Raw genomic sequence first — 72089 nt, 5'->3', positions numbered from 1 at the left:
ACTGAACTAAAACAATAACATTCGCATTGTACTTTCCTTCAAAATAATTTTTTACACCTTGACAACTCCATGTAAGGGAAACGTGCCAAGGATTTTTTTTATATCTTATTATTCAAAATACTCACAGGCTCCAGATAGGAGTATTGCGTGAGCGGGCCATATACAGAAAATGAAGGACACAAAAAAGCAGATCATGCATCATTATACAATGGTTTCTTTTTTATTCAAAATTGAGAGACATCAAGTTAAGGTAATGAAATTGTTTTATTTCAGTAGATACTTAGTACACATTCCAACGATTGGGCAAAATCTCACATTGAAATGTTCGTTGTTGCGGAGATGATGCTCCCTTTGTAAGCAAAAACAGTGTTCTCCTAAAATCGCGTTTAGGTGCTTGGTCGGAAAGTATCAAGCCTAAAATTCATGAGGTTCTTAATTTCTTAAATCAATTAACTGTCAGCCCTTTGCAGAAACATTCCTGTCATTTGCTGTAGCTTTTCTCTTTGAATTCGTTTCGAGGAAATGAGCGAGACATAAGCGATCTTTAGGGGTCTCGCCCTCGTTAGTGGGGCTCGACTCCGTTGTTATGACACAGGGTAACATACCGATTTCCAGCGAATCTGCGCGTTTCCTGCGGGTTTGATGAGAAATGACATTTATGTCTTCCGAGTGTTTCATATGAACAGGACAACCTTGTTTGTATTACATTTTTAAAGAATTCAAACGGCAATCAACAAAAAAGCTGAACCACAAATACATCCGCAGCCGCCAATGGTCAGTAACGTTATTTTCGGTGAGTACTCGAAACTCTAGAAAGCTACAAATCGCAATTGTAAAAGCAAAAAGAAAAACATTTCTACGTGTTTCTCTAGCTCTTCTGAGAAAGGAATTGTGTGAAATCGTTATGAAGCCAAGCTAAATTGTGAAGATAGGAGTTTGCTTTGGCGCCTTGTTTGAAGAAATTCTGGTGCTGATTTATTTGCTAAATGAACGTTTTTTTTCGGTAATTAAATTGTAAAACACTTTTTCGTTGGTGATTGCCTGGCATAGCCCATTAAGACTGCTGGGAAAATTCAGAATAGCGCCGGTCGCGACGCAGCTTCCTTACTGCAACATGCAACAGAATGAAGTGTGCCACCTTTGACATGTTTTGAAGTTAAATAGCTCCAAGTGCATGCCCTGTGACGATATACATATATATCAGGCACGTACCCAGGATTTGTTTTCGGGGAGGGGGGTCCAATCCAAGGTAACTTTTCTATGCAAATGACAGGTGGGGGGGGGGTACATTTACTAGTACAAATATGGGTAATGTCCGCCATTCGCTATAAAGATGCGTAAACCTGCAATAGAGAAATTAAATAAGGTGTATCTCACAGGTACGCCTGTGGGATACACCTCTCCTTTACGAGGCAAACAAGGAACCACGTTAAATGGTATCGCGCAGGAAAGAAGCGCAGGAAGAACACTGCCAAGAACAATTAAAAAAGCGAAAGTGTAAAATAAGGATTTCTATAGTAGCATACAACTTAAAAAAAAGAACAGCAGTTGACAGCCAAGGCACAGGGACCACGCGGGGTTATGTTACTCCGCCAACCAATCACAGAAGCAAACAAAATCGTCGTCATGCGGCCTCTTCAAACTGGCGTCGTACTTGGTACCTCCGCAGAGTCTGCTGTTCTTGAAGAGTCTTTTCATCGACGAAAGCAATGAGGTGTGCAACAGACATGGACAAAGTGTATAGAGTCTGAGCATTCCACTCTTCAAAAGTCTACCTGCCATGGTTGCTCAATGGCTATGACGTTCGGCTGCGAAGCACGAGGTCGCGGGATCGAATCGCGGCCGCGGCGGCCGCATTTTCGATGGCGGCAAAATGCGGAAACACCCATGTACTTAAATTTAGGTGCACGTTAAAGAACCCGAGGTGGTCCAAATTTCCGGAGTCCCCCACTACGGCATGCCTCATGGTTTTGGCACGTAAAACTTCATAATTAATTAAATCTTCAAAAGTCTGCGGTAGAGTTCATTTCACTGCTGAGCCCGTTCTACTGATGTAACTTCACTGCCAACTGAAGTGGAACTTGACAATATACTGCATAGTTGCAGGGAAGCAAGCATTTTATTTCAGTTCAATAAAGAATTAGGCATTCGCCATTCTACTATAGTAGGCGAGGGGAAACATATAAGTTTACGCGCTAATAATTTTATTTTTGTGGTTACGGCCTGATTTGGATAACAGGAAAAGTTTGAAGTACGAATTATTTGCAGCCTCTTGGAGGTACAGTGGCTGGCGGTTATGAGGGTGTGGGCTGGGCTTCGACTGCAGACTTGAGTTGTATCCGACTATAGCAGCGTTCTTTGAATTACCTCTGGAAAATGATGGATGAATATATATTTGCGGAACAATCACAGTTGTTTTGGATCACTCTGTTCTACCAAGCTAAGTGCCACATCCAACTCGTATTGTTATTTGGAAAGTTGCATAACGATGCGTGGCCGCCAGTCCCGTACAACCGTGTAGAGCGCAGGACGCTGCGGTTCTAGACGTACTTCTACCACCGCGGAAGGTTTGAAAAACACCTATACATAAGCACAGCAGAGATGTGGCTTCGTCAGGCGGCTCGACTGATAAGTGTAGAAGTGTCATTCAAGATACACAGAACTGTTCTCCACTTCCGGCGACGTTCTCTCTACTTCCTTTTTAAATAAAAAGATGTTGATCCATAAATATTTTCATAAACCACGGTTAAATTTGTTAATATTCGCTATTCCTTCCTGTTTGGCTCTTGCCTTGGCTCTCTTCCCTTAGTATATCGCTTAATTTCTCAACTCCTTGCTACTCTTGTTTCGAGTTGCCAACTTTGCACGAATGTACAATTAGGGAAAAACCAGATGAGGTAACGGGTGGCAGTCATTGCTTATGGGTTTAAGAGGAAGCTTTAGCTCAGCCCTTGACAGACCGACGAGCGACTCACGAGTTATTAACGACAAGTCAACAACTACTACAAGACCAACGTCTCGGAAGAACGCAATACGCTCCCCCCCCACAAAGCTCTCAATAAACTCCAGACAAGGGACTGGCGCCGCCTGCAAACTAACACATACCCACACTTGTCTCGTCTACACGCAATCTCCCCAGACAGTTATACGTCCCGGACATGTCCCTCGTGTAGCAACCACACAGCGACACTCGCGCACATAACACACGAATGCACCGACCGTCCGGGCGACGCAATTTCGCCACGAGTCACAACACACACACTCACTACGTGGCCTTGGGAGGCGAGACTCTCCGAACTGGACCTGGGATGCCAACTGGCGACCCTCGACCAGGCCCGGCGAGCCGCGATCGCCAGTGGAGCCCTGTCAGAGGGAACCACCCAGGAATGAACCGCGCAATGGTTTCTGCAGTAATAAAGTTCCTCCTCCTCCTCCTCCTCCTTTAGCTCGGGTGCTTCTATCTAAATACATGTAACAGGAGAATTCGTTTTTCTCGGCAACCACTGCAGAAAATTTGACAAGGTTTGTTGCATTGAAAAGAAAAACTTAAAATCTAGTGGCCGTTCGTTTCCAATTTTTTATTTCGATCGTCGATTCTTTATTTAAAAATTGGCAGCAATCGAAAATTTCCAGGAAACGAAACTATCAAGTTTACAACTCTCTAACTCGGGAAGGTAACATTATATCACAATTCTGTGACTTGCGTCAGATAGTACATCTAAAGTGGACAAAACTGATATGTTACACTTGAATATAAAAAAATTCAGTAATATGGAAATACAGCTTTTGCAGAACCCTTGTACACAACGTAACAAATTGACGTAAGATATTAATTGACATACCGAATTTGTCCGCTTTGAATGATCTAATGGATGGCGTTTACAGAACCGCGGTATCTATTTTTGATGCAGAGCTATTAATTTATAAAGTTCGTGCGTCTATTTTTTTTTTCGAACTTCCGAATTTTTGAAAATCTTTTTCGCAAAATTCAGGCCATAAATCGAAATTCCACTTCCAACAGCCACTAGAATTTAACTTGTCTCAAAGGCAAGACATTTCATTAAAAGCGGTCTAGGGGTTATCACAGAAAAGGATATTTGCGTTTTACATATATTTGAATAGGCCGCGCCGGAGTTGGGCCCGAGCTAAAGCTTCGTCTTAGGGGTTATTGGAGGGTTTGATGATGCACGCTGTTTCGCATTATTTTCCACCTTATCTAACCCATATCGCCAGTATATGGTTCCGACGATCTGCCACCGCCGCGGCGAGACGTCACTCGAGGAAATAATGAATCAAAAGGACAAGTTAAGCACAACTGGAGTTTTGTCCGGCCGAAACTCGTTGCTAGTGCATACAGACCAGCTGACTACGAACCGAATCCCTTTCCTGGTCTCAGCATCAGTCTAAACAAAGAATGTTGAACTAACGAAGCAACAGCAATGCACGTGACCGTTGAATATGTGGTGTCAACTGAACGCACGAGTTAATCAAGTGGGCACCAAATCTATGAGAAAACTGGCCTTCACACCCCAGGAGATGCCGATAATTACCGCCATCCAAAGGAGTGAAAAAGGCAGCAAAATGTTGACCGCCAAATAGCTGTCAAGTCTCAACATTGATTTCGCGGCGCTTTAGGAATGTGTGTGACGAGTGGTGGCGTAGGTGGGGAGGGGGGGGGGGGTTGTGCCGCTTAAATTCGGTAAGGGGGGGGGGCGTGCCTCCCCCGGGCCTCCCCCTGGGTATTTGCCTGATATATATATATATATATATATATATATATATATATATACGCAGGAATGCGACGACAAACTTTTTGGAAGACCTCTTTACTTAACATGTTCGGCTGGTGGACCAGCCTTCGTCAGAGTACAGTCACTGTACTGTACTGTACTCGCTGTACGTACTGTACTCACTGTACTGTACTGAGTCACTGTACTCTGACGAAGGCTGGTCCACCAGCCGAAAACGTTAAGTAAATAAGTTTCCAACAAGTATGTCGTCTCTTTCCTGCGTATGAAGAAACGCCCTATATATATATAGCTTTTGCCAGAAAGTTGGGTCCTCGGAGCTCTCATCCAGACATAGCGGACTGATCAAATCATTTTGTTCTGTGGCTAATGAATCAATTTCAATTATGCTGTTTCCATGTTAAGTGACCGTGAAAATCTGCGAAGTGCCTAAAGCACGTCCGAAGTACGCAATAACAAGCCAGATTGCCGTCTTTGAGATACGGTGGGATGGCCGATCCATAAGGCGACCGTTGACCGTCAAGCGCATTCTGCGTAGCTCCGCAATACCTTCGGAGTACAAAAGTCAAAATGCGCACAAAGCAGTTTATCATGCACACATACCTTCCCGTCATCACATATGCCAGCTAGCAGCAATGAGTGCTATGTTAAGTGCTCGATATTCTAATCAACAAGGCGTTAAGCAGCGACTCTAGGCGTTAAATACGTTATTAGAAAATAAAACAAAGTAGAACGCACGTAAATCGCACGAGAATCGACCTTCGGAGCGCCTAAATAAAAAAAAATAATGCGGCGAGAGAGAAAGAGATGCAAATGAAAGAAAGGGAGCTAGGCAAACCAGGGTTACACACTCCGGTTTGCTACCGTTCATTAGGGGAAGGGAACGGGAAAGTAAAGACGGAAAGAGAGCGAGGGCAAAAAGAAAGGCGTGAAAAAAGACGGACGGGATCATTATAGCCTTTCTAATAGGAATAATGCGGCGAAGACCTTAACAGTTATAGGGCAGTGGTTAATAAAACAACTGGAAAAGCAATTTGGTAAGTTACCGTTGATCTAACGCCGCTAAAATCACACTTGTACATCACCTTTTCCCTGAACTTATCTATGGAAAGCTGTATTTGTCTCTGTTTCGGCAACATATTTATTGCTGTGTCCGTACAGAATATGTATAACGGCAGCAGCGAAAAACGTCTTTCTTTAAGCTGCGCACTTACACCTTGCCAGTTGAAACGTTACTTCATGAAAATGGAATATATGTACCCTGGAACGCAAATTGTAGACTTTCCAACCAACACGAGACAATATAACACTTATTTATTCTTTGTCGTGAGGTATTTTATTGTTGGGACATTTTATCAGGAACTATAAAATAAAAACTTCATCACACATTTTACGGTATCCGGTTCCTCCTTTTCAAAAAGACTCAGTCGTACACCGTATCACTTGTTTATGCTATTAGGACTCTATTCATTATTCAGAAGCCACCTGATCGACAGACATGCCGAGCCACCTCGCTCGACTAGGTCTGCCTTTCCAGAAGACGCTGCTCAAGTGCGTGGTACTTGTGGCTGAGACCTTTGATCTCGTTCCTGATAGGATTTCGCACCTGGACACCCTTGTTACTTGGGTGCTCGATTTTCAAAGGGAAAGCTTTACTAACCGCGCCGAGCCAAGTTTCGCCGTCGCCAGCAATTTGACTTTCATTTGACCGCAGCTGCGCCGTGGCCTTGGCAACGCATCACGTGACTAGCCGCGCCGAGCTCCGCCGCCGGCTTGGCGCGTGCGCTCTCCGCAGCTGAGTCGCTGCCTGACCACGTGATTCGCTGCGCACTTGTCTAAGTGGTGCGCCGCGCTCGCCTAGTCAGTGCGAGCTTGGCCGTGGATGACGGCCCGGTCCCGGCTGGGTCGCCTTTTCTAAGCGCTGGGCGGAAGCGGTAGGCTTAGAGCCCAGCCCACGGGCTCTAAGCCAAGGCTGACCAGCCCGCGGATATCGCCCCGGCGAGCTGCTTCACTGGATGTGGTACGAAATGCGACAGGCGTCGCACCCTCGAGATCAATGTATCGACGGCGCTCGCGCCCTGTCCACTTATGCTTCGACGCTGCGCATCTTCACGGCGTCTTCGTGACGTCTCTTTGCATGTCTAGCACTTGCGCTCTCCCTGTGGCACAGCAGACGTCGCACCGTCGAACGATGTGTGTCTACCCAAGCCTAATCACAGTCATGAGGCACAGTCGTCATACCTGGCTTAGCGATGATTGTATAACTAAGTTTAATAATTACAGCTAAATCAAAGGTTAACCAAGTGAAACCACGACTTAACCAGGCTAAAACGAGGTTTCGCTTTGCATATCCAGCGTTAACCGAGCTAAGCCGCAGCCAGTTTCTTAACTTTCATTGGACTTTATAGCATGTGCGCGCTTGTTTTTCGTGTGTGTAAATGTAAGGTAAATAATTTGGGCATGATTTTAATTTAATTCCACGCAACCAAGAAAAAAAATTCTGTAGGGGCGTTGGGGTAGCGTATCTGCTTGCCACGCTGCGGTCGAAGGTTCAATTCTCCGTCAAAGACTTTTTTTCTTCCATGGCAATTCCTTTCTCCCGTTTTTAAAAATTTGCAGCAGTGTCTCGGACGTGGCGAAAACATTGTTGCCACTTAGATGTGATAATGGCAAGTGACCACAACTAACATGTACTCGCGGCCGCTTGAAAGTGAGATCTAATACACCATCGGGTCATATATACGAATAAGTACATTTAATAATGCGAAAGCATTATATGTCAAATCATGTGAAAATCCCGCATGCTAGTCGGCGACGTGAGCAATGGATGGTACCAAAAATGGCAGGCACGGCAAGCAGTAAAAGGACGTCACAGAATGCTAGGATTGAAATCACACGTCTAAGGGAGGTTCCTGTAAGCAAGTAATTGATGACTTTGAAATGAAAATTTCGCACATTTCGGTTTAGGTGGGAATCCAGCCCACGTCTCCGGTTTGAGAGACGAGCACGCTTACCCGACTCCAAGGCGGCTTTTCTTTTTTTTATTGCAGTAGTATAATAATCAACCACGTAATGCCAAACACACATGTTACAATTGTTTCATATGTAACAAAGATTCCATACGGTGCACGCAATCGGGTACACACTTTCGCGCTTTTTCTATTTCGAGAAATGAAATGAGAGACTCGCGAAAGTAGTCTATGGCAGGACGAGCACCAACATCTGCATGGCGAACAGCTATGCTTGAAGTTCAAATGATATGCAACGCCAATAATGTAGTAATATCATAAGGAAAACTACCCTCGTTGCCAGCCATTAGGTACCTTATTCCCTGTGCATCAAAGGTAAATCCATGTTCAAGGTCCTGCACACACACACACACACACACACACACACACACACACACACACACACACACACACACACACACACACACACACACACACACACACACACACACACACACACACACACACACACACACACACACACACACACATATATATATATATATATATATATATATATATATATATATATATATATATATGTAGCAGGTCACCCCTGAGAAAACTGTCTTGCCAATACATTGAGGTAGCTGAAAAGATAAAACAATGTGCACTTTTTGTTATGAATGCATTGCATAGTATATATACAAAAAGGTGCAACAGCAAGGATAAACTTGCTGCTGGTAGGAGAGACAAATAGTATTCGTGAATTTCCATCCTAAAGAAAGCGGCAAAAAAGGATAATCACCGAACACAGCAAAGCAGTAACTTCTGTATTAGGAAAACATGTACGTAAAACAACGCTGTTGGAACAATGGATGTTGCTGTAGTCGACATTTCAACAAAGGTGCTTGTCATCAGGGTAGCAAATGTTTTCCTTGGCATCGTTTTTTTGTGCATAGCTTACTGGCACCTACCCTCACCGGGGAAGGAGAAGCTGGTGCATAAAGTAGGTCCAGAGAAACCAAAGTGTTAAAATAAGGGCAGGAAGGGTGTGCTTAGCAGTGGTGATCGTGATGGAGCGGGTAGGGCCACTGCTGTCAGTTCTTGCAAATAGTAGGGATGACCAAAACAGAAAACGATGTACACATGTAAGCAATCACTATTCCTGCAGACTTAGTCTTCTGAGAAGTCAAAATAGGAATTAAGATAAACTGTTTGCACATTTGGAAAATAAAGCAAAGAATTAAGGAATATAAATTGTGTATCACGATGCATCTGCTTATGATCAGTGCAAATCGTAAATGAAGGCACATTATTAATACACATTTTGGGGGAAAGTCGATGAAAAAAAATGTAATGATCAAACATTAAAAAATAAGGATATCAAAATTAAACTGGGTAAGACCATAAAACAGCAAAGAGCAGCCTGGGAAAAACATGGGATGGGCAATATCATTACCAGGTGCAAGATTGCGAAACGTTGACCGCTGTTTATATTGATGCCGCTGTTGATGGCTTCAAGTTTCTGTCTTCCTTTGTAACCTTTGTCGTATTTGAACAAGAAAATGGGTCATTTTTTAAACACGTCTAAGTTCCAAAGCTGTTCAAAGGTTCAGCGTTATTATAATGGAAGAAAATGTTATGGGCAGTTCTCCTGGGTGGGCACTCATTCAGCAGTAATAGCCACAGGTGCAAGTTCAAAATTTAATGGTCTAAATGCACCTTACTTAGCTCCAGGCAAACCATTAGCTGGTCTTTTTTTCAACACAGATGCCTACACAATATATATATTGCCAGGAGCGCTAGCAAAGTACATTATACTTGTTGCCACAACCGAAGTGAAGTTTGGTAACAATGAGTGAAATAAACAAACAGCATTCCACAATACTGATACGGAAAAGTTGCTAAAATTCTTGTACCGCCTCCCCCCCCCCCCCCACCATACACACCATTATACACCACACTGACTCTCATGGTGTCGGTCATGCTATTGTAACACTAGGCATCAAATGAGGGGAATTAGGGGATCATAGGGCACAATTCCCTTTGCTAGAACATCAAAGGTGCTTTACATTAATGCCAAATTCCAAATAACAAAGAAGCAGCCGGTTTGTGAGATGGTGATTGATGCATACGAGAGGCTCATGACGTTCTGTGCAGCAGAACATTGCCGACGAGGTGTTATGTGCGCAAGAGCACTGTCATGCAAAATGACATCCTGCGGTCAAACCTTGTGCAGACGTGCCTACCTTAGACTTTGAAAAACACCACAGTGCAAGGCACAGAGTGCTGAATTTGTTGAAAATTACTAAAAATTCTTCGAATATTCATTGTGTTTACTCTTAGTTAAAGGTTCACAGACTGTTCTCTACGGGTGCTGTAAACAGGCACCCGTCTTTTACAGTTGTAGCAACAACGTCCTCTGGCGCAGACCAGGAGAAATACTAAGTTATAAAAGGGTATGCGCTATAAATTACACCCCCCCTTGACATGCGAAAGACGCAAGCATGAAGAAGCACTGCCCCAGGAAGCACTCGCTCGACGGGCATAGACTATCAAACACAAGAATTATTGGGATGGTTTATAATTCTGGCAGTGTAATGAAATCTGTCTTGCAATGTATATCTAAACTTTTTTGATTATTCAGTGTACTACCACTATCTTCCCCAGAAACGTTCATAATCATTATCCTATCTACGCCATATCATCCTGGCCGATATTCAAGCCTTATTAGGCTGCTTCTTTTTTCACTGCGAATTCTCTGCCGGAAAGAGGTGTCCATACGAAGACCATGTCATCTACTTATTTCTAGCCTTTTTTGATAAATGATAAGGGAAGAATTTCCGACTTAAACTGCATTGAGCTTGAGCAAGTGCTATGTTTGAAGCTGTTGATTCTCTTTCCGTTTGCCATCTTTGACCCACCTGGTTGCCTAAGTAGGTAGAAAAGCTGCAGGAGAAAGGTAGTGGCACCGAATTAGACTTGTGCCCCAGGGGACCTTTTCACGGTCACTGGAGGTTATTATAATGGAAGAAAATGTTATGGGCAGTTCTCCTGGGTGGGCACTCATTCAGCAGCAATAGCCACAGGTGTAAGTTCAAAATTTAATGGTCTAAATGCACCTTAGCTCCAGGCAAACCATTAGCTGGTCTTTTTTTCAACACAGATGCCTACACAATATATATATTGCCAGGAGCTGCAGTCAACTGCTGTGGCTTCGGCTTCTTGAGTGCCATGGCCACGTCTAACAAACCTTGTCTCCACAGGCTGTATAGAAAAGGATAATTTTCTGAGCTAAGTCTATCTTAAAAGGACCCACTTAAGTTCTACTCTTAGCTTTGTGACACCAATTTGCCAAGCGATGACAAACAAGATTACCCTGGTTTTGTTTAGTTACACGGCATTTACATATTTCGAAATCTTGGTGCATGATAGTTGGGACACCCCCTGTAGATCAAACAACAATATTCCAATTTTCATAATATTGTCATGCATATTATTGGTGGCTATGGTTGCTTCAAGTGATTCTTTCAGTAAGGTGCAAGTAGTTTAGAAGTTAAATTGTTTTGCAGCACGGGCGGGCAATCTAGAAAATCAAGCAAAAGATTATGTTCACTATTCAGCTGTTTAACTAAGAAGCTGTAGGAAAAGAAAACAGGACACAACACCTAATAAACAATGCAAAATTTGAAAATCTCAACTCAAGAAGAAACCAGTTTTTTTAAAATGCAGCAAGAAACCACCAGCTTATGTGGAGTACACCCATGCTATGTACTCCAAGTGCATAAGATGAAATTGAATTATTCATTATAGATTACAGGTTACAAGTTGCAGGACTGCAAAGTTGTTACTGCGATGCTTGGGCACCATAACCCAGAAAACGAAATGCCGTGATAATCTTCCACATTTGCTGAGGGCAGGAGCAATGGCCAACAGCACGCGGTTGAAGCTACATAAATATTCAGTTTTCACGCAACCTAATTGTTTAGCAAATAATAAAGAGGTACGCTGTGTACCTCGGCATGACCAATGCAATCTGTCTACTTGAGACTGTAATGAGGCTCTTGCGTGGTGCTGTTCGGCAATTCAGCTTTGACTTTCTGCTATGCAGAATTGTTTAGGTACTAGTAACTTACTTTGCGATAAAATGAAACTTGCAGCACTGGTCATGTGCACATAAATGATGCGACTGCAAATATAACACAAGGAGAGGACTATGGGTCTCTTAGAGAAAGAATATATATATATATATTACGATTATAATGTGATGTGATGCCACAATTGCTGGTGCTTGTCCACCAGCACTCCAATGTCAATAGCAGTGATCACCTACACACCTATGTAGATGGTCATGATCCAGGTAGAAAAAAGCTGGGAGGAAAAATGTCTACTCACGTTGAGAGCAACAATACTGCGATAACTTGAGAGAGATGGACCCATTGCAGGCAGAACACCTCTTCCCAGCTCCAGCAGGGCAACAGCAACTAGTCTTTCAGTAAAAGAAAACGAATAATTAGTAATCATAAGTTACCTACTTCCTGCTAAGTATCAATACAATCTGATTTCCATGCATATGTGCTCTCTGTTTTAGTAATACAACTGAATTGCTCTTAAAATACAGTCTATAATGATTGCATTCGCTTCTCTTGTAGGTCCACGTTTTTTGAAACTGATAAAAGATTTACAGCTTGCTTACTGACATGAATGCCTTGATTGCCCAAACATCATTCGAAGCAAACGGTCTTGCGGAACCGCAAGCAGTTGCACCAAGGAAACACACCGGACAGCAACCAGAGCGAAGAACTTTTTTTTTGTCACTAAAGTAAAGGCGTGCACACAATCAAGAAAGTAACGATTACACGTAGTGAGCCACTGCTATTATCTCGAACGTTCAGTTCCGTATTCTAACAGAAGTTCTTGCTGTATCGGATACAGCATGCTCTCAAGCCAATACAAGCGTCAATACAAGTGCGCAACTAAATGCAGTTTTATTCTACGCTTTCAACGCGATTAAGCAAAAGGTTAGAAGTGTCACACGGGAAATTGCGATCGCAATCGAGCCGATCGCGCTACTACTGAAATCGACCTTAAAAAGATAGCTGATTCTTTCCCCATTCGTGCATCATTTTTGCCCTAAGACGCTGCTTACTGGCCTTTTGAAACAATATTTCTGTTTGCGACGCCAGGTTACCACACATCACTCTAACACCTACGTTATGAAAACCAAATAAAATTAAGATTGGCTTACCACATGAGCAAGTTACCAGCGCCCGTAGACTGTTGACCATCCGGTGAGAGCAGGCTATTGCGTGTCCAAGCACATAGGACAACTTCTTCGATGCCGCAGCATGCAGAGTTTTGCAGACGAAGTGAAAGACATTCAGCGCAAATATCCCCGCGCGATGACGGAAAATGACAAGCGCACAAGCGTACACCACACATCGAAAAATTCGGAACTTTGCCAATTTAAACGTGCCGACACCCAAGCAGCGTAAGCATCCATAGCTTCTGTTCTTGGGCTCCCGATGTGTCAATCTCTCTCTTCCTTGGGGCTTTGCTCCACTCTTGAGTACAAAGCAAGGCATATTTACGGTAACCTAACCATTTTTACAACATGAAACGATAAAAGCCGCCTGACTACACATGCGCAGCTTTGTCTACCGCTTCTTAGATCGGTAGCGCAGCACGCGCTGACCGCACTCTCCACACTCTGTGAGCACGCAGAACAAAACAGAATCGGTTTCGTTCTCTCAATTGTGCTCTAGTTGCTGCAACAGTAAAATAATTGCTTGACAAATGCTTCAATTCTTAAAGAGGAGAGCGCTTTCTCTCCCACAAGGTAGTGCATTTTTTACAAAGCGATCAAGAATGCAAGAATGCAAGAATAAGAAAGGCAGGGAGGTCAACCATACGGTTTGCTACTGGGGATAGCAAGCCCCAGTGTTGCATCATCATCATCAGCCTGGTTACGCCCACGGCAGGGCAAAGGCCCCTCCCATACTTCTCCAACAACCCCGGTCCTGTACTAATTGTAGCCATGTCGTCCCTGCAAACTTCTTAATCTCATCCGCCCACCTAACTTTCTGCCGCCCCCTGCTACGCTTCCCTTCCCTTGGAATCCAGTGCGTAATCCTTAATGACCATCGGTTATCGTCCCTCCTCGTTACAAGTCCTGCCCATGCCCATTTCTATTTCTTGATTTCAACTAAGATGTCATTAACTCGCGTTTGTTCCCTCACCCAATCTGCTCTTTTCTTATCCCTTAACGTTACACCCATCATTCTTCTTTCCATGGCTCGTTGCGTCGTCCTCAATTTAAGTAGAACCCTTTTCGTAAACCTCCAGGTTTCTGCCCCGTAGGTGAGTACTGGTAAGACACAGCTATTATACACTTTTCTCTTGAGGGATAATGGCAACCTGCTGTTCATGATCTGAGAATGCCTGCCAAACGCACCCCAGCCCATTCTTAGTCTTCTGATTATTTCCGTCTCATGATCCGGATCCGCCGTCACTACTTGCCCTAAGTAGATGTATTCCCTTACCACTTCCAGGAGGTGCAGAAGTGGCGTAGAGGTAGAACACCCGCCTCGCGTGCAAGAGGTCCGTGGTTCGAATCCCGGTGCCGCGCAAATTTCCACCGCATTAAAAAAAAAGACAAAAAATCCGCGTGTGGATAAAATTGCATAAACAGGCCTGGAGTGTGGCCTGATCCCGGTGACCTGAACCGGTAACGCACTCCCTCACCAGAGCAGGATTGGCCACCCTGATGCAGTACTTGGCCACAACTTCCTATATGAACACGACAATCAAACCCCGGCCCCTCAGTCCCCAGCAGCTGCGAAGCAACTGACCACGGTGGCGGTCAGACCTGCGACACAGCAGAGGGTGCTGAGAACAGGCTCCGGACAGGCCGCCATTGGAATATGAACCTGGCAACGTTTAACGCTGGCACGTTATCTAGTGAGGCGAGTCTAGCAGTGCTACTGGAGGAACTAGAGGGCAGTAAATGGGATATAATAGGGCTCAGTGAAGCTAAGAGGCCAAAAGAAGCATATACAGTGCTGAAAAGCGGGCACGTCCTGTGCTACCGGGGCTTAGCGTAGAGACGAGAACTAGAAGTCGGATTCCTGATTCATAAGAATATAGCTGGTAACATACAGGAATTCCATAGCATTAACGAGGGGGTCGCAGGTCTTCTTGTGAAACTTAATAAGAGGTACAAAATGAAGGCTGTACAGGTCTACGCCCCTACATCCAGTCATGATGACCGGAAAGTCGAAAGCTTCTATGAAGACGTGGAATCGGCGATGGGTAAAGTGAAAACAAAATACACCATACTGATGGGCGACCTCAATGCCAAGGCAGGCAAGAAGCAGGCTGGAGAGAAAGCAGTGGGGGAATATGGCATAGGCACTAGGAATAGCAGGGGAGAGTTATTAGTAGAGTTTGCGGAACAGAATAATATGAGGATAACGAATACCTTTTTCCGCAAGCAGGTTAGCCGAAAGTGGACGTGGAGGAGCCCGAATGGTGAGACTAGAAATGAAATAGACCTCATGCTCTGCGCTAACCCTGGTATCATACAAAATGTGGACGTGCTCGGCAAGGTGCGCTGCAGTGACCATAGGATGGTAAGAACTCGAATTAGCCTAGACTTGAGGAAGGAACGGAAGAAGCTGGTACATAAGAAGCCGATCAATGCGGTAAGAGGGAAAATAGAGGAATTCCAAATCAAGCTACAGAACAGGTATTCGGCTTTAACTCAGGAAGAGGACCTTAGTGTTGAAACAATGAACGACAATCTTGTGGGTATCATTAAGGAGTGTGCAATAGAAGTCGGTGGCAACTCCGTTAGACAAGATACCAGTAAGCTATCGCAGGAGACGAAGGATCTGATCAAGAAACGCCAATGTATGAAAGCCTCTAACCCTACAGCTAGAATAGAACTGGCAGAACTTTCGAAGTTAATCAACAAGCATAAGACAGCGGACATAAGGACATGGATAGAATTGTACATGCTCTCAGAAACGGAGGAAGTCTGAAAGCAGTGAAGAAGAAACTAGGAATTGGCAAGGATCAGATGTATGCGTTAAGAGACAAAGCCGGCAATATCATTACTAAATGGATGAGATAGTCCAAGCGGCTGAGGAGTTCTATAGAGATTTATACATTACCAGTGGCACTAACGATGATAATGGAAGAGAGAGTAGTCTAGAGGAATTCGAAATCCCACAGGTAACGCCGGAAGAAGTAAAGAAAGCTATGCAAAGGGGGAAGGCAGCTGGGGAAGATCAGGTAACAGCAGATTTGTTGAAGGATGGTGGGCAGATTGTTCTACAGAAACTGGCCACCCTGTATACGCAATGCCTCATGACTTCGAGCGTACCGGAATCTTGGAAAAACGCAAACATAATCGTAAGCCATAAGAAAGGGGACTCCAAAGGCTTGAAAAATTATAGACCGATCAGCTTACTGTCCGTTGCCTACAAAGTATTTACTAAGGTAATTGCAAATAGAATCAGGAACACCTTAGACTTCCGTCAACCAAAGGACCAGGCAGGATTCCGTAAAGGCTACTCAACAATAGACCATATTCACACTATCAATCAGGTGATAGAAAAATGTGCGGAATATAACCAACATTTATATATAGCTTTCTTTGATTACGAGAATGCGTTTGATTCAGTCGAAACCTCAGCAGTCATGGAGGCATTGCGGAATCAGGGTTTAGACGTGCCGTATGTAAAAATACTGAAAGATATCTATAGCGGCTCCACAGCCACCGTAGTCCTCCATAAAGAAAGCAACAAAATCCCAATAAAGAAAGGCGTCAGGCAGGGAGATACGATCTCTCCAATGCTATTCACAGCGTGTTTACAGGAGGTATTCAGAGACCTGGATTGGGGAGAATTGGGGATAAGAGTTAATGGAGAATACCTTAGTAACTTGCGATTCGCTGATGATATTGCCTTGCTTAGTAACTCAGGGGAGCACCTGCAATGCATGCTCACTGACCTGGAGAGGCAAAGCCGAAGGGTGGGTCTAAAAATTAATCTGCAGAAAACTAAAGTAATGTTTAACAGTCTCGGAAGAGAACAGCAGTTTACGATAGGTAGTGAGGCACTGGAAGTGGTAAGGGAATACATCTACATAGGGCAAGTAGTGCCTGCGGATCCGGATCATGAGACTGAAAGAATCAGAAGAATAAGAATGGGCTGGGGTGCGTTTGGCAGGCATTCTCAGATCATGAACAGCAGGTTGCCATTATCCCTCAAGAGAAAAGTTTATAACAGCTGTGTCTTACCTGTACTCACGTACGGGCAGAAACCTGGAGGCTTACGAAAAGGGTTCTACTTAAATTGAGGACGACGCAACGAGCTATGGAAAGAAGAATGATAGGTGTAACGTTAAGGGATAAGAAAAGAGCAGATTGGGTGAGGGAACAAACGCGAGTTAATGATATCTTAGTTGAAATCAAGAAAAAGAAATGGTCATGGGCGGGACACGTAATGAGGAGGGAAGATAACCGATGGTCATTAAGAGTTACAGAATGGGTTCGAAGGGAAGGGAAGCGTAGCAGAGGGCGGCAGAATGTTACTTGGGCGGATGAGATTAAGAAGTTTGCAGGGACAACATGGCCACAATTAGTACATGACCGGGGTAGTTGGAGAAGTATGGGAGAGGCCTTTGCCCTGCAGTGGGCGTAACCAGGCTGATGGTGATGATGATGATTATGATGATGATGATGACCACTTGCAGTGCCTCGCTACCTAGTGTAAATTGCTGTTCTGTTCCGAGACTTAAACATTACTTTAGTTTAGTTTCGGAACTTTTCCAGTGTTTCAATGCAGTGCAAAGCAGCTCACGGCGATGCGTCAATAAGCTCTAGTACAGTGCTAATTTGGGCTGGTTGGTGCATTTAAGAAAAGGGTAAATAATGAGTTATGTCATAAAATTTACCCATGGATAAAGCACATGGAACAAATGGTGTTGCACGCTGGCTCAAAAACGCAAAGTCTGCACTGGGCGTTGTTTCTTTCCTTTTTCTTTCTTTTTCTTTTTGGCAGTACACACAGTATTAGCATGGTACTAGGTCCTTCCTATTCAGTCACCTTCCCGTAGTTTGCACACATGTCGGTGCATGTTCGCCATCTTTATTCTGCCGTACAAGAACATGCGCGCTCGCCGGTCTTGTTTCAAGATGAAGCGCCAAATGTTTCGACTAGATCTTACAGCAAGAATTGACAACACATGAACAGTGCACATTATACGAAATCGTTGTGTGTCAATGAGTGGACAGTTATTGACCGAGACAAGATATTCTAGAATTATGGGAATGAGTTAAACCAACTACATTACAGTCAAGCGAAGCCCTTTCACTCTTGGGTACATGCTTCCCGCATTCGAAAATTTCATCCAGCCGTTGTACATGGATCTACTGGCCGCCAGTTCACGTCGAGACCATTTGTTGCTAAATGTAAACGCAGTTACGGTCATTATACCACTCCCTTTGTTTGAGTACTGACTCATAGTGCGCACAATTTTCGGCATAGAGCACCAATACTATTCCCAGTGCACCAGCACCTGAGTGCCGAAAGTTTGTTTGCATTGGTACGTATGCCCATGACTATTCCTTCACTTTTTGCGCTTTTGCGTAGCCCCGCTCTAGAAAAGCAAATCCTGGCCGTCCAGCGTGCCCGCGACCGGGCCGGTGGGCTAGACCTGCCGGTCCCGACGTGGGACTAGCCGGGTGCGCAACGAGTTCGCGTCCTCGCCGGACCTACAATAAAGTTTATTCACTCACTCACTCATTCCTTCACTTGAACATATATGCTGCACTATTAACTGCAAAGCGCGTAATTTGAGAACATTGCAAACACACCAATATAATTGCGCGTACATCAGCGTTATACAAGGCCCGTATGCGCGGCAAACTGCGACCGAAATAGAGGTTCCGTATATATATATATATATATATATATATATATATATATATATATATATATATATATATATATATATATATATACCATCTGTTATTGTAGGTTTTGGTAGAAGGCTAGCTCTCACATTTTGTACGCACCTTCATAATTCGTACAGTTTGCGTGCTCATTAAAATATTGTTGGATGAAACTTTGTGAGTACAAGTGCACATTCAGACATGCAGCGTGTACAGCTTTCCTCGCAGAAATACGGAAGTTCGCATAACAAAAATACGCATTCTGTCTGTTTCGTACAGAACAGTGTAGCCACTGTACTATTACAGTGAAATGTCCGCAACGCTTAAAACAGGGAGTACTTTCCATATATTAACTGAAGCTTTTGCCGTATTCTTGAAATGTAACATACTTTCGGTATTTTTACCTGCAATTCCTCCGTATAGCGATGGAAGTTTTGTACAGTGTATACGACATCACATTACATGTCTGACACACACACACACACACACACATATATACATATATATATATATATGTGTGTGTGTGTGTGTGTGTGTGTGTGTATACGGTACCTCACGGCGACGACGACAGCAAAAATCTGCGAGAAGTTCCTCTATAATAACTATGGCAATAAAACATTGTTTTATTACGTCAACGTTTACAAGTTTGAAGAAAAGAAAAGAGCGCTACAAAGACGCGAACTAAAAGAAGAGCATGCACGACGGACAGGCGTTAACAAGACAAATTGTGAATTTATTCAAAATAAAATAAAATGAGTAATCAATTATACATAGATGTGGTGAGGAAAATAAATAAGAATGGCATGAGGGGAGGGCAAGGGGGCACTCCCCCCGCCCCGTTATCACGTAATAAATACGTACGTCAAAAGCGCTGAATAATGTTACGTTACTAAAGAGAACCTGATAACCCGCAGAACCATTCGCAACGATTAGAACCGTAATTTACGTACGCGCTGACGATGAGCGTAATTACGGGTAGGTCATTGCCACCAATGGCCATCTGGCTCCTATGTTTTTTTTTTTGTAATAGACGATAATATACATAAGGAATCATGTTTGCTTGAAAACTGTCTATAGACAATTCGAAGGCGATACGTCGAGATTTAAGGCGAGTGGGTGTGATGCGCAATTTCCCTCGCTTAACCAGTATTCGCTTATACTTTCAGTGTCGCTCCTCCGAAGAAATGCCAGCGACAAGCAATAGTATTCCCTTTTTTGTTCTTCTTCAGAACTTGCATTTTATCGAATAAAACCTTCGAATAGTGAATCCCTGTAATGTCATGTGCATATAAAAAATAATAATAATAAAATAAAAATGTTTCTTCATTTCGGCGCAGCCGGTGTTTGGTCCACCCCTTGGGGAGCGGCAGTCGTGCTTGGCTGGGTCATTCGGGGGTAGTCGCCGAACTTGGGGAGTGGATGCGTAGGGCCGACTAGCGAGGGGCCTCTCACGGGCAGCGGGGGCTGGGGGAATCCAATTCTGGGGCCCAGGGTTGCCGGAACAGCGGCAGGAACCAGTGCCGGACGTGGCGGTGCGACTGTGCGCAGAAAGACGAGCATTATCAACGCCAAAGTTTGACAAGGACACGAAAGTGCATTTTCTTGAGGCAGAGAGGCCTGAAGCGCCATTTCTTAGGTACACGGATCAGCTCGCCTTACGGTTGAAAACATTGATAGGGACATAAGAATAACGTACGTTGACGGGCTGTTCTGTGACCGCACAAACATGGCGGCAGCGAAGTGCATGATCGTGGCGAGGCTTGCAGGCGAAGCTCTACGACTGAGTAATATGAAAATCTATCAGAGTGAGACGTAACGAAATGAAAGTGTGCCTGAGGGAATTGTTGAGTGAATTCTATGAAATGCAGTTCACATTGAGGTCAGTCAGCGGTGTATGCCGGGTGATCTATATTAATGAAAATATAATTTTTTTTAACGTACGATTTAACCAATGCCAGGATGTTTACAGCAGTACTCGACCCTGCAGCCTAGCTCACACGGTGAATAGCCGTTGCAATCTTTCTGCTAGTTAACTCAAATCTGTTAAGGAACTTTTCAGTTACAAGTTTTAGGGGCACACGTTGCAATAACAGTGTCGCAGAGGGGCGGCGCTGCCCAAAATCACTGCCCAAGCACCCCGTACAGACGGATAAGCAGCGAAGCTGAAACGTGGGGCCCCGTTGTTTATCAGCTGACTAATTGCCGCCGTTCATTAAACGACGGCTTGGTAGACTGCCGGATCCTCGGCACGCAGTTGCTGCTTGCTCTCGGCTGCAGCACCGGCACGGCGTAGACGAGTTCGTTCACGGCTTTGCTCGCGGCGTTGCTCTTCGAAATGCTGCCTGCTCCTCAGAAGTACGTATGATGTATGGCCTATCCTTTTCGCAGCAGGAGAGAAACTGTTGTGAGCGCGCTTGGTTGCGACGGACAGCAACGATGTAACTACTGGCCCAGCCAATCGCTCGCCTCTCCTACTTCATTTTTTTTTTTTTTTGCGCATGCGCATGAGGTTGCATCGGAGGATTTTTCGGCGTGCAGGTGACAGACGGACGGACAGACGAATAGGCTAGCCATATGCAGCTTCTCTGTAAAACGTCCTCCATTGTTTAAATGCGCGTATAAAGAATTCACTTTTTGTTTGCTCCGATTCTGAAGCAGGCGCTTGTACAGCAAGTGAGGTCACATGCACAGCTTCGGGAGATAGGAAGAGCAGAGGCATGCGTGCAAGGGGAGCGAATAAATAAAACGAGACAGGAAGCGTCATTTAGCATTGCTTCCACAGCTCTTCGTGCTCCCTTCGCCGACAAATATCTGAACAGATGGTACTTTTAAAAACGCGTGAATTGCTGTTGCATCCCGTAGCGCCCAGCTTCAATAATGCCATCAACACGATGGTGTTAAAACCAGTAATAAGAAACTTTATTCGACAATATTATTCAGTTATTGAACGGATGGCGACGGCTACTCGAGCATCTATAGTAGCCACCGCGCTGACGGAAATAATAGTGAAAGTCGCATATCGGTGAGATTTCTTGTTGCTTTTTTTTTCTCATTTCGTTTTATATCGGTTTCTATTAATATCACTGTCCCACGGGAACATTTAATGTCATTCGAATCGAATGGCATTCGCATATAATCCCACTAATCACGATTTACACGGGAAAATTTAATTTCATTGGAATGGAATGACATTTTCCATCGAATGAGTTGGGGGAACTCATTCGCATTCGGTTTAGTACCGAATGTATACTCTTGACCCTAGAAAGACAACAGCGACACGCAACGCGAAAAAATAATGCGTGCATCAGCAAAGTCAGAGGATATTTTTTTTAGACTTATAGAAAGGAATAAATATTTTTGCCGCGATGATATTTTCACCACGGGCTGTGCTCAAGCGCGATTACTGTTTGCATCAGGAGTCTGTCGCGGAGGTCGGCCATATTGGATGTGTTGATCGAAGTGCTTTTAGTTGTGAATAATTGGCGTCAAAATGTCTTCGTCGGTTTTAAAAGTACTCGCAAAAGTTCTTAAACGCGTTTAACAGGCACAAAACTTCTTTGAATTTCAGAAATTTTGTTCCAGATCGTCATTGCTATCATTTGTGAATGCCATTATATTTTACTGTGTAGCACAGCAAGAGACCGAATGGCATTGGATGCATCAAATGCCATTCGATTCGAATGACATTAAATCTTCCCGCGTGACAGGGGTATAACATAGATCCCTCAGTAGAGGGAAAAGTCATGGTTTTGCACAGACACTCGGTGCTTAGTATGAGATGACGAAAAAAGAAACGCAATACTCTTTCAAATGCGTCCAAATAACCACATACTCGTCGTTATTCATCGGTACTCTTGAATAACGCACGAGTATGTCTACACTAACACACACGCACACAGACTGGGCAGCACCTGAAAACCGACAGGCCGAGCACGTTGCATAATATTGTTACATAGTTAAATATAAAAACAAACTTGATGTCCGTCATCTTTCTCTCTGACGGCAACATAACATCTTTAAGAGTGGTTACGCTTTTACCGGTTATTTTCGACGCTGAGCTGCCCTGAGATAACTGTTTTATGCGTATACGTATGTTTTAACTCGCAACGCTTTGTCACAACGTTACTGATCTATCTGTACTACTAATTCCCGAATAATATGACACCGGTGCGGATGCTTTACGTAGCGCATCGAATAGCATGAGCACATTACAAGCCAGAGGCCATCTGCGTCGATGTAAAAGTGCTGACGGTAGCGGTATAAGTACGGTGCTGCGTTTAATGGTTCTTTTTTCCAGTATTATTTAAATACTTATATGGCGGAATTTGTGTGGCTTATAACACTGGTTCATTTGACACGTAAACATACATTAGAGGATATCGTCTTCAGCCGAAGGCAAATGGCGCAGTCACTAGACGTTGGCTTGACTAAGGGAATTGCACGCTTAATCGAGAAAAGCCACGCGTAACGCAGCTCACGATCAACATATATGCACCTCACGTAGTGCTCACGTGCACCCTCTGCATCTAGCTGCGTACTATCGTTGGTGTACTTATTTGCTGTATGAAAACAACGCGTGGAAAGCAAGCCTAGCAACGCTTGCCTTGCTTCTTTATTATTGTTGCGCAGACAAAACGACAGAAGCACATAAATGTACATTAGACAACAGCACAGCGCTGTGTGTTATCGAATGGTACTTTCTGTGTATCCATCATTCTGACTGCACTACAACAAAATAGAAGAAGCCTTCCCAACAAGCCCATAAAGCTATACCTCATCGACTGGCTTTACATCGCTTGGTGAACTGCGATGCTTAGTTATTCAAATGCGCAAAAAAAAAAAACGAGTGACTGCGCAAGACAGATGACGTACAAATGGAAACGAATGAAGGGCTGTCGTTCCATTTGTACAACCTGTGTCTTGCGGTGTTACTCGTCTTCTGAAGCAGCATGCACACTAACCCGTCCAATTTAGCACTCCAAATGCGCAAACCTGCACACGAGCTCCCCGGTGTGGCAGCAGGGGCATCTTTCACTGCGCGGACCAGTGGAAGCTGCAGGTTGTTTGGGTCGGGGTGGAGCTTCGTGGGGAAGCGGGTACCGTCACCAAGACTGGTCAACACCGGAATCGCCCAGAGAGGTTTGAACCGACCGAACACCTGTGAGAAGGACGCGAGTGACGTATTCCTGGTTAGACGTTATGTGATACCAGTACTCTAGGGGATATGGACAGTGAAGGAAGAGACATCACGGCGTTACGCTATGTCGCATCCTTCGCCTGTCATTGCCCCCTGTGATACTTTCGGTGTGGTACAGGCTTGAAATTCATTTTTATTATTTTCAAAGGGCCAAGCTTTCCTTTGAAACTAATAGCGATTTCTTTGTGCCCAACTGCTTTCGGAAGCCGGTCCCAAAGACGGTGCAGTCAAAAGATATCATAGTAAGAAAAATCACATGGTGGTACGGCCCCATAACGCGCTCCGGTGATACCGGTGGTACCACCGAAGGCAAGGCGCCACAATTACCAGTACCGCACGGTCGTAACGGTAGCGTTCTAGACACAACCGGAAAGACGACAAAATCGAGCACTATGCCTCAGGGACGACACCGAGGGCTGGATCCTAAATAATCAAGGCTTCTGCACAGGGGTGACAATCGACTCTACACCTTTATAATGGGGCCTACACTGCAACATTACATCGCAAATCAAGCGGAACTTACAGCGCTCGTGGAAGCCGCGACAATGCCAAATCCACACGAACGAAATCTGCTCATTCGAATAGATAGCTAGGCTGCAAGCAGGGCACTTCCAGCCATAAACATTTCCGCGGCACTACATTCAGCATTACCAACACACGTCAACGCACACCCTAACATTAGAGTGCGGATTCAGTGGATCCCGAGTCACACAGGGTTCAGAGGAAACGAAGTCGCACATGCCACATCCCGCGCAGATCTCCCGTGCCCTCCTCTGTGGTGGGCGGATCCACTGAATATGAATGAGCAACACGCCTTCGCTAGGGCTGGGAGGTGCGAGATACTTGACGATTTACGAAGCGACTCAATGATGTACCTACAATCAGTCACAAACATGAAGCAAAGAGAGGTGGTACTAGGGAGGCGTGCGCAGACGCACTCTCTCCTGTCCCCACACTTCCAACACTACATACAAGCTTCGCCTGGTAAACATGTTTGCATGGCATGTGGCGGCTTCCCGGATGATGCTCACATTCTGTGAGCTTGTCCGGGGAGCCGTCTCGCTATTCAGGCTAGCCTTACCAAATCCTCCGCCACCCGTAAACCGACGCATCATAAGCACCTCGAGTGCAACTGAACACTACAGACGTACACCACTGAAAACACAAACAAATAACAGATATATTATATACTACACGTAGATACATGTATCTAATATCCAGCCTGTCTATAATTCACTGAACATAAAATCGTTTCTTCTCATAACATGGAACATTTTAAAACTAATATTTATACCTCGAAAGCGGCACTTCACACACACACACAGACATCTAGTACATGAGCCAATCACACCAACAATGCTTCGCTTTACGTAGATGTCCACTGGGGTTGAGTCTGCCTGCTTTTTTAGAGCACCGCTCTTAGGCACCTGTTCCTGTGTTGAGTGTCGGCGTGCGTCGGCGTTCTCCCTCGTAACCTAGCGAACAAGCAGAGCGAAAGATAAAAGCGAATGCGGAGCGCAGCGGGAAGTGAAAGAAGAGAGCGCGAGGAACAAATTGGAGGGGGAGGATACAGTGAAAGCACGAAGCTTAAAGTGGAGGAAGAGTGGTGGAGAAACGGCCTGTGCATGCGCTGAATTGCCAGCGATCACGGCATCCGCAGCTGTGTCGGCGAAATCATCGGCGCTTCCGGAGGGGGGGGGGGGGGGGGGGGGGGGGAGGGTGGTGTGAGGGTGGGAGGGCTACGCTCGTCCGCGGCGTCAGCTGCTGAGTTCAGTCCGCGTTACCAACGCGTGGGACCGTTGTCACTGCTCCTGCAAGAGGCGATCACGAGCGGCTACGAGTAAGGCTCGATGTGACGCTCTCTGGGGCGCTGTCGCCGCTTACACTGGGGGCACGATTTCCCTGCGACAAAGGGCCGCTCCCGTCGCTGGTGGAACGAAAGCTTGAGAAGAAAAGCTTAGTGACGCGCAAGACGGGCTGTGCGGCGACGATGGCTACGATATGGCACCATAGCAGCGTGCTTCATCTCTATGCAAACAAAAAGCTGCATGAGCGTAGGTCTCTCTATGGCAGCTCCTGTGAATAGCGCCCACGCGTAACCCACGCGCTGCCTCTCACGATCTCCGAATTAGCGAGGCAGTCGCGCCACAGTTCGCTCCGTTTGCAGTGTGCCGTACGAGAATGATTGTCCGCGCCAGCTACGCTACTCACAGTGTTAACTTCCTAATATAAATCGTTTGTCTATATAATCATAATACAAAATGTTGACACGCGAAATTAAAACACGTATAGAGCTGCGCTCAAATTTCGCATTAGGGAGTATTGTAATCGTCGGTGACAATGCCTCTATGACTGCTGGTATCTCTACTCAGTCAAATGCTTTTTCGTAATCTATGAAAGCCACATAGAATAGCTTATTGTACTCTGCAGATTTCTAGATAACCTGATTAATGACATGGATTGGATCTACTGTAGAGTATCCCTTCCTGAAGCCAGTCTGTTCCCTTGGTTGACTAAAGTCCCGTGTTGCCCTTATTCTATTGGAGATTATTTTGGTAAATATTTTATATAGTACTCCTTCACAGACTCTAGAGGCTGACTTGCGATCCTGAACACTTGTTCTCTTGCCCGATTATTCATGATTATCTTTGTCTTCTGCATATTAATATTCAACGCCAGTCTTACACTCTCCCTGTTCAGGTCCTCAATCATTTGTTGTAACTCGTGTGCAGTGCTGCTGAATAGAACAATGTCATCGGCGAACCGAAGGTTGCTCAGGTATTCGCCGTCAATCCTTACTAACGTTTCCCAGTTTAATAGCTTGAATACTTCTTCCATACACGCATTGAATAGCATTGGAGAGATTGTGTCTACTTGTCTAACCCCTTTATTTATCGGTATCTTTAAGCTTTTCTTGTGTAGAATTAAGGTGGCTGTGGAATCACTGTAGATATTTTCCAGGGTATTTAGGCAAGCGCTCTGTACTCCATGCTTACGAAATGCCTCTATGACTGCTGGTATCTCTACTGAATCAAATGCTTTTTCGTATTCTATGAAAGCCATATAGAGAGGCTTATTCTACTCTGCGGATTTCTCGATAACCTGATTAATGACGTGAATGTGACCCATTTAGAGTGTCGCTTCCTGAAGCCAGCCTGCTCCCTTGGTTCACAAAGTCCCGTGTTGCCCTTATTCTATTGGAGATTACTTTGGTAAATATTTTGTACAATACTGGGAGTAAGCTACTGGGTCTATAATATTTGTTATTTAACGTCTCCCTTTTTGTAGATTGGTATAATGTTTGCATTCTTCCAGTTTTCTGGCACCTTTGTAGTCGATAGGCACTTCGTGTAGAGAGCCGCCCGTTTTTCTTTCATTATGTCTCCTCCATCTTTGATTAAATCGACTGTTATTCCATCTTTCCCTGCCGCTTTTACCCGTTTCAATTCTTGCAAGGCCCTTCTGACCTCGTATCTAGTTATAGGAGGACCATTAGGGTGACAGAATGGATACCAAGAGAAGGGAAGCGCAGTAGAGGACGGCCGAAGACTAAGTGGTGTGACAAAATTAGGAAATTTGCGGGTGCTAGTTGGAATCCGTTGGCACAGGAAAGGGGTAATTGGAGATCGCAGGGAGAGGTCTTCGTCCTGCAGTGGACGTAAAATAGGCTGATGATGATGATGATGGTGGTGATGATGATGATCATGATGGCGATGATCGTGATTCGTCGGCGAATCTTATTTTTTCTGCGTTCTTGATACTGGAGCAAGTAATTTGGTGGACAAAATCCAATGTGCATCTCCATATGACATGCATGTTTTATGCGGTTCTTACATCGTATTTCTGTGCATCCCTTACTGTTATGCTCGTGCATTCTTTTCAAAGAAAATTAGCTAATGTGCTTTCTTATAGAGCAAAATAGGAACGTGCGGAACCACATGATTAAAGTTTGCGCAAGGAACGAACGCGATGAAATTATGGAAAAACATCGCTTTCGAAGTCATCTTCACTACTTCTAAAATCAAGCTACCTAATGCGACACTTCGTTGCCTCAAACATGAGATTCCTCCCTTGCAACTTTTGCCACTGGGATATCCTCATTAGATTAAAAGTACCATGTAATTGAAACCACTCTATTCGCCCTTGAAATGCCCTGTTATCGTTGGCGTTAAATAACCAACTGCAGCCAGAGTCGGTGCGACAAAAAGAAACTGTGGCGTTGTATGCGATTCAGAAACGTTTTTAGAAGCATTACCCACTAGACAGTGTTGCTAGCACAGGTTGGTGCATTTGTTTACGTTTGTCAAGTTAACAATGCTAAGCATAACTTTCTTGGTCAAAAGTGCAGCAAACCTTGAATAAAAGTGAAGAACAGCTAACGTTATCACAGACGAGGGGATTGTCAAAGTGTCAATACATATGTGTTGAGCTGTGTGGAATCCCATATGGGGGCTCCAAGACTGCGCGGTGGTGCCGACATACAAAAATGTTTAACTACACACCGTTCCGGTAACTGGCACGTATTAAACCACCATTTTGTTTGTCGGCGTCGCCGTAGAGTCCTGGATCACCTTTGACCACGGGAACCGCGTTACAGCTCAAGTTGAACGCTACCGTACGTTTGTCGACACACGCAGTTCGATGCCAAATATTTTGTGCCATTTCGCAGTGGCAGACGCCGTAATCATCGCAATACAGGCACACTTACCTGGGCGACGTTCTCGGCGCAGCCGATGTCGAAGGAGTCCTCGGGCTCCCTGAACATTGTCGCCCGCATGTTCTCGAGCGTGGTCACGTTGCGGTACATGTTGTTCAAGTGAACATAGAAGAAGCCGCCGAGGCCGACCGATAGGTAGGTGCCACCGATGACGAGCGCGCTGACGTTGATCGCGGCGAACAGGAGGCCCGGGCCGAACCACGCGAGGACGGCGTGTATGACGGAGGTGGCCGCCACGAAACCGGCCAGCAGAGAGGAGTAAACCAGAGTCAGCAGGAACGACTTTTGGGTGGTGAAGGAGACGCAGTTGTTGAACCACGGGCAGTGGTGGTCCATTTTGGGCACGCACCTACAAGGAGAGACAGACGTAAAAGGAAGCGAGGGATGTGAAGACATAGCTCGTGGTAAACCTCATGGAGAGTATAGTATAGATGTTGCTTGCGTTGCGGATAACTGGATTCTAAGAAATCACAAGTGAAGCTCGGACAAGTCAACCGATTGAATCAACAATTTGCTGCGGTCACTTGTGGCTCGGGGAAATGGTAGAAGCTCTGCCTTGAAGCTCGTGGTCCGGGGTTCATTTTTCCACCACGGCGGCCGCAATGTCACGCGAGCGACTGAAGGTAAAACACGCCTACGAGAGGATTTAGTTGACCTGAACGTCACCTTATATCCTGTGCACTTAGCAATGTGCGCGTAATTCTGCCTCTTGCCCATGTTACTCTCGTTTTGCAATCTGCGCTTTATGAGGAACTTGGTGATTTAAAGACATCTCGTCTGGTTGGGTAGTAAAATCATGACCAAAGAAATGGCGCCACGCGTACGAAAATGCTGGTAACGAGTATGGTCGTCCGGGCTTTCCGAACATATGCAAGCCAGAACGTCAAATACTTATTGACACATGTTTCGTTGGCGTCCTTTGGTTCCTTTGCGATGAAGCAGTATGAGTAATATACAACTCGGTAGGAAAGTAGGTCATTCTTCAAAACACGTAATGCGCCACAAACGTGTATTGCAAACGCACTACACGTTTTCCAAGCGCCTTATATAGGCTTTATATATGTCCCTGATTTTGTTCTTTCGTTATTTCACACTGCTGTTTTATTCTGTCGTCACAAGAAACAACCGCTATTGACCATCGAGGAGGAGGAGGAGGAAGTAAGCTTATTTAAAAAAAGAAGATAAAATGTAGATCACCTGCACTGCGGGGATTGGTGTACGCGAAGCTTTCTTGCACCGGCAAGGCAAAATGGCGCGTTAAGAGGATGACACGCTGCACATATCTGCGACGAACGCGTCCCTCAGCCACCATGGTGATCTCGCAAAAGCAAGCGCTACTTATATTGAGCAGCGAAACACGTTGAATAAAAAGACACGAAGTGCTCGACCAGGTAGAAACGCGCCACGAATGCGTCCGTAACTTCTATCTTCATCGACAGCTACACAAGATGCTCGTGCTCACTTTTTAAATGTGATTGTTGCTATGCCACGCGCCTAAAGCGCCAAGCGTCTCGAATCGGTAAATTGCACGAGGTAGACATAGTAAAGGTGTTTTAGGCCGCCTTTTTAGGATAGCGACCAATCGTTCCCTAGTGGTTTGAGCATCGAGCTTGTGTGCTAGGAGAGCCGGGTATGATGTCAAATGTCAGAATTCTGATTTCTTATATACATATACTTCAGTGCTTGTTCCCTTTATATATATATATATATATATATATTGACACGTGTACTTATCTTTATCGGGCGACCACGTTTCGCCGCTTAAACAACTGTAATCGCGCAGCGCGGAGCGCGCCTGCATGTATCCGAAGTTTCTGGAAAGTTATCGAGGCTTCTACCCGGCTTTCTGTTGTCGCCGAACCTTGTGTTATCTGATTTCATCGCGTAACGCGAATGGTGTAGAACTTTGTGGAAGGCACGCGGGTCCGAACGATTAGTCTGGAACATTCGACGACTGCTCTATAAGAGCCGACGCGCTTGACCCGCCGATCAGATTTCCGACGATCGCCGACCGTGTTCGCCGCTATCGTTGTGCTATAAGTGTAGCCTGTTTTTGTGGGCACAGGTTTGCCCAATAAAAGCTAGTTTTGTATTCCACCGTATCCCTGCTTTCTTTACCGTCACTACCACGTGACATCTGGTGGAGGTGCTTGTGCGTTCATGTACCGAACGCCCCCGCAAAGCCGCGATCCAAGCCCGAAGCCCGAGGACAAAACCAACGTCGCCCAAGAGCAGCGTACTAGCCGCCGACTGCAAGGACTGCCCCCAGAGCACGGACTTCTACCTGAGACGAGCAGAGAGATTGCCACCAAGTCCACCCCAATGGCAGCCCCAGCATCCCCCGTCGTGCTGCAGCAGCCCAGGGAGCCCCCCACGTTCCGCGGTTCAACATTCGAGGACCCGGAAACCTGGCTCGAGACGTACGAGAGGGTCGCTGCATTTAACAGTTGGAACAGCGACGACAAACTGCGACATGTCTTCTTCGCATTGGAAGACGCTGCCAGGACGTGGTTCGAGAATCGAGAAGCCACCTTAACGACTTGGGACCTGTTCCGAAGCGGCTTCTTGCAAACGTTTACAAGCGTCGTGCGAAAAGAGCGAGCCCAAGCACTACTATAAACCAGAGTGCAGCTGCCAAACGAGACAATCGCGATCTTCACGGAGGAGATGGCCCGCCTTTTCCGGCACGCCGACCCGGAAATGTCAGAGGAGAAAAAAGTCCGCTTCCTGATGCGGGGCGTCAAGCAAGAACTTTTCGCTGGACTTATTCGTAACCCGCCGAAGACCGTAGCTGAGTTTTCTGCAGAAGCATCGACGATCGAGAAAACTCTGGAGATGCGCACCCGGCAATATAACCGCCAGGGGCTCACGCCGCAGTACGCCATCCAAGGACTGGATTCCAGCGACCTTCAGGAGACCATCAGGGCCATTGTGCGCGAAGAACTGCGCAAGGTCCTGCCTTCGTCGCAGCCCCAAGTGGCTTCGATCGCCGACATCGTGAGAGAAGAGGTGCACCGATCGCTTGGAGTTCCCGAGCAGCAACCACAATTACCGCAGCCCCAGCCAGAAGCGATGACATACGCCGCCGTCGCACGCCGTCAAGGTCCCCCTCCGCGATCACGCCAGGGCCCTGCAACGACGCAATTCCGTCGTCCGCCGCCGCCGCCGCCAGCACGCCCACCCGTCGCCCAGCGCACCTACGCGAGGAAGACGGACATTTGGCGAGCCTCCGACCACCGCCCGCTCTGCTATCACTGCGGAGAAGCCGGCCATGTGTATCGCCGATGCCCATACCGGGAGATGGGACTGCGAGGTTTCGCCGTCAACGCTCCGCGCCCGCAGCAAGGTGAACGCCCTCGCGATATCGCCGACTACCTCGCCGCTACTCAGTGGAGCTCTCGACGACCGTCGCGTTCGCCATCACCAGGCCGCTACCTCTCGCCGCAGCGCCGACCATACACTGGCCCAGCCCGGGGCCAGTGTATGGCTAAAAGCAGCAACCGGTGGAGGTGCGGTTGCTGTTCGTCGAACTGACGAAGATCCTCCGCCGCCGACGAAGACGCCGAAGAAACCATCTCGACGACATAATAACGACACGCCGCCGTCCCGAGGAAGTCAGGAAGCCAAGACTACACCGACGAAAGACGATTTGACGACGCGACGTACCAACTTCAGTTCAACACGACGCAGCCGTGATCCGACGCCAAGACCTAACTGTAACGCAAGACAAAGAACCACCGACCTCGACGTGCTTCTCGACGGCCACGCAGTCACCGCCTTAGTAGACACAGGAGCCGATTACTCCGTCATGAGTGGACCCATCGCCGCCCAGTTGAGGAAAGTTAAGGCTGCATTGGAAGGCCCTCAAATTCGGACCGCTGGAGGGCACCTAATTACGCCGACTGGGATCTGCACGGCAAGAATTACCGTTCATGACCGGACTTACCCTGCCACCTTCGTTGTCCTCCAACAGTGTTCACGAGACGTCATTCTCGGCATGGACTACCTGAATCAACATGGCGCAGTCATCGACCTGAAGTCGAAATCGATAACGCTGTCACAAGATCAAGCGATAGCGCCGGAGAGCTGTCGTAGTCACCACGCCTTGAGTGTGCTCGAAGATGAAGTGACCATCCCGCCGCGCTCCAGCATTATTATTTCCGTCGGCACTGAAACACCCGCTGACGTAGAAGGCGTCATCGAGGGCGACCAACATCTACTGCTCGACCGTGAAATTTGCGTCGCAAGAGGGATCGCTCGACTCCACGGAGGGCAAGTGGAAGTTATGCTAACCAACTTCAGCCAAGAGTTCAAGCACATCAACAAGATTTCTGAAGTGAAGGCGCTAAAAAGACGGAGGACAAAGAAGAAACACACACACACAGGCGCCCTGTGTGTGTGCGTTTCTTCTTTGTCCTCCGTCTTTTTAGCGCTTTCACTTCAGAAATCATGCTTAACCAACACGCCCAACTATCCATCCTAACATCAACAAGGGCACGACAATCGCATACATCGAGGAAATTGTGGAAACCAGCAATGCCTTTGTCCTCTCGGATTCAGCCGCATCTACCCCGATGAGCATTGTCCCCGAACCAGACTTCGACGTGAATCCAAGTCTTCCTATGAGTAAGCAGCAACAGATCAGAAGTCTTCTCCGACGATACAAAGACTGCTTTTCGACGTCATCGAGGATTCGACAAACACCAGTTGCAAAGCATCGCATAATAACCGAAGAGAGCGCTCGACCACTCCGCCAGAGCCCTTACCGAGTTTCGACGCGAGAACGGGAAGCTGTTAGGCAACAAGTCGACGAAATGCTGCGCGACGACATCATCCAGCCGTCGAAAAGCCCGTGGGCCTCTCCTGTAATCCTGGTGAAGAAAAAGGACGGAGCCCTACGCTTCTGCGTCGATTATCGTCGACTGAACAAGATCACGAAGAAGGATGTGTACCCCCTTCAACGGATAGACGACGCATTGGATCGGCTCTGCAACGCTAAATACTTCTCGTCGATGGACCTCAAGTCTGGCTACTGGCAAATAGAAGTCGACGAGAGAGATCGCGAAAAGACTGCCTTCATCACGCCAGACGGCCTGTACGAGTTCAAGGTCATGCCATTCGGACTGTGCTCGGCGCCTGCAACGTTTCAGCGCGTCATGGACACGGTGTTAGCCGGACTGAAGTGGCAGACGTGCCTTGTTTACCTGGATGACGTCGTTGTCTTCGCCGGAAATTTCGACGATCACCTTAGGCGGCTTGCGACAGTGTTAGAAGCCATCAAGTCATCAGGGCTCACTCTGAAGCCGGAAAAGTGCCGCTTCGCTTACGATGAGCTTTTGTTCCTAGGCCACGTGATCAGCAAATCAGGAGTACGCCCCGACCCACAGAAGACAGCTGCCATCTCAAAGTTCCCGCAGCCAACCGACAAGAAGGCAGTGCGCAGATTCCTTGGCATGTGTGCCTACTATAGGCGCTTTGTCAAGGACTTCTCACGCATCGCGGAGCCGCTAACACATCTAACCAAATGTGATGTCGCGTTCAAGTGGGAAACGCCGCAGGCCAAGGCATTTCAAAAACTCAAACGTCGCATGCAGTCGCCGCCGGTACTTGCACATTTCGACGAGGACGCCGATACCGAAATCCACACTGACGCCAGTAGCCTAGGCCTCGGTGCCGTCCTAGTCCAGAGGAAAGAAGGACTTGAAAGGGTGATATCGTATGCTAGCCGTTCGCTGTCAAAAGCGGAAAGCTACTATTCTACGACTGAAAAGGAATGCCTCGCCATCGTTCGGGCTATAGCTAAATTCCGCCCTTACCTCTATGGCAGGCCATTCAAAGTCGTCAGTGACCATCATGCATTGTGTTGGCTAGCTAACTTAAAGGACCCTTCAGGACGACTGGCGCGGTGGAGCCTCAGACTACAAGAATATGACGTCACGGTAATATACAAGTCCGGAAGAAAACACTCCGACGCCGACTGCTTATCGCGTGCCCCCATCGATCCCCCGCCGCAACACGACGAGGACGACGAATCCTTCCTTGGGATAATACGCGGAAGACTTCACTAAACAGCAACGAGCAGACCCGGAGCTAAAAGGCCTCGTCGAGTATTTGGAAGGAAACACCGACGTTGTCCCTAGGGCATTTAAGCGCGGGTTGTCGTCGTTCATGCTACAAAACAACCTGCTCGTGAAGAAGAACTTCTCACCAGTCCGTGCCAGCTACCTTCTCGTTGTACCGTCAGCGCTGCGTCCAGAAATACTGCACGCCCTACACGACGACCCAACCGCTGGGCACCTCGGATTCTCCCGGACGCTGTCGAGAATATAGGAAAGGTATTACTGGCCGCGTCTGACCGCCGACGTCGCCCGTTACGTCAAGACATGCCGAGACTGTCAACGACGCAAGACACCACCGACAAGGCCTGCAGGATTACTACAGCCGATCGAACCTCCTCGCCGACCATTCCAGCAGATTGGGATGGATTTGTTGGGGCCGTTTCCGATATCAACATCCGGGAATAAGTGGATCGTCGTGGGGACGGACTATCTCACCCGCTTTGCTGAAACTAAAGCTCTACCAAAAGGCAGCGCAGCCGAAGTGGCGAAATTTTTCGTCGAGAACATCCTGCTGCGACATGGTGCCCCAGAAGTCCTCATCACCGGTAGAGGAACGGCTTTTACAGCAGAGCTCACCCAAGCCATTCTGCAGTACAGCCAGACAAGCCACAGGAGGACAACTGCTTACCATCCGCAGACGAATGGTCTCACGGAGCGCCTGAACAAGACCCTCGCCGACATGCTAGCAATGTACGTCGACGTCGAACACAAGACGTGGGACGCGATCCTGCCGTACGTAACCTTTGCGTACAACACGGCGGTGCAAGAAACAACACAGATCACGCCGTTTAAGCTGGTTTACGGCAGGAACCCGACGACGACGCTTGACGCCATGCTGCCGCACGTAACTGACAAAGAGAATGTTGACGTCGCTAGCTATCTCCAGCGCGCCGAAGAAGCCCGACAGCTCGCCCGCCTGCGAATCAAGAGCCAGCAGAGGACCGACAGCCGACACTACAACCTCCGACGACGCTTCGTCGAGTACCAGCCTGGCGACCGTGCTTGGGTCTGGACCCCGATACGCCGACGATGACTCAGTGAGAAACTACTCCGACGCTATTTCGGACCCTACAAGGTCATCCGACGTATTGGCGCTCTGGACTATGAGGTCGTGCCAGACGGCATTTCGCATTCACAGCGGCGCCACGCACGATCTGAAGTGGTCCACGTGGTGCGCCTTAAACCCTTTTACGGACGCTGACGAACTTCGTCAGTTTTGTTCTTTTCTTTGCTTCGAGTGTTTTTGTTTATTACCTTCGTTTGTTTGCAGCATCGGGTCGATGCTTTTTTAAGAGGGGGTATTGACGCGTGTACTTATCTTTATCGGGCGACCACGTTTCGCCGCTTAAACAACTGTAATCGCGCAGCGCGGAACGCGCCTGCATGTATCCGAAGTTTCTGGAAAGTTATCGCGGCTTCTACCCGGCTTTCTGTTGTCGCCGAACCTTGTGTTATCTGATTTCATCGCGTAACGCGAATGGTGTAGAACTTTGTGGAAGGCACGCGGGTCCGAACGATTAGTCTGGAACATTCGACGACTGCTCTATAAGAGCCGACGCGCTTGACCCGCCGATCAGATTTCCGACGATCGCCGACCGTGTTCGCCGCTATCGTTGTGCTATAAGTGTAGCCTGTTTTTGTGGGCACAGGTTCGCCCAATAAAAGCTAGTTTTGTATTCCACCGTATCCCTGCTTTCTTTACCGTCACTACCACGTGACAATATATATATATATATATATATATATATAGTGTACACGAAACCAACATGAGGGGAGGATAGAGCCAAAACAAGGCTACTATATTAAAAAAGGCAAGTCGACTTGTATGCTTCAAGGAACACTAAAGAGCAAATCTAAATCAGTGATTGATAAAGTGTTCTTGAGTAATTGCAGTTTCGATGATTTTGTGGTAATAGGTTGACTATTAGAAGAGAAAATCACGCCCAAAGTCTCAGTTTCGAAATTTGCACTGAAACCGCATGACTAGTGTGTCACTGTGACGTCACGCATGAGAAAACAGTTTTTCGAATTTGGCTGTTGTAGTTTGGTAAAACTTGTTAGAATTTCTTAAGCTCAGTGAGTGGTTCTCTTAAAATACAATGTGCTTCATTTTTTTTCTCCTTTCTTTTTTTTTTTCCTGCGAAGCATTCAACTAGAGCATTCGTGGCGCCATGGCTATAGCTCGCGCGGGAATTTCCAGCCGGCATCGCCACCAGTCTTTCATTCTCGCGTCTTTTCTGGCTTACGAAAGTGTCTTCTCGCGGTAAGCGTGACTGTTTTCGTGAGGTGAAAGAACAATTTCCTAACCCAGATCAAGTAACTTTGTCTCCCTGGGGGTGCCTTTAAGGCTTGCGCTACGGCTCTTCGAAGCGGTCGCTCTCGCGTACCTCCTGCACCAGGAGCAGTGGTGACATCGGTCCGGCTTGATGCGCTGGCACTCGGCACAGTAGCGGACGCAGCCGTCCGGGCCCAGCGTCAGGATGCCTCGCTTGTCGCCCAGCTCGTCCAGGTACAGCCGTCGCTCGTGGAAGTCTGTGAGCGCGTCGAGCCGCTGTTTCTCGTCGACGCTGACGCTGAAGTACGCCGGTATGCGCCCTGCGCCTGTTGACAAACCGTCAATATTTTGCATTTGCATCTATTCCAGCTTAAGTGCCCGTGGGCATCACATAAGGAAGGCAGGGGAGGGGGGGGGAGGCTCATAATGCAGTATATATGATTACACACTACCATTAATAGAAAGATACAACAGTATAGGATGCGTCAAAATACATTTGTAACTCTGACAGAAAAAGAACAATTAGTGTAAAACCGCTTTCGAGCTTGACAGGTAGCTAATTAGTATCGGAAGCGCACAAGAGCAATAATAATAAAAAAGGAATGAAAATAATTTATAGCAGTTATGGCCGAAAGCGTTTCCGTGTAGGCAAGAAGATGGCTTGTAAATATGTCGCTAGATTTTGAGTGGTCGTTGTAAGATACCGTGTTGTCAGGCACTGAATTCCGCAGTATACTAGCGTGGGGGAAGAACTGCTCGACCTTTGAGGCTTTCTATGGATTGATGTGAGATAAACGGGAAGATGTTCTCAGGAGAGGGTTTAAGAGAACGTGGTCGCGATTCTGTGGGATAATAAAATGAGTGACGAAGGCATAAACGGAGCCTATTCGACGTGACCAAAATCGTGATAGAGCCAGAGCGCATTTGTAATGCGGTAACACTGACTTGCCTAGCGGAACTGCAATGAGATGAACGACGCCGCGCAATTTAGCACGGCTTCTAAAGTCTCCAGAAAGATAGGCCTGTGAGGGATGCCACAGGCATGCTTTGTATTCGAGCTTGGGTCGAACGTACGTTAGGTATGCCAGTTTCTTTCTTTTCTTTTTCATTGTCGTTATTTCAGGAGATGATGTTTTAAGATTACGGCGTAAGCATCCTAGTGTGCGATAAACATCAGAGCAGATGGTTCGAATATGAATGCTTCATACTAGTGACGGCGTCAGGGAGAACCCTATGCACTTTAAATATTCAGTTGATTAAGGTGGCACTGAATAAATGTAATACACGTGATGTTTGATAATATGTTTGGGTGAGAACGATGCGCATTTCTATTTTTAGAGATTTAGCGGCATGGAGCGATTTCTCGCACCATGTAGCGATTACGCCGACGTCTCGTCGGAGGGCTATTCTGTTATCAGGCGTGCAAGTTACGGTATAGATAACGCAATCGTCCCCGAAAAGTCTTGTTTGTGCGCTTACGTTTCTTGAGAGGTCATCGATGTTGGTCAAAAATTATTAGTGGCGATAGGCCTGCGCCTTGTGGAGCACCCGACCTCAGGCCAGTAAAAAGTTACTTAGGTTTATTGGCGGCAATAAAGTGGGCGCGACCTTCTTGGAAATATGCAATCCATCTTAGTAAACTTGTACCAATGCCAATGAAGCGTAGCTTTATTAGTGGATTACCATGGGGATACACGATCGAAGGTTTTTGAGTAGTAAGAAAAAGAAACTGAGCCAATTCGGTAGCGGTGATCCATGAACTGTGCTGGTCATGGGTGAACGCAGCTAGTCGCATTTCACAAGAAAGGTGCTTGCGGACTTAGCCGTGTTCGTGCGGGTAAAGGAACTTGCTATATTAAACATGTTCTCTTATGCTGGACATTGTAATATGCTCTGGAATTTCGGAAATTACTCAAGGAAAACGGGCGCTAGTTAGCAACAGATTCATGATTACCTGACTTAAATATGCTTTTTGTATATTTGGCATGGAATCTTAGTAGACCACGTGAGCGTATTTCTTAGTAGTTTGTTGACGTCGTCGCAGCCAGCCAGAGACAATAATTTGAGCCCACTTATTATTTTAAGCACAGATTCTGAGCTGATTCCAATGTCCATGGCATTAATGTCGATCAGAATGTTGGTAATGGTTCAGTTGGGGAGTCACTGAAATGTGAAAATGCTGACAAAAAAGTACTCGCTGGGTGCGGTAGCACATTTTTCAGAGTAAACTGGGCTGCCTTCCGAGCCAATGACCTGCAGCAGCATAGTTTTGATTTTAGTAAAAATTATGATCTTAATCTTTTCAGGGTCAGAATGCCGTATAGACAGCAAGCCGGAAGGAAAGAATTTGTATTTGAGCTTTCGTCATTTTTGGATTTAGACTGTCGCGCACGCGTGGTAACTGTCTCGTGATTCAGCGGCGTTACTTTTGCGAGCGGACCTTAACAGAGGCTTTTTTTCTGTCCCAGAGATATTTAGGCGCTAAACACGATTTATTGGCATCTACTGCCAGAGTTATGGTAGGTATGTATTTAGTTTTAAAGCTTAGTAACATGTTTTCATAAAGTTCTCCAGTTTCTACTCGGATAGCGTAAGTAGCAGGTATCTAGAGAAGTCATTGTAAATGAGTGCCAGTTTATCATTGATGTGGTCATAATCGCACTTGTAGTCGACAATATGTTTCATTGAGGGTGATCTAGTCTTAAGGGCAGTGAGACCGAAATAACAAGAAGACTGATTGCTAAGGCCTGCGAGTAACGTTACATTGGAAATGTAGTATGGATAGATCATGCGAAGAAAGTTTAGTGTGTTGTCGCCTCTGGTAGGGCAACTTACTGCTTGATGGAGGTTAGAGTGAGAGGTCAAGCATTCGGCAGCAACACTTGAGGCCACTTACATTCGCATTCCCACACGTAAGCATTTTAATTAGAATCCTTTGCTGAAGTGTTTTGGATTGATGTTTTCTAAATGCCTTAAAGTTCTTTCTGCTGCTTGGGTGCGCGTGTGTGCGTATACTGGGTGCTCAAAATTACGCTTTATTGTTTTCTTAAAATTACGCACTGGGAGGCATGCGAAGACCATCTGCGCAAACAAGTTATGTGGCCAGGGGGGCACAAAGTGAGATTACAATGGTCGCTGTCAGCAGTCCAGTTTACTAAAACTGAATAATTAACATTTTATTTACTGCAGTAAGTGTGTATCTTTGCATTCACAAATTAGAGGCAGTTGTGTTTCTACACAGTTTCACTTGGAATAATTCTTCTAGCATGTCTGCGCTCCGACATATCCGACTCCAAATTTTAATTGTCGTTCGCATGAATACGCATGCAAGAGAGTAAAATTCCTCCCTGATGTGACGCGGTTCTCGCATGCGGCGTTTAGTACGGCCTTTAAGAACCACCCGAAGAGACGCAACTCTTCATGTGGTTCCGCATAGAGTCGCTGGCGTTTGGCGGCTTTCTCCCGGTTGCGAACCTTGGGATCAGCGCGGCGACGACACTTGGCTTCCGCCTCGCTGATGCGAACGCTTGGATCTGATTGTCGAGGGATACGCATGGCTTCTGCATGCGGTTGCAGATGCACGGGGTCGGCCTTAGGGGCACGACGACGCTCGCGATTACGTTCCCGTACGGCAGCGTCTTCTTCTCTCTTGCGCTGCACCCGCGGCCTACCCATGGTGACGGCCGGGAATGCATTGCGGGACGCGCGTAATGCAATGCAGATATATGCAGTTCGTCTGGGTAGCGTGGCGTTTTCCCATTGGCCGAAAGCATGACAACGTTCCCATTGTTCTTATCGGTACAACTGCGGATGTAAACAGTAGTGTTCTACGCAGATGTGTAGGTTGGCTTTCCTGCAGTGCGTTTTCGGCGATCATGGATGAGTAAGTAAGACATAGAAAGCTTCGCTTTAAAAATTCCGCGTCGATCAGGGCAGCCGGCGTAAGGCGTTACAGCTAGCGTTCACGCCTCCGCCAAAAACCGAAACCGTGGTTCAGGTATTGTTGTCGACGGCTTGGAGTGCTACAATCTATTTGGCCACTGGGCTCTTTGTTAATACCCTGGTGACAAGCCCAATCTGGGTGACAGGAAGCATCACCATAGCATTAGGTTCCGCGACTTCCATTGGAGCCAACGTCTAATATTTTATGGCTACATGTTGTTTCAAGGAAACCCCATCCTCGTAGTACTTTTCTTCACTATACTTTTCAATATAACTTTCAGAATGCTTCGCAGCCTCGGCGATAAAGAAAAGACATGAAAGCGTTTGACGTAAAGAGTAAATCTTATTTTCTAAATACAATGTACACTTATCAAATTTTGTGGAAAAGCTTGTATTTGTAGCCAGATGATGACTTATCTCGCTTATAATGGGCAGACTCCAATTTGCTTGCTTGTTTCTTTTTTTCATTTTTTGTTTCCTTGGTTTATTATTTGTGTTATTGCTGTTGCTGTTGGCCACCAACCGTATTTTTCTTTCTTCTTTGAGCCTGCCAGTTTTTCATCTAACTCGCTGCATTAACATTGAGAAAGGCGTCGCACATCGTTTCGCGTTATGCAAAAGTATAAATTGACTATCTTTTGTCCAAATATATTCGCGAGTTAAGTTGCAAATTGGCGCCTAATAAATGTTTATTGCTGAATTCCGAGCCATTATGAATACTTATTAACCTATTCAAACGGTTTCGAGCAACTATATTTTTGATCCGAAGTTGAACCTGAACCGACATGACTAATATGCGGAAGGCTGAATTATAACCTCAAATGAAACCGAAAGCTTTTCGGTTCGGCACCCTTGTTTAAACATGAAGGGGGAAGATTTCGTCTTCATTTTCTCAATTAAACAGCTTTCCTTCATCACGAAAGGAGAGCAGGTGGAGATACAAAATAACAAACTACAAGTGAAGCCTCATTCGTTGCACGCTGTCTAGGTCAAAAAGCATGCGAAATTTTGTGCTGACTGATGTTGAATTCCAATGGCGGAGTCGGAGCAGCTGACGGACTCCGCAAGCGAGCACTCGACTCTGGCGCAGAGCAACGCCTCCAGATCCGCGAGTGGAACACAACCTGCGCCGCCGGAGCAAGGCCGAAGCGGTAGTTCTATCACTGAGTTACCCAGGATACCTTGCGTGTTGTCATTTCCTTCCGCTGTTTCTCCCAGCACCGCCGCACCGGTCACTTGTCTCTTCAGCGCCGTTCACCTGTTGTTTCTTTAGAAGTGTGGAATGGATATCTCGCCAAGCGTGCAGCAGCTTTTGCTTCCTCGCGAGTCGTGACCGGTGGCGCCTCCCAGCAGACAAACGTGGTAAAGGAAATACGTCACGCAGAGTTCCGGTCCACTCCGCCGATTTTGGCGGAGCATCTTTTTCTGCTCCACGGAGTGACTCCCGCTCTGAATCCCCTCCGACTTTCTCATTGGAACACCTTACTCCCGCCCTCACTCTGCCATTGGAACAAACTTGCTCCGAAACGAGCAGAAAAACTTGCTCCGACTCCGCCATTGGAATTCAACATGAGTGAAGCAGTTCTGAGGCTTGAAATTTCGGCGTGGAAAGGCCGAACGTATAACCGATTATTTCAGGGGGAAGAAGGACGTTGTTAACCGCGGCTTCCGCAGATTGGGGCTGCATAGGTGCCCGCCTGTGTGTCTTCGCGTTGACGTACATTGCTTGCCATTACGATAGGCCACCTCCTCTCTTCTGTCAAACTCCAACATGTGTTGCTGGATGAAGCAGAATTATCCGTAAAAACTTGCACTATAACATAGTGCTCCTGTCATTTTTAAATATGCAGATAAAATCGTGAATCCTAGGTGAAGACTTTTCCATACCAAAGCGTGTTTAGTTTAAACTCAGCGTAAAATAAACGAGACTGTACTGCACTGTGATTAAGCACTAACAATAACGCGCATGATGCGTTTGGATAGAACAGGACTTTCATAAGTAAGGCTTAAGACGGCTGCAAGTTGGTGCTGGTTTATCACACTATTGTCCTATTGGCATCGCACGAGAAAGCGCGAATATAAATAGATTTTAATTTTAAGAAAGACAGAAGCAAGCAAGGCCCGCCAAGTTGCGCTGCTCGTGTGCACCACCGTGTGCAGCTGAAGCCATCACGTAGGCGCCAAGGCAAAAAAAAAAAAAATCAAGAAAGCATAGAGACAGTGATGCTTCACTCCGTGAACGCGGGTAAAGCGCAAGCGCATGGGTGCTATAGCGCAGACCAAGCTATCTACCTTCGTTGTGCCTAGATGCTGCTGTGCCGTACAACCAGCCCGGATTCCGAATCTACAAGATGCAGAATTTATCCTGCGAACGCCCTTTGGACAAACCCGGGGCTGCGGCGAAAGGCGCAGGGCCCTAACGCTTCCTTGACAAAGTCAAGATGCTGCGCCGCCAGGCACCGGCGTCCTGTGGAGGTGCATCGGCGAGCGATATGTCCAAATGTGCAACAAAGTGCTAGAGAGCCCAGCGCCGTAATTCATTTCCCCTGGAGGTCACCGCGCGCGGCAAATTTGAAACGGGTGGCTAGCGCGGTCGCTGGTTGGAACTCTTGGACGACCGAGTGCTGGCTTTGTAATGGGCCATTTGAGTGACAATCGTTTCTCGGGGCTTTATAAGCCCCGGCGCCGCCGCCTGGAGAACCGGATCCACCGAACCACCGTGAGCCGAGTGCCGCTCTCGAGTGGAGTGAGATGTGTTACGCGTTGGAGTCTCGCCGGACGTAGCCGTGCGGGAACAGTCGCGTTTGCTGTTAGCTCTCGGCCCTCGTGGCGATCCGATCTTGCCCTGTATAATGACCTGTATATAGTGTATAAAGTCCCTTTTGTTATTCTCACCGACGCCTGACTCCGAGTCAGGCGTCGGTGAGAATAACAAAAGGGACCACCTCAAAGTCGCAACAGTAGATGGCAGCGACGGGATTGACCGGCACCGGCTACCTAGGCGCGGTGAGTGCCTGAAGTTTACCTCAAACACCAGAATTTCTATGACACAGGTTATAGTAGCTTATGGAAGGATTTAGTGTTGCATTGTGTTAACCTTGTGTGTTTCAAGCCTAGTTAGAATGTTTTGAAAACCAGGGGATGTTGAGAGGGTAAACAGGGCAGTGCGTGAAATACTTGCGGATGTCTTACTAGTAGCGTTATAGTAGCGTACGGCAGGTATATTCAAAAATGGTAAACGGCAGGAGGACAGTGTGAATGATGGAGAAGTACAAGGTCAAAGAACTTCTCCAAATTTGTGACGAGTTTGGCATTGAGTTGGGCTCAACAAAAAGAAAGAATGCGATCCTTGAGGTCATGAGGACTGGGTACGTAACGGCTGAGGAAGCCGAAGAGGCCTGGGCGGATATCAATGAACGTCGGAAGCGGCAGGCACAAAAGGAACGTCGCGATGAGGAAAAGAGGGAGAAGGAACGTTGCGAGGAGGAAAAGAAAGAGAAGGAGCGTCGCGAGCACGAGCTTAAAATGAAAGAGTTGGAGACCCGAAATAGCTCGCCGGCGCCTAGTCTCACTTCTAACGGTCCCACAATACGCGATGAACTTCCACCCTTTGTCGTCGGAGAGCATATGGCCAAATACCTCATGAAATTTGAGCCCGTGTGCGAACGGCATGGCACTGAGCGATCCCTCTGGGCACAGAATCTGTTAGCCTTGCTTCCTGGAGAGGCATCGGACGTAACAACTTGCTTATCGAAAGAGGCGTTTGAGAGCTACAGTGATGTGAAGGAAGCGCTACTGCAGAAGTACAAATTGTCGCCCGAAGATTTCCGGCAGAGGTTCCCGTATGCAAAACAGGGCAGGGAGTCGAATGTTGACTTCGCGTTTCGTCTAAAAGCCGACCTGGTGGAATGGCTGAAGGGCGAAGAGGTTTACGACGACCGCGACAAAATCGTCGAATGCATCGCGTTGGAGCAGTTCTACCGTTGCATTGATGAGGATGTCAGACTCTGGCTGCAAGATAGGCTAAAGGAGGTTAAGCTAAACAAGGCAGCAGAGTTAGCGCAAGGGTATTACACCCGCCGCAGCGTGCACAGCAAGGCAGTGCACGTAGAAAAAGCAGATAGGAGAGATGGGTTTTCCGGGAAGCCCGACGATAGGAAGCAAATCACGCCTCGCGAGTTTCGGAAAGACGAGTCCCTTACCAAAGAAACTGTAAGGGAAGGACAGAATGCATCTCAGAATGATAGCGATGGTCCCAAGCCATGAAACGATACGACGCGTTCTCTTGAAAAACGGAAACCGTTAACCTACTACAATTGCAAAAAGCAAGGACACATCGCTGCGAAGTGCCCAGGGAAAATTTCTTTTGCAACACTGCAGGAAACTAACAAAAACATACGACTATTGGAGCCATATATGCAGGAAATTAAGGTAAACAGCAAAAAGTGCAGAGCACTTCGAGACTCGGCAGCAACTATGGACGTTGTCCACCCGTCTTTCGTCTCCACGTGTGATTTTACGGGAGAGTGCGCTTGGATACGGCAAGTGGCCGAGGAGGACAGTGTCTGTTTACCGATCGCGACGGTTATCATGGAAGGAGAGTTTGGGAAACTTAACACAGAAGCCGCTGTGCCTGCCGCCCTCCAGGAGCACTTTCCCTACCTCTTCTCAAATAGCTCGGAGCAGCTGCTGAAGGATCAGGGCAAATCATTCTTTGCCGACGTGGCGTACATGGCCCTCACGCGATCCAAAGCGCGCCAGCTGTCGAGGGAACTTGAATTTGCGTCGGTGAGTGAACAGCGGTGCGGCACACGGACCGATCAAGGTAACTTGAGTGGCGAGCAGGCACAGGAGAGGCAGAGCTCGGAGGCTGGCCTGGGCGAGCGTGTCCTGGAAGTGACTGGGAGTGAAACGTACAGTGCTAGCCGCGATATGGACACGACGCCGCAGTTGGGCGACGCAGGCTCCACACTAGCTCCGGTCTCCGCTAGCTGGCAGGAGCTGGCTGCAGTCCAAAGGGAAACTCTGATTCGCGAGCAACAGGAACACTGTTCAATAGCAGATGTGATGAAGACCGTCAAACTGGGAGTGGAAAAAAATAGGGTTTGATTTTATGAGGAATCTGGCTTATTGTAGCACCGCTACACGGATAAGCAGGGTCGCAAATATGAGCAGCTTCTGATTCCTCGAAAATATCGCCGACAGTTACTGGAACTCGCGCACGAAAATGCGTGGGCAGGGCATCTCGGCTTAAAAAAGACCAAGGCTAGAATCGCTCAGGAGTTTGGATGGCCGTATTGTTGGAAGGATGTCGAACAATTCGTGCGCTCTTGCGACACCTGCCAGAGAGTCGGAAAATCCACTGACAAGTGGAAGGCGCCGATGAAGTTGGTGCCAGTCGTATCCGAGCCTTTTCAGCGACTAGTAATCGATATTGTAGGCCCTCTGCCAGAATCAACGAATGGTTGTAGGTATGTTCTGACCACCCTGTGTGTCGCGACCAAGTTCCCCGAGGCAGTACCTCTTAAGGAGCTAAGTCCCTCCCAGGTCGTGGACGCTCTGCTCTCAATGTTCGCACGCGTCGGGTTCCGTTCGGAGATTCAGTGCGACAATGGCAGCGTCTTCACCAGCGGCCTAACTTCTACTTTTTTGGAAGGATACAGCATTAAAGTAGTGCACAGTTCCATCCATCACCTGCAATCTAACCCAGTAGAGCGGATGCACTCGGTGCTGAAGCGAATATTGAGAGCCCTGTGCTTTGAGCGTCACTGTGACTGGGAGGCCTGCATTTCTGCCGCTATGTTCGCCTTGAGATCTGCTCCCCATGAGAGCACAGGCTTTAGCCCCGCGGAGCTTGTATATGGCCGGAGCCTAAGAACTTCGCTGCGCATGCTGCGAGAGTCTTGGGAAGGCAGTGACGACGACCCAAATGTAGTCTCGTACGACCTCGACCTCCTTGAGAGGCTCGGGAAAACCAAAGATATTGTAGAGAACCACATGAAGGCGGCGAAAACCTTGTCAGAGGAATACTACAACAAATCATAAAAAAAAACGCACCTTCGAAGTAGGTAGCCAAGTGATGTTGCTGCGACCGTCGACAAAAAAAAAAAAAAAAAAAAAACAAGCTCGAGGTTCATTGGGAGGGGCCCGCAAAGGTTATTACCAAGCTTTCCGATACTAACTACGAAGTTAAATTAGGGAGACAGCCCAAAAAAATTTGCCACAGGAACCTAATGAAACCCTACATTCAGCGTCACGCGATTATAAGCATGACGGTAAATGCTGCCATCGGCAGGCAGGTATGTAGGATAGGAAGGTATGTGGTTTAGAGCTAATGCTGGAACAGCCTCGTTGTCCGTTATAAGAAGGGAAGGTTGAACGCGAACGCAGATGCTCTAAGTCGTGCATTCTAGGCCACGCGTCTTTCAGTGACCTACTCGTTACTTACCTTCCCTTGCTTCGCGACAACCTGTCATGTTCGCAGGGAGGTAGGGAAAAAAAATGAATGAGCTCATTTGCTTCCTCAGTACTATGTTTTCGGTCCAAGTGATTTCAAGGGGACCATTCTATTTTTTCATTATTATTGCTGATTATTAATTGTTCCTGATATTTTGGTGTGTTGTTAATTTGAAATATGGTTGTTTGAGCCTTGTGTACCACATCGTACACCTGCCTCTTGTTGCAGCGGGAGTAAAAATGGGGATAGCAATTTAGTTAGGTTGATTTCGATTATGGCCTTGTCTGGTGTTTGAAGGGAGACAGAGGGCACTTGCTCGTGTTGGGTGTTGCCTTTTGCCGGTCGGTTTTGCAAGCTGCAGAACGACCAACCATGACTAGCGGCGAGAAGCAAGGGCATCGGAACGACCTGAGCGGAGCTGGTCGGGGTGCCTTGGCGACAACGCTGTGAGCAGAGCTCCTGTCCCGGCGAGTAGGACCTGGGCACGTGAAGTTACCTGGCGTCCGGACACTGGACGTGAACTTGGACGAGCCTGATGAACGTGCGCGCCTGGCATCCGAGCCACGTGGAGGCAGCTCGTCTTCCTGGCGCCTTATCTGATGGCGGGGATACTGTTGTGCCCGTACAACCAGCCCGGATTCCGAATGTACAAGATGCAGAATTTATCCTGCGAACGCCCTTTGGACAAACCCGGGGCTGCGCCGAAAGGCACAGCGCCCTAGCGCTCCCTTGACAAGGTTAAGATGCTGCTCCGCCAGGCACCGGCGTCCTGCGGAGGAGAATTGGCGAGCGACATGTCCAAACGTGCAACAAAGTGCTAGAGAGCCCGGCGCCGTATTTCCTTTCCCCTGGAGGTAACCGCGCGCGGCAAATTTGAAACGGGTGGCCAGCGCAGTCACTGGTTGGACCTCTCGGACGACCGTCGAGTGCTGGCTTTGTAATGGGCCGTTTGAGTGACAATCGTTTCTCGGGGCTTTATAAGCCCCGACGCCGCCGCCTGGAGAAGCGGATCCGCCGAATCACCGTGAGCCGAGTGCCGCTCTCGAGTGGAGTGAGATGTGTTACGCGTTGGAGTCTCGCCGGACGTCGCCGTGCGGGAACAGTCACGTTTGCTGTTAGCTCTCTGCCCTCGTGCCGATCCGATCTTGTCTTGTATAATGACCTGTATATAGTGTATAAAGTCCCTTTTGTCATTCTCACCGACGCCTGACTCGGAGTCTTCGCTACCAACTAGAGAGCTGGCAACGCTGTGTCACGAAACGGGTGACGAGCGCTACGGGACCACTTCAAAGTCGCAACAATGCGTAGACTGAGAAGAAAGGGGGTTAATCGAGGGGCCCAGTTATTATTATTCTTATCATGAGAAGCCAACAAACAATTGTACCTAGGACAACCATCGGAGAAATAACTTGTACTTACTAATTGAATTGAAGAAATGATAAATTATTGGCAATGAAAAAGGACGAAAAAACAACTTGCCGCAGGTGAGCAACGATCCCCTGTCTTCGCATTACGCGTGCGATGCTCTAAGCAATTGAGCTACCGGGGCGCGGTTTCACTATTCACTTTCTTGGGTATTTATGTGTTGCTACTACAACCAACCTTGAGAGTGTTAGCCAGCGCCACCACTCACATACCTTGGCGGCGGATGTGGAACATCCTTTCTGCCATATGCGTCACGAGTGCGTGATCTTTCTGGGTGAAGGAAACTGGTGAATAAACCCGCACATGCTAGCTGAAGGAATTAATGGTGCCGGATTCTAGACTCTCGTTATGCAGGAACGAGAAGAAAGGGGAAAGAAACGGCGCCGCGGCTAGCTCTCAATTGGTTAGAGCATCGCAGGCGTAGTGCGAAGACGTGGGATCGTTCCCCACCTGCGGCAAGTTGTCTTTCATCTACTGTCACTGCCACTAATTTATCATTTCGTTTAATTCAATTAGTAAATACAAGGAACTTCCCCTATGTTGTCCTTCGTGTCTTTGTATGTTGGCTTCTATGATAGATGCCTAGACTGTCCGCATGACTGATCGCTTTCAAGACAGGGCTCGCGCGGCCGAGCCATGCGCAGCCGCCGCGGAAGTTGGGCACTCGCTGTCGAAACGCTGGCGTAAGGAAGCAAGGCAGCAGCACCGAGCGAAGTGAACTTCGTGGTGTCTGTCCTTTCGAAGCAAACTGAGCGGAGAGAATACAAAGAGAAAACGCACAATGGTATGAGCAATCGGCGCACTTACTCTCATCCCTACACAGATCACTTTCAATATTCGGCCCGCGCGACTGCGCGATAGGCAGTTGCTGCCGGAGTTCAACCTTCAGGCGCTTTCCTCCGCCTGCGCAGAGATTTCCATCGGGGCTTCAAACATGGCATCACCGACTTCACTGGCGGCGGTCTAAATACGCTTGCGCGTAAGAAAAACGAGAATGACAAAGGCGCCCAACGAAACTTCAACAAACTCTGCGCCATCGGCCATTTTTGCTGCCATCTGTCGGTCAGGCCGACTACGCCGAGGGACTTTCACACGTAATGGGGCATTTAATGCTTTCGAATTAATAAATTTTCTCTATTAGTTGGGACAGTGTCCAGTGGATACTGAAAGAGGTGATGATATTTAGAGCGAAGTCCTTTGGCGACTTTCTCTAGCAGTGGCGCATTCAGTATGTAATTAAGGGAGATCCGGCACTGCGACTTGTGTCAGTGTCCCGAATTTTCGCTTTATAGTGTAATTATCAATCATTATAAAATAAGTTACCTTTCACGCACCTCGCCCAAATAGACCACCATTGCTCGTTTCTTTAACCACTAATTTCTAATTTATTTTCCACTTTTTTTTGTCTTTCACGTTGCGTTTTACCAGCTCTACTTTGGAGGTTAACGAAGAATGTGTACGGCTGTGGTGGTGGAAGCTGATTGTGTGGTCCAGCAGCGCAGCAACGTGATAACCTGGAAGCAGAAGTATGACCAGGACATTGGCCATTATCTATCACGAAGAAGTCAGACCCGCCATCGTTGCTTAGTGGCTGTGGTGTTGGGCTGCTAAGCACGAGGTGGCGGGATCGAATCCCGGCCACGGCGGCCGCATTTCGATGGAGGCGATGTGCGAAAAAACCCGTGTACGTTGATTTAGGCGCACTTTAAGGAACCGCAGGTGATCCAAATTTCCGGAGTCCCCACCTATGACGTGTCTCATAATAAGACCGTGGTTTTGGCACGTAAAACCCCATAATTTTAATCTAAGAACTGTCAGCAGTCAGATACCAGGTACTTCCACTGGATGTGAAAACTAGTTTATGCAGCCTGAATGTCTTATATAACATTCACATGATCAGTATATTAATTTAAGCAGTGAGTAACATGCAGTATTGGTGCAGGAATTTCATATTACGGTATGATAATGAAAGCTCCAAAAAACCGCTCATTCAATGGTACAAGTGAAGCAAAGCTTTGCTAATGACAGCAAATGGTTGGTGTGCAGCCATATACAATAAAGTCCTCGCGCGCTTTTTCTGCTTCGAATTTCACGATCGGAATTTATCGCAATGTTCAAGGGCGTCCGAAAGTTTTCAGAAAAGAAATGTGAGCCCTAGGCTGATAACTAACAATTGATTTTGTGGCAAATTTCTGCTGGCTGTACCAAAAAACAAGGACGCGCTTGATATATTTGGCTACGTAAGTGTGCCCTATGCCAGAAACAAGAGTCTGTGCGAAAGAGACGAGATTGTGCACGACGGCACGCAGATCAACTTTGTGCCGGCAAGTTCATGTCTGCCTCGAACGAGATATGGTGCGTTAGTAGTCATTCATGAAGAACACGTGGGACTAAAGTGCCACGTAGAATGCCAAAGTGACTGCACTAGTTTCGAAAAGGCAGAAATGGCAGAAAAAAAAAGACGAAATAGGCTTTGCGGCCCAAGTTTTCCTTAAGGTACAAGTCCGAACGAGCTATGGAAAGAAGAATGATAGGTGTAACATTAAGGGATAAGAAAAGAGCAGATTGGGTGAGGGAACAAACGCGAGTTAATGATATCTTAGTTGAAATCAAGAAAAAGAAATGGGCATGGGCAGGACACGTAATGAGGAGGGAAGATAACCGATAGTCATTAAAAGTTACGGAATGGATTCCAATGCAAGGGAAGCGTAGCAGAGGGCGGCAGAAAGTTAGGTGGGCGGACGAGATTAAGAAGTTTGCAGGGACAAAATGGCTACAATTAGTACATGACCGGGGTAGTTGGAGAAGTATGGGAGAGGCCTTTGCCCTGCAGTGGGCATAACCAGGCTGATGATGATGATGATGATGATGATGATGATGACAAGTCCGAAATCGCAACTTTTAGTAGCCGCGAGTACGCCCTAACTCCTCGGTTCGCGATGTTATAGGGCTTTACAACACATCAAATAGAGCTGACAGCGGGAACGTGAGGTCGACAAGGGTTGGGCAGAGCATTTAAAACGTAGACTAGATAAGCGGTGATCTATTGGAGCAACATAATTTGTGCCAGTAAAAGGAAAGCGCAGGGTGAAATCGACAGACGATTCGGGAATGGGAATAAATTTTCTTGATTGGCAGACATCGAATGACATTGGGTGACATCGTAAATAACGATGTTTAAGCGTAAATAATGATGACGAATGCTATGATGACTGCGGCTATAGCCCGGAAAGGTTTGCAATTTCCAGCGAAGCAAAAATATCCCCTTCTTTTGTGAACCAAAAGCCCGTGACCGGTTGCTTTTGGTTGTCTAATACGGCGATTGGCCAGCGGGTCTAAAAGCTACCATCACGTGCTCAGACGCCTCCCCTGAAGGCAGATATATGTTTAAGGTCTATGCCTGGGAGATTCGAGCTCGTGTAAGCGCTTTTCATAACTAACGAATGACAACAAGGAAAACTGCTTTTACCGGAGAGAGATACTGTAATGCGCTTTGATGCTTCAACCGTGGATGAAACCTTTGGGCGAAATACAATACATCAGAGCTCTTGCTTTTGCTTCCTTGCGAACAATATTTAGCGTTAACCTATGAATTTACTAGAAAAAAATCCGCAGTGTACTTGCTCTTCACCTCTCTAAAAAAGCCACGCCATCTGGAGTCCGCTCCAAGTTTAAGTGCTTTCGGTGTGCAAATCTAAATGTTATTGGCTAATCGGAAAATTAAAGCTCGTCGTTTCTACCTGAAGTATAATCTGTTGGCGAGTACTGATATCATCATTCCGCCTATTCAAGTTTCCAAGGCGTCCAGGTTTTATTCTAAAACCAGGGACACAAAGTTCTCGAAAGTCACCGAACGTTATTGGGTGGCACATCTATAAAAATATACAGCGGTGCCGCTGCCACTCCATCAAACTTTCTGCATTTTGATCGATTCCCATGGCGTTACACATATGCCACTGCATTATTAGCTGTCACCGACTACAGAGGGTTGAGAAAAATGACAACAGACTGGTGCGACCTTGCACAAGCACAATCGAATTTCCGGCGAGGCTGTTTATTTCGAGCAGGTGCTTTCAGCATTTCAGTCGCCCGTAATTAAATCACATATATTTGAGAACGCCGCGCGTAAGAGTGGCCTATTGGAAATATCGCCTGCATGTAACCCGTTCGAACACTTGAAAATGAAATTGTGAAAATATATTAATTAGTGCGCAGAAATTTATTTCGCTAACTATGGCCGTAATGACCCGCTCCCCTGACTATTTTTCAGTAAATGTAATTTCACTTGCGTTCACAATTCTCCCAGGCCAGCGGCGCAAATTCTGCGTTCAATAGTGCTATAATGCTTGGGACCATTTGCATACGTAATCTACCCATGGGACCGCACATCAACGAATAAGAAATGAAAAAAAAAACGTGTGCTTAGATTTGGGTGCACGTTAGAGAACCCCATGGATAAAATTAATCCGGAGTCCCCCACTACGGCGTGCCTGAAGATCAGATCGTCGTTCTGGCACGTAAAACCCCATAATTTCTTTCCTAAATTTACTGCTAATGCCGTAATTAGTCCACGAATTTTGAACTTCGCCAAGGTATTAGCAATAATTTTTCCCTACATTAAATAATAAATACACAAGGGGCCCCCTTTCTTTCCTCGAGTGTGCCGAAGAAACATACTATAAACCTCGTATGACGCATAACAAAAAAGTAAAAAGGAAAATTTAGTAATTACTTGCCACGCTTCTAAATAGGTCAAGAAGGGGAACGTTTCGCATCACATTGGAATAACATGACCTCCATTTCTACCCAATATAAACTACACGTAACATAGAGTTATCTCGGGACAATAGGAATCAGACCTGATTACGGCGGTATGATACTTGCGAACAGTTGTCTGGAAATCTTTTTGGAAAGGCTTGCTTTTGGCCACACGAACTTGCCTTCACACGAGTTTGCCACAACGTTCCCACTATTTCATCTAAATTTGCTGCCCTTGGTGGCATTGGTAATTATGCCAGGGCAACGGGCTAAGTCCTCAGCTACTCGTAACACATACACATAAGGCTGCAGATCACTTGCATAAGTAATTTATTTGAAAGGCCACCATCAACATGCGCAGTTTGAATATCGCATGCACGTCATACCATACCGCCATACCAAACATAAACAAGGCGCCTCATTTCGTTCACCACGGACACCGTGGGAAACTCACAAAAACGCCTGAAAATATATGAAAGGACACGAGGGTTAAATAATTATTTGCAGCGCTTTCAGCTATCCCAGAAACGTGAGAAATTAAACAAACATTGCACTAGCATTTGCATCTATTTCTGCTAATTATAAACTTCGCATAACGTAGAGTTTCCTCGGTGCGTTAAAAAAAAGAAACAGTGTAACCTGGTCATATAATTTTTTCAAGGAGTTGCTACAGGAATGTTTTACAAAAGCAATTTTTCATCCATATGCGCTGTCCTGGCATAACCACACATGAGACCGAGATCAATTGTACTGTAAATGGGAAGAACGCTATGAAAAAGTGGTGCGCGATGTTAAATGCACAGTGTGCGTAGCAAATTTCACATGCATTTGAATTCGCGCACACTAATTTGTCATAGCGTTCCCCACATTTACGCTATAATTGATCTCGGCGACAGGAATGGTTAGGCCAACAAAGCGGGTAAAGTTTGGTGCAACTCGTAAAACTCACTCATAACATTCCAAAACAGTCACGTAAGTACTTAATAGCACTAGCCGTAATTAACCACAACACTTAATTTTAGCTACACATAATACCACGTCCCTTACTTGGGAGAAGCGTAACATTTGTGTAAGGTCCCTGGGAAGACTGAGACACATAGAGCGAAATGAGTATATAAAGCTTTCGAGCAGCAAAAAAGTTTTTGAAAGGGCTGTATTTCACTTGTAGGCAATAAACTTCGCACGAACATTTGCCTCAGGGTTTGTTCTATGCCTGCGCTAAGCTTGATGTTGGTGGTATTTGTAGTTATGCCAGGGCAGCGGGCTAAATTTTGCACCGCTCGATAAACTCATGACGCTCCGGTATACTTGTAATTTTTAATTATGTAGTTCGCAATTAGTCTACGCACTTTCAATTTTGCTTACACATCGCCCATAACGTGCCTCTCATTTTTGCAAAAGTATAAACCTTGCCTAACTTTGCTCTGGGCACTGGATCACAGCGTGGAGGTGTAATGCTTTTGAGCCCTTCACAAAGTCATATTTGATGAGGTCTATATCTCATGCACACGAATTTAACTAAGCAGACACATTTGCCATAGCGCTCCTCCCATTTTCGCTAAATATGACCGTGGTGGCATTACTGTTTATGCCAGGGCAGCGGGCTACACTGTGTGCGGGTCGTGAAACAAACTCACAACACCTCGGTACACTTCCATATGTATAAAAAAAAGAAAACTAATAAATGCACACATATCAAACTTCGTGTTTTATTTACCCATAATGCGCGCCCTGTTTTCGTCAATTGTTTAGTGCACCTAGTACGCCGGAGAACACAACTACGAGCCTCGTATGACGCATTAGAATTTGAAAAAGAAAGAAAACTAGGGTGAAGTAAATACTTTGCACCGCTTGTAATTAAGCCAAGAACGTCGAAGTTCCAGCACACGTTAAATTTAACATTTACTCTACTTTTACTAAACTGTAAGCTGGTGTCTCGTACAGTTGTCTTAGTATTATTGAAAACATTGCAGATAACGGCACTATAATTCTGGACCGCTTGATCGGATAACTTTCTACAAAGGCTGTAGTTAACGTACAGATAGTAAACATTGTTGCAGGAAGAAAGCAGGCCCACGAGTGTAAAATAATGTATATTTACAACTGAGGCTAATGGCGTTCAGGCAACTGCCAGACTTCGTCTTTCTCTAGTCTAATCCAACTTCTTCCTTCCCTTCACCGTAACATCACCCTCCCGGCGGAGTAGCTGCGTCTCGGTGGAAGGTATAGAGCCTCATTTAATGGGGGGACATGGGGCTTCAGCCTGGCGACGTTAACAACATCGCTGGTGACGTTGGGAGGCACTGAAGGCTGACCGACTGGGGCAATCTCGTATGTCACGTCGGACAGTTGGCGTAAGATCTGGTGCGGACCAGAATAACGGCAAAGTAGCTTTTGCGACAAGCCGACGCGACGTGAAGGCGTCCAGAGAAGGACAGGGGAACCAGGTGAAAAATGGGAGCCTCGGTGCCGAAGGTCGTAGCGTCGCTTTTGAGAAGCTTGCGAGACTGTGAGGCGATGACGGGCGATTTCTCGGGCCTGGGCGGCTAAGTCAATAGCATCGCGAGCGTAACCAGTGCTGGGTGATTGTACTGCGGAAGGTAGCAACGTGTCAAAGGGCAAGGTGGGGTCGCGGCCATACAACAGGTCAAATGGTGAAAATCCGGCAGTGTCGTGACGGGACGAGTGGTATGCGAAAGATATGTATGGTAAAGCGACGTCCCAGTCGCGGTGATCGTCGGAAACGTACATGGCCAGCATTTCAGTTAGCGTGCGGTTGAGTCGCTCGGTGAGGCCGTTCGTTTGAGGATGGTACGCGGTAGCAATCTGGTGTTCTGTAGAGCAGGAGCGGAGCAGATCATCGACGACCTTCGATAGACAGTAGCGGCCGCGATCCGTCAGCAACTGGTGAGGGGCGCCGTGGTGCAGGATGACGTCGTATAGTAAGAAGTCGGCGACATCAGTAGCGCAGCTGGTTGGTAGCGCTCGTGCGATGGCATATCTCGTGGCATAATCGGTTGCTACAGCAATCCATTTGTTTCCTTTGATGGAAATTGGAAAGGGGCCAAGGAGGTCTAGGCCGACCCGGAAGAAGGGCTCTGTAGGGATATCAATTGGTTGCAGCAAACCAGCGGGAGGCATAGCAGGCGTCTTCCGGCGCTGACACAGGTCGCAAGAAGCGACACGCACAGAGCGATAAATGCCGGGTCAGAAGAAGTGGCGCCGCAGGCGGTCGTATGTACGAGTGATGCCCAGATGTCCAGCAGTAGGAGCGTCGTGAAGTTGCTGGAGGACGGCTAGTCGAAGGTGCTTGGGAACGACTAGGAGGAGCTCCGGGCCGTCAGGACGAACGCTACGACGGTATAAAGTTCCATCGCGCAAGGTGAACATCCGGAGGGACGGGTCATTGGGCAAGGAGGTTAGGCGTTCCATAAGTGTTCGAAGAACAGGATATTTGCGCTGCTCGTTGATCCACGGGATTGCGGGACAGGCAGTCAGCGTCTTTATGCAGGCGGCCTTATTTATACATAATAGAAAATGTATATTCTTGTAGACGCAAGGCCCAACGTGCAAGTCGTCCAGTTGGGTCCTTCAAAGAGGAGAGCCAGCAGAGGGCGTGATGATCGGTTACGACGCAGAAGCTCCGACCGAAAAGGTACGGCCGAAATTTCACAACCGCCCATACGAGCGCGAGACATTCTCTCTTAGTAATGGAGTAATTTCGCTCGGGCGTGGAAAGAAGGCGGCTTGCGTAAGCGATGACACGGTCTTGGCCCTGTTGACGCTGAGTGAGGACAGCGCCGATGCCATGACCACTCGCGTCAGTTCGTACTTCAGTGGGCGCAGAAGGGTCAAAGTGGGACAGAATTGGGGACGTTGTAAGCCGCTCAATCAGGGCAGAGAACCCTTTCTCCTGCAGTGGTCCTCAAGAGAAAGAGACGTCTTTCTTAAAAAGTTCAGTGAGAGGGCGAGCTATGTCGGCAAAATTTTTGACAAATCGCCGGAAATAAGAGTATAAGCCCAGAAAACTACGGACATCGTTTGTTGGACAAGGTACAGGAAAATTTCGCACGGCGTGAACTTTCTGTGGATCAGGTTGGATTCCGGCGGCGTTTACGAAATGGCCGAGCATGTTAATTTCACGGCTACCGAAATGGCACTTGGAGGAGTTTAGCTGAAGGCCAGCCCTGCGAGGCGCCGCAGATGGCTCTCAAAGTTCGGCGAAAACTCAATCACATCGTCGAGGTAACAGAGGCATGTAGACCACTTCAAGCCGCGCAAGAGAGAGCCCATCATGCGCTCGAATGTAGCTGGCACATTGAATAATCCAAACGGCTTGACTTTAAATTGGTACAGACCGTCCGGTGTGACGAAGGCTGTTTTCTCGTGGTCCATCTCATCGACGCTAATCTGCCAATAGCCGGAGCGGAGGTCAATTGATGAAAAGTATTGGGATCCGTGAAGGCAGTCAAGAGCATCATCAATGCGCGGCAGGGGATAAACATCCTTCTTTGTTATCCTGTTGAGGTGACGGTAGTCAGGGCAGAAGCGCCACGAGTTGTCTTTCTTCTTTACTAAGACAACTGGTGATGCCCACGGGCTACTTGAAGGTTCAATGATGTCCTTGTCCATCATCCTGTCTACCTCTTTCTGAATGATGGCCCTTTCTGTTGCGGAGACACGATATGGCCGCCTATGAATGGGGCTGGCGTCACCGGTGTTGATGCGATGCGTGACAACAGATGTCTGGCCAAGTGGACGGTCGTCCAAATCAACGATGTCCCGATAAGATGACAGGAGGTGACGAAGAGCTGTTGTTTGCTCGGAAGGAAGGTCAGGGGCGATCATCTTAGAAACATCGTCAGTAGGCGTCGAGTAGGGTGGAGTTGGTGAAAAAGATCCGTTGATACGGAGGAAGGATTCAGAGGTCAAAGAAGCAACCTCAAATTCTTCCAAAGGAGTGATATGCGCTATGGCGATACCGTGTGGCAGCACATGCAACGAAAATCCATAATTGAGGATGGGCATGCGAGTGCAGTTTTCGCGGATCCGGACTAAGGTGCTCGGCAGGGCAATATGGCGCGACAAAACCACGTCAGTAAGCGGCGACACGACGTACTCGCCATCCATCACGTACGGGAGGACAGGGCGTCAGGAGGACATTTGTAGCCGCTTGTGGAGACAGCCTTGCAAACTCAGCAGAACATAAGCGGTGTGAATTACAAGTTGTGTCGGCAGGAAGCGGCAGATCCAACTGTACAACACCTGCGGAGCAGTCAATTTGGGCAGAGTGTTTCGAAAGGAAGTCGAGGCCGAGAATCAGGTCGTGCGGACAGTGTTCAAGGACGATAAATAGAACAACGGCATAATGGCCCCCAATGGTCACACGTGCTGTGCACATTCCAAGGACAGGTGTAGTACTCCCACCGGCGACTCGCACAGTGCCCAGTACGGCGGTTGTCAGAACCTTCTTGAGCCTTCGGCGGAGAGCAGCGCTCATAACTGAAAGCTGCGCTCCTGTATCAACGAGAGATCAAACAGGAACGCCATCAACTTCAATGTCCAGTAGGTTTCCACATGTAGGCAGGGTCAACAGAGGATTTGTGGGCCGGGTCGTAGTTACAGCTTCACCTCCGGGAGCTGCACCGCCTAGTTTCCCGAAGCGAAGCGACCGGTTGCAGAAGGGGACGAAGAGCGGTGAACGAGAGGCGAACGGGACCTACGACCTTGCGGAGACGGGGAGCGGCTAGATCTTGGTGGAGCACTGTCGGCGTTGATGTTCCTAGTCGGCGTATAGGGCGAGAAAGTGCGATTGTCTGGTACTTGGCGGTAGTGACTCGGAGACGACCACCGAGGAGGCGACGACCAGCGGTTGCGGCAATGACGGGCGATGTGTCCAATACCGGAACAATTAAAGCAGATGGGTTTATCATCCGCTGTACGCCAGTCAGCTGGGTTGCGACGGGGTGGCGGAAAGCTTTGCGTCTGGGAGCGGGCGGCCGGAGAAATCTGGTAGGTGTTCGTATGGCGGACCGAGCAGAGAGATGGAATGCCCAAACTTGCCATTTCCTTCCGAACGACCGCTTGTATAAGGGAGATAGCGGGCACGCTTTCCCGACAGTCAGGACGAACTGGAGCCGGAGCCATGGCCTCAAGCTCACGACGAACGATGCGCGTGATATCTTCCGGTCCTGCGGGCTGAACGAACCGCGCCGGGTCTTCGCAAGAAGATGTCGCGGCGGTATTGGGCAATCGGTCGAAAGTTTGAGCGACGCGGCGGCCCTTCGCTTGTTCGAAGCGCCGGCACTCCTTTACAATTGCATCCACAGTGGCACAATCCTTACACATCAGGAGATTGAAGGCATCGTCTGCAATACCTTTCAGTATGTGACCAATCTTGTCTGCCTCGGTCATGTTGTCATCAGCCTTGCGACAGAGGGCCAGCACATCCTGTATGTACATGACATAGGATTCTGTGGACGTCTGAGCGCGGCACGCAAGTTCTTTTTTTGCTGCCAGCTGACGACCGATAGGTCTGCCAAACAGGTCTCGCATTTTTTCTTTGCAGACATCCCAGCTCGTTAGGTCAGCTTCGTGTGTGTCGTACCATTGCTTCGCAGTTCCTCTTAGATAAAATATCACGTTTGTTAGCATCATTGTAGGATCCCACCTGTTGTCGCACACTCGCTCGTACATCTTAAGCCAGTCCTCGACGTCGGCGTTGTCCGTGCCACAAAATGTGCCTGGGTCCCGCGGATGAGTGAGGATGACCGTTGGCACGGGCTGCTGAGGCGTTGTCGCTTGTGTCGGTTGATTTGCCATTGTGGCGGCAGGTAGATGACGTCCGCTGCGAAGTTCCGTGATTGTACCCCGCACCTTCCACCAAAATGTTGCAGGAAGAAAGCAGGCCCACGAGTGTAGAATAATGTATATTTACAACTGAGGTTAATGGCGTTCAGGCAACTGCCAGACTTCGTCTTCCTCTCGTCCAATCCAACTTCTTCCTTCCCTTCACCATAACGATATTTATCATTCGTCTCTCACTAGGTTTTGCATATTTGAACCCACTATAAACAACGTACCTCACATAGTTCACCAAGGAAACAGCAAGAAAGTATCTACATCGCACGTGTCACGCGTAAAGATTGCCGGAAGACAAGTACTCATTAAACATTTTGAAAGCACAAAACTGACCTGCGCACTTCAAACGTTTGGCACTTGTAACACATATAGTCGTCCCCATTTTCTGTAAACATGAAGCATTTGCCCTTCTTGGTCCTCCAAGGCAAGCGGCGAAACATTTGAAGCATTTCATATATTGCTTCTAAACGCACCGAAATTGAATGTTTAGTAATTTTCCATTGCCCCTAATTGGCGCACACATTTCGAACTTCGCCTGCGTATCACGACCAACACTCCCTGTATTTTCTCGAAGTATGTAAACTATGTGAGTGGTGCAGTCTTTCACTAAACTAAGAATTGGCATCTAAGGAACATTTTCAGGCGTTTCTAGACGCATTAACAGCTTCGTCGCAAAGGAGAGCTCACCGGTGAACGTCGTGTAGACGAAGGACCAGACGCAAAGCACGAAGAGCGCATGGAAGGCGACCACCAGCAACCGGCGGAGCACGTCGTCTTCGACCAGTCTGCCGCAGAGTACGGTCACGTAGGCGTAGTACGTCCAAATGAGCAGCGCCACGACGCCTACGACGGGTAGCCATTCAAAGAACGGGTCGGCCAAACCCAGTCGACCTCGGGGCATCCTCAGTTTCTTCTTCTTGCACGAGTGAGTCACTTCGCGCGCCCAATTAATTTATTGATTGTTTTGCCTCCAAGCGTGGCTCATACCCACTAGTGAAAATTGGCCAAGAATCGGGTGAGTGAAGAAAGTGGTTACATTCAGAACAAAGAGGACGTTCTAATTCGTTGTCTTTTCAACTCGTTCGGCGTGAGACGATGTTCTTACTCGAATTTTCATTTGCACGAGGCTGATCTGCCACTCTACCCAATTTGTTTGTTTTCTGTTCTTCTTTTTCTTTTTTGTAGGGTAGGCAAGACCACAGAAAATTTGGAGGTACGATTAGTATTCTTAAGGTACTTCACGCACTTTTCGGCGTCTGACAGTCTCTCGAGCTCTATAGGCGTCCCATTTTCTATCTATCTCTGTCTATAAAATCAAGCAGGGCGCCTGCATATGGAGTACCACACTGTGGTATAATATTTACAAACAGGGATAAGACGATGAGCAAATCGAGAACAAGGTAAAAGCGGCCGCCAACGTTTCGACAAGTGGACTTGTTTTTGAAGGCCTTAAAGAAGACAAGTCCACTTGTCGAAAAGTTGGCTCCCGCTTTTACCTTGTTCTCGTTTTGCTCATCGTCTTGAACTTCCATCTTCCGCCTTCCCCATGTTAAACAGGGATAAAGTGCTTCAGAAAGGCTTGGCCAACGTTTCGATAGGGATACCTATCTTCGACCTGCCTTTGACGAAAATAAGTCCCTATATCAAAACGCTGGCCAAGCCTTTCTGAGGCACCATATTTCTGTTTATAACTTTTGTACCACAGTATATGCGTCGCTAAACCTTCCCCGCCAACTTGGATCACTGCATAGTTCACGGTCTCACCATGATTCGCTCGGCACATCGAGCTGGTGTGCCGAGATAACAGGGTTGTAAACCAACCGTCAGGTCAGTTTGGGTGACTGGGCTTGTGGCACTGGGTATGCACGGCCTTTCAATGAACCTCTACGACACCCGCTTGGTTCGTTGGGTATGTGGCCCGGGGTATGTGCCCCTCTCCAGTGAAACTCCATGACACCAAATCCGAGCACTGGGTGTGTGCGTCACATGGTCTAAGCAGGGTGGAATTCAAGCAGGGATGAAATTGATAGGTCTGTATCCGTTACAGTCATAGCTAACTATAAAATGTAGATATAGAGGTTTTAAGGAAGCAAGAAATAATTAAGAAACATAGACGCAATGGTAGACCGTTAAATATCTAGCGATTAACATGTTACCTCAAGCAGGATTGGTGACTATTTGTCACCGCCCCGCTTCGAGCGTCATGCCGATAAACCACCATCACCATCGGAAGCGTGAGAAAGCAGCCTGGCGTCACACACATTTCGGTGTTGGCAACACGCTGCGTCGCTAGATTGAATGCTGATCGCATTAACGTCGATATTCGTTGTGAGATGAATTCTGCGAAAAGATTTCATTTCTTGTCGACCACTTCTCGCTTTAAGAAAACGAACCACAGAAACCTACCTTCTCCTTTTGGGATTACATTTAGCCGTTCGAAGTTTACTCTTAGACACAGCGACGGGTAGTCTTGCGCTGCGTTTCAGTATATTATTGTAAGATGAGTGAGAATGAACCTCGAAATGCAGAACTGAGTGTTTCCTTTTCTTTCAACCAAATTGATTTAGAATTTTTTCGTTTTTGTAATTTTTTTTCACTCGACACTACATTTGCACAAGACCACTCCCTCCTAACTAGGCCTTTTAACTATAATCCATCTATGTAAAATTATATTTTCTTAATTCTTGTATTTCCTCTTTGTTATTTTATTTTGAAAACACGTTTCCTGGTCAATCCCCTATATTCGGTATGTGCAGGTAAAGCACAAGGATCTACATCTATATCAACTGTGGTCTAGACTTTAGCCCCAGGTGTGTTTATCTAACCATGTGCCATTTTATTCATAACCCAAGAAGAAGACTGCGTTAATTTGACATTAGCCCTTTTTACAGCGAAGGTGTATATGGGTAGGGTTCCATGCATTTTTGTTCCTCGTGAACTACAACTATCATCATCATTAGTGGCTCATACCCCCGTAAGCATTCATACTGCCGTAAGCAAGCAAAAAATGCAATCGCTCATAGCCCCGTAACGCAGAGGCTACAAGCAGTCGGAGAAGTAAAGCGAAAAATGTTTAAATTCTTTCTAATCACGCATACAACATACAGAACAACATGTCAAAAACTGTCATCATCAATGGTTCATACCGCCGTGAGCAACGGCTCAAAGCCCCGTAAGCAGGCAAAAAATGCGATGACTCATAGTCCAGTAAGGTTCATGGCTGCTCCCTTTCCGGAAATTATCTTCGTTGAGACTACCCCTGTTGTTGTTGTGGGTGATTTCAATGTCGTTGTGTCGGTACCGAAAAGGGAGCGGTTTATGAGTTCCGTGTTGCAAACATATCCTTTGTGATGCCACAGCGATCCGGCCCAACCGACCACCCAGCGGCGTACGTGCATCGATCCGACATTATCAAAGAATGTGATTGCAGTTGCTATAGTGAAATAATGACAACCGATCAAGACAATAATTGAGTGTGCATACCTTTGTTCAAAATTATGTGTCACCTCCGTGTCGTGTGCTAAACAGCTTCACTGGTCAACCCCTTTCACAGAGTGCAATGGCTGTTTGTTTGTTTCTTTCTCTAAAATTGTCACGCAAACTCCGTATTCCATTTGATTCCTCTTTATGTAACCCTTTGAATTCCAGCTGTTTTTTTCCATAACAGGATGGCTGATAAATAATACGTTCTCCTCATTATTCTATTCTGAGCTAACTAATCATGCAAAAGAATAATACTGTGAGTAATTTTAGCTTTTTCTTGCCGTTCTACCGCCGATTTCCTGGCCAGTGCTCCATTGTGGATATGTGCCATTGTAAGGCATCATCATGGTCATCATCGGTATTTTACCTGGACCAATGCAGGTATAAGGTGTAGGAACAAAGGCTATACAGAAGCACTGGGATGCGATAAACGCAATTTTCCCAAGAAGTTATCAGCACCGGTCTCCTAATGTGTGGTTGTCTACGTGGTGCGGTCTCTGAAAAACGCTTACAATACCCCTATTCAATTTCTCGACGCTGTACCTTTTGGTTTCTTAAAGTCCTCCTTCCATAATCTCGTGCAAACCGGCCACCTAACAAGACAAACACTGAATAAGCATTGAAACGGGAGCCCCAAAAAGAACAGCCTGCTCTTATTTCTCGCAGAAGCCTGTTACGAATGACGAAGTGTATTCTTTAGAAACTCCAGAAGGAGCATGATTTATTTCTCGGCAGTCGCATATAGTATGTGAATAAATACGAGTTACATGTGTTCAGTTTAGAATATACAGCTACATTGAGCATCAAGTGGTGAGAAAGAAATCGCAACTGCGCCGCTGGCTTTCTATTACACTATTGCACAAAACTGCAAATATTCTGTTTCTGCAGCAGGTGACAAACAAAGATGATATCGCTGGACAGGATAAAACCTGGAACAAATGACTGAGGGATTTTTATTTTTGTGACGCTTCGTCAAGCGAGGCATTCTGCGGATCATCTTCACTTGGCGGCACTAATTGCAGAAACCGCGCAACTTCCATCAGTGCTTCCCCATACGACACGGGGGTCGTACTTTCATGAAACCTAGGTCCTCTGTATTCAACCGAGTAAATTTTGGCTGATCTATTTTTCCCACGGGATGGGGGGGGGGGGGGGGGGGTTAGGGTGTATCGCCTCCCACCTCCTCTTTATACCGTCGACCGTTCTTCGGTTTTCGTTATCCGCTAACTTATATGCGCGCGCCACAAACACGACCCCCACCTACGTCGTGTCGACAAACCGACTCTCCTGCGGTGCCAATATCACGCCTGCATGCCGCAAATATCCCCGCGGACTTCGACACGTGCCGCCGCCATTAATCTCCGGGCCTTTCGCAATGTCGGTTGCAGGATTAATCCGCTTTCTCCTGTCCCAGGCAAGCGCTCTACTGCGCTTCCATCCTCTCCAAATTGACACGTCGGTGATGCAGACGCGTGCCACGTGACGTCGACGCGTGACGTATAATCCCCGCGCGTCGGGAAGCCACATTAGCTGGCCATTGATCCGCTATCCCGAAGCCATAATCCGGTGCAGGGTCGCGTGTTTTATCCGCTAGTATAATACGGTGCGGCCTGTACACGCGACCGCCGCTGAAGGTTCCGGCGCCACGTGTCTCTTCCGGTGGCAACGGTGATCCACTCTGAACTCCGCGTCGACGGGGAACGTCCCACGGAGACGCTCCCCCGTTGTGCACGAGAGCGCTGCAAAAGGGCGACCCCCAACTGTTTGCTTGGAGAGGTAGCCTCGACCGTCGAAGCTATACGATGTCGCGCGCCCTTCGATATGCGTGCGACTGGCGCGACGCTTGCGCGAAGCCTCAATTTGGCGCTGGCATGCCATGAAGCCAAGCGAGTCGCGTAGGAAAATTATCTGTTTATTTGCTCTTTACTGAACTGCTGAATTATTCCGACGGTGGGCAGATTGTTCTAGAAAAACTGGCCACCCTGTATACACAATGCCTCATGACCTCGAGCGTACCGGAATCTTGGAAGAACGCTAACATAATCCTAATCCATAAAAAAGGGGACGCCAAAGACTTGAAAAATTATAGACCGATCAGCTTACTGTCCGTTGCCTACAAAGTATTTACTAAGGTAATTGCAAATAGAATCAGGAACACCTTAGACTTCCGTCAACCAAAGGACCAGGCAGGATTCCGTAAAGGCTACTCAACAATAGATCATATTCACACTATCAATCAGGTGATAGAGAAATGTGCGGAATATAACCAACCACTATATGTAGCTTTCATTGATTATGAGAAAGCGTTTGATTCAGTCGAAACCTCGGCAGTCATGGAGGCATTGCGGAATCAGGGTGTAGACGAGCCGTACGTAAAAATACTGAAAGATATCTATAGCGGCTCCACAGCCACTGTAGTCCTCCATAAAGAAAGCAACAAAATCCCTATAAAGAAAGGCGTCAGGCAGGGAGATACGATCTCTCCAATGCTATTCACAGCATGTTTACAGGAGGTATTCAGAGACCTGGATTGGGAAGAATTGGGGATAAGAGTAAATGGAGAATACCTTAGTAACTTGCGCTTCGCTGATGATATTGCATATCAGTTCAGTTTCAGTTTATTATTCGTTCATAACCATTCGTTACAAGAAATGATATACAGACAAGGGTCCCATAGTAAGAGACTACACCGTCGCCCTCGGATTAGAAGTTATATAAAAAATAAAGAGGAATGTGTATGCTTAAAGTGGAGATAGAGTTGTACTCAACATTTTTTTTCTTCTATAGCATTTCAGTACACAGCCTATCGCAGCTTTAGCCTTTGTATTCAGAAATAATTCTACAACTCAATAAAAAAAAAAAAGGGAGAAAACAGATTGTTTGCCCTAAAGGCATTCGTTTGCCTCATTTCCTGCAGGACTCCATGGCATGGGAGCGACAAGAAGTTGATTGTCTCACTTTCCTTCATTGTTCACGCTCGTGCATGATTAATAAATAGTTTTTTTTTTTGTTTTGGTATTGCGCCTTGAAAGTGCTCGTTTGTTCATTTCTCCGCCGCAGACCAAAGAGCTCGCTGGAGAATTCCGTCTTCAGTACCGTTTACGTGATAATATTCGAAATAGTCCGAACTTCTGCGCCAATGAATATTTGGGTCATTAGGACGTTAACTGAATGCATTCCACCAAAAGAGGAAAGGGACTGCAGCACCAATATTTCCACAAACGGACATACCAATGCCAAAGCCTTTCAAAAAAGAAACCATCTGCGATCAGCCAGTGCCGATACAAACGCTTCAACAAGACCAGTTGCGGTACTTGAACGCGTCGTGGAATGTTTTCTCTTTCTCCTTTTATTCCTTATACTTAGGTATGAGATAGGGGGTCACAATAAAGAATTTAATGATTTATCCTTAAAGTACCTTCAGGATGTGTTCGGTGTTCATTAAAATACACAGAAAACGAAAAGAAAGCATTGCAGAACCTGTCTGAGAAAGGTAGAAAACTGAAAGCATAGTTCACCTTACACCATTTATAAATTTGCGTGTAACTCCTACAGGCAGTTACCATCGCAAGCGAAACGGAACTGCACATTGCCGTTTCTCTTCTTTATCGAAGTCTTAGCTCTGCAGCTGGGGATTTCTGACCGGTCTTTTTTCCCTGAAGGCGCATCAACAAAATAGGTGAGTCGCGCGCAGGATCTATTTTTCGTCCTCCGCTTCTGCTCTATCGAACAAGTGACACTTGGTGGCTCTCGTTCAGCACTGGCCAAAAACGTTTAGCCAGGATCGTCCTGCTCAAAGCCAAAACTTGGCAAGAAAAAAAATGATGGTGTGTTGCCTGCGGACAACACTCGTCCATAAAGGTTCAAGAGATTTGATGGAACTATGCTTCCAAGGACTCTACTTTTGTTGTGCGAAATACGTGTTCCCTCGTTGCGAGTGATTGGCACTGTGCGTCGGTAGAATCAAGCGCAAAACCGACAGACTTATGCACAAATAAACCTAACTTCGATGTCCCATGTTATTCGAACAGGCGCATTGACAAACAGCTTGCGAAAAGCCGTGCGGCAGTTAAGGACAACTAGTGGGCTTCTAAAAGCGCACTTGTTCCGTCACTTACATAATCGGGTGCACCGGTATATAATATGCGTCTGTGAAATAAAAAAGGGAATTCAAAGCTCGTTCAATAAGTGCAGTGTAGATGAAACGTATGTTCTAACTTAACGTGTATTTCTAGGTGAACCTCTTCAACTGAAGCAGCGAGCTTTAGACTCGAGACACTGGACAAACTTATTAGATGTACCACGATTTTCCCAAACCAGCTGAGTTTAGTTCAGTTGGCGACGCACAAAGGAACAATAAATGGTCTTTTTTTGCCATCTTCACGCACTGCAATCTTGTATGTTACGTTTCGATGCACTGAAGTGGGAATACCTGCATGTACAACCAATGCGTGCGGATATTGAAGATGCCTAACCAAACATGTCTGCCTATGCGATGAGGCCAATTTAATGATAGAATAATATTTGTGCGCTGACGTTAAAGCCAGCTGACGGAGACGCGACAAGAACCTGCTGAAGAAGTGAAACGCTAAGACTGTCATTTATTTAATGAGCGAGACGGGAAAAGTGCGACGCTAGACAGGGATCACTGGCAAAGTCATCATGGTATTATACGGTACTTTCTTCTTGGCATATATGGAAGGGGAGTACCGGATTGCTAATATTGAATTTACGAAATCAATTCCCTCGTTCGCACAACTGATGCCGCAGGGGGGCTCCTTTTTATTTACACATAACACACCCTTTCCGATTTTCTCTGTTTATTTATGCGTACGGACTTGCCGGGGGCTATAGCTTTGTATTGAAATGTTTGTATACAGCCACTTCCTCGCCACCCGGGATCACTGTGTAATCCGTGGTCGAATGCTCAGAGCATCGGGCTGCTGTGCTGACCAAAGAGGGCTCTAAACCAACCGCTGGGCCAACTTTATTTACTGAGCGTGTGCCAATATGTGCCGCTCTTCAAAGAAGCTCTTCCCCATTGACATCCGCCGTTGTATATGCGGGACTGTTTAATTACCGCGTTTCAGTGCAACTCCTTGACGCCGGCTTAAAAACCTGGGTATGGGACACTCTGTCTGTGTTGGTCTTAAACGAATCTCTTTGATGCCAACTTGGGTCACTGCATATGTGTCGCCAGTAAGTGTCTGCCGCTTTAAAATAACATAAAAAATTCGGTGCTTGAGTCAATAGAACCTATGTCACACTAATTCCTGAAGGACAGCAACCCGATGTTCTTGCAGGCTTCGCCACAAATGCACTGAATATCCCCCCCTTTGCAATCAACTTTTTTTTTATGGTAATGCTTTAGCGAGCAGTGGCATGAATGTACTGGGCACTTGGCGCTCTTTAATGAACCTCCCCGCAACTTGGGTCATTGTGTATTTGACACTGGGTGTGCGGCAAGCGAAGGAACGATCCTCAGCGTTCGAACGCACCGGCGCGCCACGCTTCTCGTCTCGGAGGCCAAGCGCGGGTTTCTCGTCAGCCTCACTAGATGGCGCAGCGTGTTTCGATAAAGAACCACGAGAGGGGAGCCCGGTTGCCGCATGGCATGTTTCTCAGCGTTTCCGAGCACCGGCACACCATGCATTTATTAGGCCATGGGCAGGCTTCGCGGCGGCCCTTCTAGATGGCACCGAGGGTTCTTAAGGAAGAACGAAACAGGAGTGGCGCTGCATTACACGCTTTATGCGTAACTACTTTCGACGGTGGCAATACGCCGTGTCGCTATACTGTTTCAACGCTATACTCAATACCATCGGCAGTCATATTAAGATGGGTTGGGCCGATTATTTTTCTCCTCTGATGTCTATAGCGCTGATATTACATTGAAATGTGGTGATTGCTGATCAGCCTGGGACCTATATTCTGCAGCGTCATTACACAGCCTTTACCTAACACAAAAGAAAAGCACTCGGTTGATGGAAAATCTGTCAAGGCATGACCACACTTCCCTATTGTTTGAGCGCCACGATATGTTTTCTGTTCGAGGTTTATATAGCCTGAGTCTCAGAGGCGTACTACTTTCATAAGAGTAGTCGAGCTTATTTTTTTGCTTCACATGCGCGCAAAATATCACGTTATCAAGTTATGCACATTAATTTCCGAAAGCCGGAAAGTAGAATTATTTATGGCAAAGAACTACTGGAATGGCGAATCTCTAACATCATAAATAACGATTGTAGTATATTATAGATTCATTAGATGAATCTGCATCCTTGGCTTCCTTTAGAAAGCGTGCAAAACTACTCATTTTGGTAAAACATAAGCATAAGTTAAGGTAATCAATAGAACATTCTAAAACAAGATTAACACTAAGTATGTGCATTTTACGTTCCGTTGAGTAATAAGTATAGAGATGCTACTGCATTGTATGGTGTTGAATTTGTAATGCAATATGTGTGCTATGTATAAATTGTGTAAATTCTGTTTAAGTGATTTTTTCTGCCACGTTGGTATTTATACCCAAATATGTTAGCCAGAAATCGAACCTGTTATGCTGCATGTGTGGTGGCTCCGGGGGCACCGCTGGGTGACCAATAGTGTCACCTTTAGCCACGGAGCCACCTCATCCTTGTACTGCATCCTTTAAGAGAAAGTTAGCCTTAGGCTTACATTTGTATCGGCTGCCTTCCCGGCACCCTTTCCCGCCCGTAGACGACATGCGCGCACAATTCACAGAAGCGTATACAGTGCCAGATGTTTGGGTGGCGACTGCCTCCAAAAGTTAGAAGTGGGAAATTCGACACACAGTGGTAATCATTTCAAGTCACCATTTATTATCATTATATATATATATACATATATATTCCATAATGAACACAGCATTGTGATTCTGCGCCTATCTCAGTAGTTTCATCGACGCAAGCACGTGATCTGTTTGCACGAAGCGGCTGTAAGCGGGAACGAGGCGGCTTTTGTGTCGAATGCGTATAGAAACGTGCAATTTCCCACGCAAAACAAAAGGTTGCAAGGGGAACTGCGGCTTGATGAGGTGTAGTTGCGCACGCGTGGCAGCACATCACAATGTAACACGATCGAGTCGCTTCAGGGAAGACATTGGTTGCCTTTCCAGCATCACTATCCGGGCGTGGCTTCTCCGCACGCTGACAGGGCGCGTGTGATTTCTGTGGGCCTAATGCTGCTTCGCGATGCGTTCGGAAATCAACGCAGATCGAGGAGCGGAGCTGAGGATCTTCGCAATGCTTTCCTTTCAAAGATCAAGGAATGTTTCTTTAGACTTTTGCAGGAAGCATTCACCAGCCCAGGTTACGTAAGATTGATTCTGCGCGCACTGCGAAAGTATTAAGATAAATTATGGTTCATGGAAGCGCCCTTGCTTCCGGCGGGGCTGTAATCTTAAAGCATGGAGGAGCTTTTTCAAGCAAGATTTCTGGCTTGAAGGACATATTGACGGCAATGCTCGTAGGGCAGAATAAACTACGTCAGGCGTGAATAAAAAGCGCAACTGCAAAGGTTATAATTTCAAAGCCTGCCGCTAAGTTTGATATATGTTACAAGTTATCCCACGTTACAAACCAATTACCGTCAATAAATAAGAAAATAGGGAGGACTGTTGAGTGACTAGAATATAATCTATTAGGGCCGTGTATGGTGCTTGTGCAAGTGATAGGAGCCTCTATTATTTCAACGTCGCAATGATCTCAGTGTGGGGCATAAAGAGAGGACATTTGTTTACCAAATTGGAGGTGCTTATCTTGCGTGTACCTTGCTATATGACAAGGACGTCATAAGAAATCATCCAAAGAAGCATAATAAGCGCGTGCTCAAAATTTACAAGCACGCACTGTAAGAGCTACCTAGACTGTATAGTTAATGTAAGCGTGCCGGAAGAAGACTGACCGCTCCTTCTTTGCGCAAGAACTACCAGCTTTGTCATGTGCTTCACGAACATGGTGCAGTTACAACGCCCTACTGCATGTACTGTTTTACAGCGAAGCTGTACATGGCTAGGTTCCGGTAAAAAAGTGAGCGCGTCTATCGAGCCATGTGGATCGAGAATTTCTTTCCATACGTGGGCCAATACCGAAGGCAGTGCAATACCGGGCCGAGCCGCGGTGGAGGGGAAGCAGGCTTTAAGCAAACCGCCAACTTGCAAAGATAAGTTTAATA

At 46.9% G+C, this 72089-nt stretch overlaps 1 protein-coding gene across 1 annotated transcript; it reads right to left on the bottom strand.

Annotated features, from left to right (window-relative positions):
* Window positions 1-19982: 19982 nt before the first annotated feature.
* Window positions 19983-61311, bottom strand: LOC126523371 (palmitoyltransferase ZDHHC20-B-like). Its single transcript, XM_050172004.1, has 5 exons — window positions 61098-61311; window positions 37080-37287; window positions 28565-28922; window positions 23652-23817; window positions 19983-20197 (listed from the first exon to the last, which is right to left on the bottom strand). The coding sequence occupies exons 1-5, from the start codon at window positions 61309-61311 to the stop codon at window positions 19983-19985; spliced, it is 1161 nt and encodes a 386-aa protein (XP_050027961.1).
* Window positions 61312-72089: the final 10778 nt, after the last annotated feature.

The sequence above is a fragment of the Dermacentor andersoni genome, chromosome 6 (genome assembly GCF_023375885.2).
Source record: "Dermacentor andersoni chromosome 6, qqDerAnde1_hic_scaffold, whole genome shotgun sequence".
Lineage (NCBI taxonomy): Eukaryota > Metazoa > Arthropoda > Arachnida > Ixodida > Ixodidae > Dermacentor > Dermacentor andersoni.
The sequence above is the reverse complement of the archived record's forward strand: the minus strand, read 5'-3'. Positions and strand labels throughout refer to the sequence as shown.

What these genes read in the sequence shown, in the direction of transcription:
- LOC126523371 (XM_050172004.1), bottom strand. Translation starts at nt 61,311, where the DNA reads ATGCCCCGAGGTCGACTGGGTTTGGCCGACCCGTTCTTTGAATGGCTA. An exon ending in CACTGCTCCTGGTGCAGGAG is followed by an intron (nt 28,923 to 37,079) that starts GTACGCGAGAGC and finishes CTCTCCTTGTAG; the next exon opens with GTGCGTGCCCAAAATGGACC. An exon ending in ACCGGGGAGCTCGTGTGCAG is followed by an intron (nt 20,198 to 23,651) that starts GTTTGCGCATTT and finishes TTCTGCGCACAG; the next exon opens with TCGCACCGCCACGTCCGGCA.